General features: G+C 45.5%; 2 protein-coding genes and 1 non-coding gene across 3 annotated transcripts; all 3 read left to right on the plus strand.

Annotated features, from left to right (window-relative positions):
• Nucleotides 1-6,172: 6,172 nt before the first annotated feature.
• LOC145357068 (large ribosomal subunit protein uL16m-like) lies at nt 6,173-21,810 on the plus strand. The gene is made up of 4 exons (XM_080210152.1): nt 6,173-6,284; nt 6,711-6,782; nt 12,049-12,197; nt 13,303-21,810. The coding sequence occupies exons 1-4, from the start codon at nt 6,230-6,232 to the stop codon at nt 13,786-13,788; spliced, it is 762 nt and encodes a 253-aa protein (XP_080066278.1). The 5' UTR covers nt 6,173-6,229; the 3' UTR covers nt 13,789-21,810.
• LOC145357179 (U2 spliceosomal RNA) lies at nt 6,872-7,062 on the plus strand. The gene has a single exon (XR_013889265.1). It is a non-coding gene; the product is annotated as a U2 spliceosomal RNA (small nuclear RNA).
• A 9,439-nt stretch (nt 21,811-31,249) lies between the features above and the next one.
• On the plus strand, nt 31,250-60,721 carry LOC145357069 (adiponectin receptor protein 1-like). Its single transcript, XM_080210153.1, has 8 exons — nt 31,250-31,319; nt 34,561-34,732; nt 38,888-39,013; nt 44,322-44,493; nt 44,824-45,010; nt 45,984-46,171; nt 51,870-52,063; nt 59,803-60,721. The coding sequence occupies exons 1-8, from the start codon at nt 31,282-31,284 to the stop codon at nt 59,929-59,931; spliced, it is 1,206 nt and encodes a 401-aa protein (XP_080066279.1). The 5' UTR covers nt 31,250-31,281; the 3' UTR covers nt 59,932-60,721.
• Nucleotides 60,722-60,948: the final 227 nt, after the last annotated feature.

Consider the following 60,948-nt stretch of genomic DNA (forward strand, 5'->3'; position numbering starts at 1 on the left):
CTCTTCTCGCCCACTACTCTTAGCTACTCTAAATGCCCCCGTGCTTGTCTGCTGAGGAGGTCTGTGCAATTTTTCACTGTGGTGTGTCAGAACTGTCGATCGATGAGTTGAGCACCATAATCTGTTCTTATGAGGGCATCTTTCAGCGTCTAGGTGTCTGTTGCGATCCTCCTCATCTGAGCAGGTTCTGTGTATACGGAGGGCTTGTCCATAGAGGATGGCTTCCTTAATGTGTTTAGGGTGGAAGCTGGAGAAGTGGAGCATCGTGAGGTTATCCATGGGCTTCTGGTACAGTGAAGTGCTGAGGTGACCGTCCTTGATGGAGATCATAAAAGAATCATAGAAACCGTACAGTGCATAAGGAAGCCATTCAGCCCATTCAGTCTGCACCGACCACAATCCCACCCAGGCCATAACCCCATATCCCTATATATTTGCCCGCTAATCCCTCTAACCTGTGTGTCCAAGAATGCAACTGATTCTAGAGAGTAGTCCATGGTGAGTCTCATGGTGGGATGGAACTTACTGTGTGCATTTTTGGTTGCCGCACTTGCAGAAGGATATATTGGCCTTGGAGGGAGTGCAGAGAAGGTTCACTAGGCTGATACCAGAGATAAGGGGGTTAGCCTATGAAGAGAGACTGAATGGACTGGGTCAGTACTTGTTGGAGTTTAGAAGGCTGAGGGGGGATCTTATAGAGACATATAAGATAATGAAAGGGATAGATAGAGTAGAGGTAGAGAGATTCTTCTTGCTTAGAAAGCATAGCAGGACTAGAGGGCACAGCCTCAAGATAAGGAGGGGGGGGCAGTTTAGATCGGAGTTAGAACATAACATAAGAACATAAGAAATAGGAGCAGGAGTAGGCCATCCAGCCCTTCGAGCCTGCCCCGTCATTCAATAAGATCATGGCTGATCTGTCGCTGCTCAGTTCCACTTTCCCGCTTTCTCCCCATAACCCTTAATCCCCTCTCTTATCAAAAACCCATCAACCCGCGTCTTAAAAATATTTAGCGAGGCAGCCTCTACCACTTCAACGGGCAGAGAATTCCAAAGATCCACCACCCTTTGAGTGAAGAAGTTCCTCCTCAACTCCGTTCTAAACCGCCCCCCTTTTATCTTGAGGCTGTGCCCCCTAGTCCTACTGTCTTTTTTGAGCGGGAAGAGTCCCTCCACCTCTATCCTATCCATCCCATTCATCATCTTATACGTCTCAATGAGATCTCCCCTCATTCTTCTAAACTCTAACGAGTACAAGCCCAGTTTATTCAGCCTCTCCTCATAGCTCAACCCCCTCAACTCCGGTATCAGCCTAGTAAACCTCCTCTGCACTCCCTCCAAGGCCAAAATGTCTTTGCGCAGGTGCGGTGCCCAAAACTGCACACAGTACTCCAGCTGCGGCCTCACCAATGCCCTATACAGCTGCAGCAAGACCTCTCTACTTTTATATTCAATCCCCCTCGCTATGAAGGCCAGCATCCCATTCGCCTTCCTGACCACCTGCTGCACCTGCAAGCTGGGTTTTTGCGACTCATGCACAAGGACCCCGAGGTCCCTCTGCACCGTCGCCTGCTGCAGTTTTTCGCCCCGTAAGTAATAGTCCTTCCTACCATTCTTCCTACCAAAGTGGACCACCTCACACTTGCCAACATTAAATTCCATTTGCCATTTCCTGGCCCATTCGCCCAGCCTATCTAGATCCTTCTGCAGACTCTCCACACCCTCCGCACAATTTGCCGTTCCCCCAATCTTTTGAGGAGGAACTTCTTCACTCAAAGGGTAGTGAATCTCTGGAAGTATCTGCCCGTTGAAGTGGTGGAGGCTACCTCGCTAAATAGGTTTCTGATAGACAAGGGTATTAAGGGTTATGGGGAGAAAGCGGGAAAGTGGAACTGATCCGCTTCAGATCAGCCATGATCTTATTGAATGGCGGGGCAGACTCGAAGGGGTAGATGGCTTACTCCTGCTCCTGTTTCTTATGTTCTTAACTTGTTGATGTCATCATGGAATTTTTTTTATATGCTTTATTCCAATTCAATCCAATCAAATCAAATCCAATTCAAAGTCTCAACAAGTTGAGACATTCCCTATCCAAGCTGACAAGACAGGCCTCTTACCTCTTGTCTTATAGCATGCCGACACTACACTTGATCTTAGTTTCAGTGATTGTTTGCCATGACTTGCCTGGGTTTGCAAAATCTCACTAACTGTCCTGCCTGGAGACAATTCACACCTTTTTAACCTGTGCTGAACCCTCTCTCCACTCACTTTGTCTGCACCTGTAAAGATTTGATTACCTGTTAGGACTCACATTCCAACCATTATCTTGTAATTGAGTTTGTGTTTATATGGTGTATTAATCCTCAACCCACCTGATGAAGGAGCAGTGTTCCGAAAGCTCTCAGCCTTTTGGCTAAGATCAAGTGTAGTACCGACGTGCTGTACTTGGTTGAAGTCATTAGGTTACATTTCAAGTCTTTCGGGTCAAGTCTATTAGGTTACATTTCAGCTTCATTTGAAGCAATTTTTTAAAGTAGCTTCTCGGCCTTTTGGGTAAGGTGCAAATGAGATCAGGCCTTGGAGGAGGAGCTATGCCTACTCCAATCAGCTTGGATCATGTAGATCAAGCCCAAAACAGGAAGTAAGAGCCCTGTCTTGTCAGCTTGGATCAGGAATGTCTCAACTTATTGAGACTTTGAATTGGACATGATTTAATTGAATTGGAATAAAAACAAAAAATAAAAAAAAACCTGTTGGACTTTAATCTAGTGCTGTGAGATCACTTATTGTGCCTACCCCAGTCCAATGCCAGCAACTCCACTTCTGTATAGTGTGCAAGAAACAATACTGAATCGCAATACGTTTGACAATAAATCAAGACAACTTGGACTGCAGCAATTCAAGAAGGCAGCTCACCCATCAACTTCTGAAGGACAATAACAGCAAAGCCCACATTGTGCAAATGAGTAAAGCAAAGATTGTTACATTGGAAGCAGGGGGCTGAAATTGTAGAACGTTGATATTGCCTTTGGAGGCACTTTGCACAATAGTACTGGCATGCTTGCCCTACTGGTTGGTGAGGGTATTGCTTCATTTTACCTGGAGTATCTCTAGGCAGGAGGGGCAATTTTCTGCCTCAATTTTTGGCAGGTGTGAATGCTAGAGGTGGTGGAGAATTGAGGGGCTTGGGGGGAAAATAATAAAGAAAGAGCCCCAAAACATCTTTTACACTGATGTGATTTTTCATTCCATTGTCCTCATCAGTGACATAATAGGATTCCTGTTTTGGATTGAAGGGAACCCCATTACAATACATTTGTATGTAATTAGCAGCCCTCCCACCCCCAAGCAGGTATGACAACAGGCTTGTTTGAAAAAAGGGCAACTGACGAACAGGTCCTGCCGGAAGTGTACAGCTCCTGAAGGGGGAGAGGATCCCAGTACCCTGGCACTGCAACAGTCCTGAGCATTGGTGCGAGGGGGGGTAGGTAGGAGTTCCGTATCTGTGCAGGTTCCTTTTGTTAATCTTTGTTATTTTTACATAGGGTGATCTCTCAGAGGTTGCTTGCCAGGTGGGCTCTGAATTATATCATGGGACCTGGCTCCAGGACTTCTTTCCTGATTAAAAATTCAGGAAAGGATGGCAATGCAGTTGGCGGGTTAACTCCTGTGACACTTTTTGAAACGTTTAACTATCTGGAATGTGGAGCTTCCCTTCTGCTACGATTTACTTCTCTTGAAATGGATCTGTGCTGTTGTGGAGTTCAGGTTGACTTTCAACCTGGATAGCTTCCTTCAGGGTTGGATATTTCTTTACATGAAGCATGTTTGTAAGGTGTAGGTTCAGCTTTAAGAAGTTGCTTAAATTCAAGATGGCACCATTGTTCATTTGAAGACTTTTATTTTTTGCCTGCCGTCCTCGGTGAGCTTCCACTGCAATGGTGATCATTGCTGTGCTTGAAAATAATTAAGCAATGGCGCTTGGATCCCAATACCACAGTGTAGGTGCATGGAGTCTTGATATGGGACAAAATCCACCAATTCTGAAGACCAGAGCGGACAAACAATCAGGGCTGGGGGGGTCTTTTTGTTTTTAATCAATCTGATTGCTTGTTGCAACTCTCCCAGTGATGGTGGTTCACTTGTGGATTCCTGTGAGCAAAGGAGATTTTATTCATTTGATTTTTGTCTATAGATGGTCCTAGTAGCTTCAGCAGTTTTATATGTCATAGTGGTTAGCTTATTGTTGGATTGCTTAGATATCCTGTCCCCACTGCATTCAGTGCATTCATTTTTAAATTTGTTCATGTGATGTGACCATTTCTGTCTAGGCTAGCATTTGTTGCCCATCCCTAATTGCCCTTGAACAGATGGTGGTGAGCAGCCATCTTGAATTGCTGCAGTTCATTCAGTGTGGACACACCAATGGTGTTGTTAGGGAATGAGTTCTAGGATTTTGACCCAACAACAGTGCAGGAATAGCAATATATTTCCAAGGCTGAATTAAATGGGAGGACCATCAAACAAGTGCAAGAATCCTTCTTGACACCAGCAGAACTCGCGCAAAATCAATTTTGAGGAATGGGATTCTGTCCAGATGGTCGAAAATGGTCTTCTCTGCCAGGTCCTGTTTTGTCAACTGTCATATGGGCTATGTTTCAGGGAATGAAGAAATAGATTGCCCAGAAGACATTGAAGCTCCTATTGAAGTGTGGTAGAATTGACACTATGACTGATTTGGTTTGGTTTCTTATTGAAACGTGTTAGTATAGGAACTTCTTCACACAAAGGGTTGTGAATCTGTGGAATTCCCTGCCTGGTGAAGCAGTTGAGGCTACCTCATTGAAAGTTTTTAAAGCAAGGATAGATAAATTTTTGACCAGTAAAGAAACTAAGGGTTATGGCGAATGGGTGGATAAGTGGAGCTGAGTCCACAAAAAGATCAGCCATGATCTTTTTGAAGGCGGAGCAGGCTTGAGAGGCCAGATGGCCTATTCCTGCTCCTAGTTCTTATGTTCTTATAGTGAGAAGTATTATTTCTTGTTCACTATATAGACCAAGCATACCATTCATAGAGAAGGAAACGAGAAAGTGCAGAATGTAGTATTGCAGTCATAGCTAGGGTGCAGAGAAAGATCAACTTCATGTGAGGTGGGTCTACTCAAAAGTCTAATGGCAGCAGCGAAGACTGGCAGCTCATTCCAACCACAACAAAAAGCCCTGGAGAAACTCAGCAGGCCTGACAGGATCTGTGGAGAGAGAATAGAACCAATATTTCAAGTCTGGATGACCATCCAATGCCTGTGATGAAGGGGCATGAAGACTTGAAACATTGCCTCTATTCTCTCTCCACAGATACTGTCAGAGCTGGTGAGATTTTCCAGTGTTTTCTGTTTCTGTTTTCAGTTCCAGCATCCGCAGTATTTTATCTTGAGTTCCTTCCAGTCATTGGCGATAACTTCTCCTGATGTGGATATGCCGGCGTTGGACTGGGGTAAACACAGTAAAAAGTCTGACAACACCAGGTTTAAGTCCAACCGATTTACTTGATAGTATACTCTTTAGCTTTTAGGGTTAGTCCCTTCGTCAGGTGAGTTAGTCCCTTCGTCACCTGACGAAGGGACTAACCCCGAAAGCTAGTGAGTGTACTATCAAATAAGTCGGTTGGACTTAAACCTGGTGTTGTCAGACTTTTTACTGTGATAACTTCTCCATCAGTCTTCAACAAGCTTTAAGTTTCAATGTCTTCATGATGAAGCAGGACAAATCCTGCACTTCAGATCTCACTCCTGTGGGATGTCCTGCCCCTTGTGCCCAATGATCGGCGGACGGGGTGAGAATCAGCGTGAAGACCCATGGCACAACGCTGAGTAGACATCATCATCTTCCAGTCGGGTGATAATAATATAGGAGAAACTAGCTCTAAATGACAGGGAGACCGAGGAGAAATTAGAGAAATGGAAGGGCAGCTCAGGAGGCAATCCAGTCGAGAGGGTGAATGAGACAGTGAGAGAGAGAGACTGGCAGTGAATGGGGAATTAGCTATGAACGGAGGCCAATGGGAGGGCCGGGGGGGGGGGGGGGGGGGCGATGGGAGAGCCCGGTCCGTAGGCGGGGCGGCCCGGCGGGAAATGGGAGAGCCGGTGACGATTCCTCCTCCCGCCCGGCAGGGGGAGCTATTGTACTGACGTTGCTGCTCCTCTTGGAATGGTTTGAGTGTGGTGCCGCCATGGCTTTTCTAGTCCAGAGACTGGGCCTTGTGCGCCGGGGAATCACTAACTCAGGTAGGAGCCGGACCCGCATCATTATCCCGGGCTCTGATCCCGGAGTGAGGCCGGTGCAGCCTCGGGATTTGAATGGAGAAAGATAACATTTAATCCGATTCCAATTTGTCCACCTATTCCTGAAGAGAAGGCTCGCAAACTGTAATTTGTAAATGGTTTTGGCACCAAATCTGGCGCTGGCTATTGATGATATCGTTAATTTTAGGCAGACAGAATAAAAACAGGCAATATAAAAGCAATTATTCTGAATCCCAATTATTCAATAATTTGCTTGTGTAGCACTTAGTCGCGTTTGTTATCGTATTTGACATTCTGCACTTGTATCTTTTGTATATAATCAAGGAACCCCTAATCAATGGATGTTATAATTCCATTATTATAACTATGTAATTATTCTAAGTTCAGTAACATGTACTTTCATTACAGGGTCTTTTCATAATTATGTTAAGGTTCTCACTGTTGGACTAAAGACATATGAGCGTCCTCCCTGTTACGATGGTGAGTATGAAGAAAATTTGCCCCGTGTTTTATCTTTCTGTAAGGTGGGAAAGTGCACCACATAGTCTCATTTTCATCTGCATAAGTTGATTGCTTCTCGGCCTTTTGGCTAAGATCAAGTGTGGTATCAACATGCTGTCCTTGGTTGGAGTCACTAAGTTACATTTTAGCTTAATTTGAAGCAATTTTTAAAAGCAGTATCTCGGCCTTTTGATTAAGCTGCAAATACGATCAAGCCTTGGAGGTGGTGCAATACCTATCCAGTCAGTGTGGATCATGCAGATCAAGCCTAAGACAGGAGGTGAGAGCCCTGTCTTGTCAGCTTGGATCAGGAATGTCTCACTTGTTGAGACTCTGAATTGGATTTGATGTGATCAAATTGGATTAAAAACATAAGTTGATTGCAGGTTTGATTATCAAAACTGTTTAAACTGTGCAGTATTCTGGGTGCTAGAGAAATTTTAAAACACAGCCAGGATTACAGTTGCTATCAGTTCAGTGGCTAGTCGTGGAAACATTCTTGCTTGTGGCTCAGTCTTGAGTTTAAAATCCCACTGAGGCAGTCTTGGATATCCTCCTGTCAGGTAAATCAAGAGAACCCATTACTTTATTCTGAAGCAGAGTTCAAAGGTTCCGCCGCTCCCCCCCCCCCCATTTTCTTTTTATATTCATTCATGGGACATGGGCATTGCTGGCTCGCCAGCACTTTTTGTAAGAAGTCTCAACACCAGGTTAAAATCCAGCAGGTTTATTTGGTAGCACAAGCCACTAGCTTTCGGAGCACTGCTCCGTCATCGGCTAAGTAGAGTTGTGTTCACAAACAGGGCATATAACAGACACAAACTCAATTTACAAAATAATGATTGGAATGCGAGTATTTACAGGTAATCGAGTCTTGAACGTACAGACGATGTAAGTGGAGAGAGAGTTTAATTGTGCTTAACCTTTTGTGTCTATTGTATGTCCTGTTTGTGAACAGAACTCCCACTTATCTGATGAAGGAGCAGGGCTCCAAAAGCTAGTGGCTTATGTTGTCAAATAAACCTGTTGGACTTTAACCTGATGTTGTGAGACTTCTTACTGTGTTTATCCCAGTCCAATGCTGGCATCTCTACATCACAGCATTTATTGCCCATCCCTAATTGCCCTTGTTCACAGGGCAGTTGAGAGTCAACCACATTGCTGTGGATCTGGAGTCATATGTAGGCCAGACCAGGTAAGGACAGCAGATTTCCTTGCTTACCGCAGTAATTTACTTTTTATTCCTTCCATAAGGGATTTTCCAACAATCAACAGTGGTTTTATGGTCATCAGTAGATTCTTAGTTCCAGATTTATTTTTTTGGAAATCAAATACCACCATCTGCTGTAGTGGGATTTGAACCTGGGTCCCCAGAACATTAGCTCAGTTTCTGGATTAATAGAATAGCAATAAATCACTAGGCCATCACCTCCCCCCTTAGCCTAGTGATCATGTTACTCAAGCTATGGAGTATGTGATTTTGGTTGAAGGCACGGTTAATTCCTGAACCAACATCACTAGAAGTGATTGTTATCACGTTGCTGTTAGTGGGAGCTGGCTGTGTATAAGTTGGCTGCCTGATTTCCTGCAATGCAAAAGTGACCACTCATCATGGGTTGTAAATCGCATCGTGATGTTGTAAAGGTTTTGTTTTGTTTTGAAGGGTGGAGAATGAAGAGATATTGTAATAAGGTTAAATACAAGCGATTATTCTTTATACAGGAGGATTGGGAGGCAGTAGAATGCTGTCTTGGAGTGAGTGATTGAAACAGAGACCGTATCAGTTATGAAAAATACTTTAGATGGGTGGTTGAAGGAAGGAGGGGATTAAAGAGCAAATGCAATTTGGATTCCTGTTGATGTGGAGGATGAATGCCAACTCACACTTTACAACATCATGATATTCCAAAGCGATTTACAGCCCAAGAAAAGTAGTCACTTTTGCATTGAAGGAAATCAGGTTGAGCCGAACAGTCTTATCTGTTTCTGTGTTGTAATTCCAATCAGACATATCTTTTGTTACAGCTGCAGAGTGAGAGTGAGTAATATTGGCTGAGGGCAGAGTCACACTCGATTGTGATTGGCTCACCTTTTGGTGCTTGCTGCCTAGACTATTAGTCTGCAATCCCTGGAGCTGGTTCTTCTCTGGTCTAGACGCAAAGCTATGTTTGCTTTGGGTAGGGTTTGAATAAAACAGTGATGTGGGTTGAAATCCCAAAGATGTGCAGGTTAGGTTGATTGCCAAGGTAAATTTCCCTGTAGTGTCAGGGGGACTAGCAGGGTAAATATGTGGGGTTACAGGGATAGGGCCTGGATGTGGTCAGTGCAGACTCAGTAGGCCAAATAGCCTCCTTCTGCACTGTAGGGATTCTATGATTAGCAAAACCCAGAGCACATTTACTAGCTTCAGAAATACCCACTTCATAGACATGTCAGAGACACAGACTTTCATGTGTTTTGCAATTAATTTTACCCTAACCCAGCATGTGTTATGTTCTTTTCTATCCCTCACTTTCATGTCATAGGTTTAGTACTTTAAATACTTTCTCCCCAAAATGTGCGGGTGTGGCTTTTCACATGTCGGCATTGATCTGCACCTGCCAGCTAGCTGCCCATTCCAATAACCTATCAATGTCAGAAGCTTTTTCCCAGAGTGGAAGAGTCAATTACTAGGCAGCATAGGTTTAAGGTGCAAAGGGCAAGTTTTAAAAGAGACGTGCGAGGCAGATTTTTTACACAGAATGGTGGGTGCCTGGAACTTGTTGTCAGGGAAGTTAGTGGAAGTGGATATGGTAGTGACTTTCAGGGGCGTCTTGACAAGTATATGAATGAGATGGGAATAGAGGAATATGGTCCCTGGAGGGCATGGCGGGCTTTAGTTAAATCGGGCAGCATGGTTGGTGCAGGCCTGGAGGGCCAGAGGGCCTGTTCCTGTGCTGTAGTTTTCTTTGTTCTTTGTCTTCCTGCATTCCTTTCTGACAGTCAACTGCTGCATAATTTGGTAGCATCAAAAGTGTTATTCCTGTTGTAGTTTTGTCCAAATAGTTATATAAGTAGGGAACCCAGTGTCCATACCTGCTAATCCAAGCAATTGTCTGTTTACCCTCCTTTTTGCTTCCTTTCCCTAGATAGTTCTAGATCTATCCAGGTTCATTCATTATAACAACATAGTTATTCACTGTGTGTGTCACCTCATCAGGCATTTTCCAAAAATCCATAGGCGCATCCACCACATACTGATACTTGCTTTAATTGTCGTTGGTTAGGCCAACATTTCTTACCCATGGGAAAGTGGCAGTGAGCTGCCGCCTTAATCCTCTGTAGTTCATGTGGTGTGAGTGTACCCACTGTGCTGTTAGGAAGAGTGTTCCTGAATTTTAACCCAGTGACAATGAAGGAACGGTGATGTATTTTTAAGTCAGAATGGTGTGTGGCTTGGAGGCAAACTTGTAAGTGGTGGTGGTGGTGTTCCATTTATCTGCTGTCCTTATCCTATCTCACAAAATGCTAAGGTTGCGCATTTGGAAGATACTGTTGAAGGGAACTTTGTGAGTTGCTGTAGGTAGATCTTGCAAATGTTACATTTTGCTGCTACTGTTCAAGGTAATGGATCAGACACCAACCAGGCAGCTTGCTTTTTCTGGGATGGTTTTGAGCTTCAAGTGTTGTTGGAGCTGCATATATACATTTGCCTTGCACCCTATAGATGGTGGGCTTTGGGAGTTGAGAGATGAGTTACTCACCACAGATTTTCCAGCTTATGACCTGTTGTATCCATAGTATTTAGATGGCTAATCCAGTTTGGTTTCTCGTCATTCATAACCCCCCAGGCTATAGATAGTGGGGAATTCAGCAGTGGTAATTTCATTGAATGTCAGCGGGTGATGGTTAGATTCTCTCTTGTTGGAGATTGTCATTGTCTGACACTTGGATGGTGAGAATGTTACTTCCCACTTGTCAGCCCAGGCCTGGATAATGTCCAAGTCTTGCTGCATTTGTGCAAGGACTGCTTCATATCCGAGGAGTAATGAATGAAGCTGAACATTGAGTCATCAGTGAATATCCTCATATCTGACCTTATGGTGGAGGGAAAGCCATTGAAGCAGCTGAATGTGGTTGGGCTTGGGACACTACCCTGAGGAACTCCTGCAGTGATGTCCTGCCATTGAGATGATTGATGTCCGACAACCACCTTCCTTTGTGCTAGGTATAACTTCAATCATTGGAGGGTCATGGAAATCCCCCCCATTCCTATTCAGTTTTACTAGAGCTCTTTGCTTTTAAAGGTAGTCATTCTCAGTGCATCTGTTGAGTTCAGCTCTTTTGTCCGTGTTGGATTATGATTGTAATGAAGTCAGGAGCCAAGTGGCTTGGTGTAATGCAGATTGAACATCAGATTATTGTTGAGTAAACGTTGTTTGATAGCGTTGTCAATGATCGTCCATTATTTTGTTTATGATTGAGAATAGACTGATTAGGAATGGGTATAATTGACCAGGTTGGATTTGTCCTGCTTTTTGTGGCTAGGGCAATTTTCCACCTTGCTGGTTAGATTCCAGGCTTGTAGCTGTATTGGAACAGCTTGGCTAGCGGTATGGGATTTCTGGAACAAAGTCAGTACTAATGCTGGGGTGTTGTCAGGGTCCATGGTCTTTGTGGTCTATGGTCATCAGCATGGTTTCTATGTTTGACTTAATGTTATGAGACTTACTGTGGTCAGCAGTCAATATTGAGGACTTCAGGGCTCCTGACTGTACCACTGTGCTGCCAACTCTGGGTGGCCAGTCCCAGGGAAGGTGTTGCTGGTGTTTAGGACGTTATCTACAAGCTATGATTCTGTGAGCATAACTGTCAGGCTTGTCTAGTTTGTGTATGCCCTAAGCCATAGTAATTGAGCACATTTTGTTCTTTACAGGTGTATTCTGATCCTTCCATAGAAAGATCAGCATTTATATGGTACTTTTCACAGTGTCATTATGTTCCAGAGTGCTTCATGGCAGTGAGTACTTTTTGAAGGTTAGGCCAATTTGTAATGTAGGCTAGGGATTTTCAACCTCTTCACGTGAGTCTCTCCTCCCTTTTGAAAAATAACACACACTCCTCCTGTGTGATAGCCAAATCTTTTCAAATGGACTATACAAGGAAGTTTTTTTGTGAAAGAAAAGCACGGGCTTCTGAATATAAATCTTTGCTGGATGCAGTGAATGGGATGGTGTAGTTGAAGTCTGTGGGTTTTCTTTCTCAGATGTGATTATTCCAGAGAAGCCAAAGTTGAAATTCTTTAATAAAGTCCCCAACTATAAGAAGCCCCGGCGCTGGATGAAAAGATTGGGAGACATACGCGGACCAGCAACACGGGCTACTGCATTCACCAAGGGACAGTATGGCATTGTAGTAAGTATTTGCATTTCCCCAACTGTGTGGTCTCAAAAGTTGATGTTAAAATGTGTAAACAAAAATCGGTTTGATTATTGCCGTCAAGATTCCGTAGTAAAGCCTCCTTGTCTGCCCAAGTAACTTGGTGGCATTGATCATGGGGAGAATTCCTGAACATTTACCCAAACTCAGCCGCGAGCAGTCGATTGAGTGACTACAGCTGACTGAGTAGGATCGCTTCCCAAGGGTTGGTTGGTCAGTCCACAGCAGGTGTAAAATTCTCTTGGTTTTAGGAAGTGACTCTTGGACCTGGCCTGGAATTGATGTGCCCAGAGCCATCTGGGAGGGACAGGGGTCCCTTCCAGATGATGATAATACATTGAAGTATCTGTGACGAGCATTTTCTTCCACAAGGATGAAGAAGGAGTGTACTCTGAACAAAAGGCACTCTCTGGGCATTTTTGTCCACTTCAAAAGTCAACTGCAATATTGCATGTGACCAAAATTTTTAAAGTGATGAACACTGTTTCTGGCAGTTAACTGCAGTGTTTGTAGCATTCTGGGTAATATGGAGGATTGACAAAGGACCTGGGATCAGAGGAAGGAAATTCTGAGTATGGACTGCTTTCAGTCTAAGGTGATCCATCTATAATAGCTGAATATGAAATCTAGCAACAAATATCTAAACTTGAAATTGGTGAGCTGCAGTAAGAAGCAAAGTATGATACCTAGCAAAAGCTAGGAGCTGAGAAACTGGCATCACAAAGTGTCTTGGAGATAGGTTTCCTCAGTTGTATCTGGTAGGTTCATAGTTCCTGTGTAATATGGATGTACCATGATTAACATTACAAATTGCATTGAGCACTTGCTGTTGTCCACTCAGATCACTGTGAGAAGACCGTCAGTAGAATGTTCTTGCTCAGACAGAGCATGTTGCTGAAGTATGATCTGGTGTGTGTAACCTGAATCCTTTCATAACACAGTTCAATAGGATCAATGCTGGAGTAACAAACCAAGCCAAGATATTCTGTCAAAAATCAATTGTAATATCAATGTTCCATTCATTCCTCCCTCCTGCCTCTCCCGCACCCTCTCTGTTTGCCTACCCCTCTCCTTTCTGCAGGCTTTTGGAGGTGGTTATCTTCACTGGGGTCACTTTGAAATGATGCGCCTCACCATTAACCGACGGATGGATCCCAAAACCATGTTTGCTTGCTGGCGTGTAAATGCTCCATATAAACCCATCACGCGCAAAGGATTAGGCCAGAGAATGGGTGGTGGCAAAGGAGCCATCGATCACTATGTCACTCCAGTTAAGTATGGCCGGATTATAGTGGAGTTTGGAGGAAAGTGTGCATTTGAGGAGGTGGAGCCATTTCTATCAGAAGTTGCCAAGAAACTGCCATTTCCTGCAAAGGCAGTCAGCAGGAAACATTTGGAGGAGATGAGGAAGGAAGAAGAGCAGAAGGCCAAAAACAATCAGAATCCCTGGACATTTGAAAGAATTGCAACCATGAACATGATGGGAATTCGCAAAGTGTTGAGCCCATTTGACTTAAAATTTCATGGCAAATTCTTCGGAAAATCACGTGTTCCTAATCGTGTGTGAAGAGTAAAAAAGTTTGGCAAAATATTCTGAAATGTTTATTTTAGTTGGATAACGATTTATATCAGAATGTCTGCACTTTTTTATGGTTTGATACAACTGAGTAGCTTGCTAGGTCATTTCAGAAGGCAGTTAAGACTAAACCATATTGGCTGCGGGTCTGAAGTCACATCTAGGTCAGACATATGGATGGCAAGTTCCTCAGGGATTTTACAACTATTGACAGAGGAAAGATTAGTGTTACTGTGACTAGCTTTAGTTCCATATTTATTAATTAATGTAATTAAATTGTACCAGTTGCTGTGGTGGGATTTGAACCGCTGTTCCATCAGTATTAGCATGGGCCACTGCGTTATTAGTTGAGTGACATTACCACTATGCCACAGCCTCCCCCTTCATTTATGTCATTAAATGTCTGGCAATTACCATATCCTTCAAGAGAGAACCTAACTATTTACCCATGAAATTCAATGGCGTTGTCATTGTTGAATCCCTGACTATCAACATCCTGGTGACCATATAAATACAGTGGCTACAAGAGCACACCATAGCCTGGGAATTCTGTGGCAAGAAACTCGTCCTTTAACTCCCTAAAACCTGTTAACCATCTACAAGGCACAATTCAGGGATCTGATGGAATATGCTCCATGTGTGGATAAGTGCAGCTCCAACAGCACTCAAGAAGCTCTAACTGACTAGGATAACATTCACTCCTTCTGTAACAGGGCATTGTAGCAGCAGTGTGTGCCTTGTACAAGATGCACTGCAGCAACTCAAGGCTCCTTCAACAGCACCTCCCAAACCCTAGACCTCTACTACATAGAAAGATAAGGGCAGCAGACACATGGGATCACCACCACCTGCAAGTTCCCCTCCAAGCCACACACCTTTCTTACTGGAAATATATTGCCATTCCTTCACTGTCACTCGGTTGAATTCTTGGAACTCCTTCCCTAACAGCAGTCTGTGCGTGCTTGGACATGACATAGACTGCATTGATTTTTTTGTAGGCTGTTCACAAGCGTATTTAGGGATGGGCAACAAATGCTGGCCTTGCCGGCAATGTCCATAACCTTTGAAAACATAAATAGATTGTAAGTTAGAAATATAAAATACATCTCCAGGGTGGAAGAATCTTGTCAGTGAGTCCGAGTACCAGATCAGGCCCTGTTGCATTGTTTACTGATGGGAGTGTTGGATGCTGTTCTTTGGATAATGTTTGAGGTTCAGTTGGGAGCACATAAAAAATCCCACAGCTGAATGAAAATAGGAGCAGGGAGCACTTCCTCCCCTATGGCCAACCCCTCCATCAACACCACCAAAAACCAACAATTTAATCAACTTCCACAAGGCAATGCATTCCTGTCATAAACATTCTTTGTGTTTTTTATATGCCAATCTTCCATAAGCAATGTTTTTTCCAAACCCAGGTGAGATATTATGGATAAGCATTCATAGTTAGTTAATCCCTGTTTACACATGTTTAAGTTTACATATATCTGGAATATCATTTGCATAGCTTCTTCCTGTCTTGGCAGCATCATCTTAAAGCACAGCATTAATTTTCACACGTATCTGAGCAACACCCAGCTCTACTTAACCATCACCTCTCTCGACGACTCCAATGTTGCTAAATTATTATTTGCTTATGGGATTTCCGGTATTGGATGTGAAGATATTGTTTCCAGTTAAATACTGGGAAGACTGAAACCTTTGCTTTCAATTCCTGCTTCAAGCTTAATTCCCAAGATATCACCATCATCTTTCATCCTGGCAACTGCTTGTAACCTTGCTGTCATATTTGAGCCCAAGTTGAGCTTCTGACCATATAGTCATGCCATTACTAAGATCACCTCTTTCCCCCTGTGTAACATTGCCCACTGTCAGCTCATCTGCTGTCGAAATCCTCACATATGCCTCTGTTAGCTCTAAACTCAACTATTCCAGTACACTCCTGGCTGGTCATAGGGGTTAGGAGCTTTCTCCATCATTCAGTAACATCATGGCTGATTTGATTGCGTGGCCCCTATTTTCATGTCTGCCCCCTATATCCTTTGACTCCCTTGTTAATCAATGATTCAGCTTCTGCTGCTCTGGGGAAGAGAATTCCACAGGCTAACAGCCCGCTGAGAGAAACTAATTCTTATTTTAAGCCACGTTTTAGTCTGTCCCACAAAGAGAAAGCATCCATCCTGTCAAGTTCCTCGGAACTTTATATGATTCAAAATAAATCACCTCATTTTTAAATGCCAATGGATACAAGACCAACTTGTCCAAACTTTCCTCATAAAATGACCCCTTCATCAAGAAATCAGCTGAGTGAACCTTCTCTGCACTGCATTTAATGTAACGATAGCCTTCCTCAAATAAGGAGATCAAAACTGTACACCATACTTATATATTGGAGAATTGACACAAGGAATCATGGAGAGTTAAAAATAATGAAGCTTTATTTACAGGGTGGTGATCACTACATCGTTGCTTCTTCTCTCTGGCATTTTCCTGTAATAGCAACCTGTGACATCACTTCCAGTGACATCAACATACAGTGCTTAGTGCAGCTACCAACAATCAATAATGCATAACATTTCCTCCCCTTTAAATTGAATATCTGCAACAAATTCAAACAAGTGCAATGTGATCAATAAGCAATAAGTCTGACATTCTGGAGGTCTTCAGTCTCGGAACATTGGTGAATCTCTGGAGTCGTCTTTGCATGAACATCATCAGTGTTTGACCAGCGTTGACATTGTAACTAGAGGTTGACTCTGTGTTAGGTCTACAAGTTGCTTTCCTCAACAGTGTCGTTCAGGGTTGCAGGAAGGTTCAGGTCAGGACTTTGTTCGGTTGAACCTGGATTTTCAGCGGGTTCTGTTTCTGGTGGATCGGTTCTCCCAGCCAACAACTGATCTGCATGCCTCCTACAGATGACATCATCTTTGGTTTGGTTGGTATATGAGACAGGTTCAGTCAGCGCAAAGATCTTGGCAGGAGCCCATTTCTCTCCTGTGGAATACTGCCTAGCCAAAACTTCTTGTCCTTGGTGGAAGACACACTGTTTTGCTTTAATTTCCTGCTGTTTTATCTGTTGTCGTGGTTCTATGATGATTTCCTTTGTTTTCAGAGGTTTCAATAAGTCAAATGTCCAATGTAGTTGTCTATTCATTATTAATAATGCAGGAGAGGTTTTGGTCCTAAAATGAACAGTATTCCTATAGATTAGTAGGAATTGGTTAAGATGTTTGATCGGCAAAGCTTGTTGCTTGATTGCTTTCAATGTATATTTCATGTATTGGAAAAATTCTGTTAGTCTGTTCATAGCAGGGTGGTACGGTGCAGACCTAACATGTTGAATACCATTGTATTTCGAGAAACTTTTGAATTATTGGAACACAAATTGAGGTCTGTTGTTGCTTACCAATTATTCACAGAATCCAAACCTAGTAAAGACATTGAGTATTTCGATGAAGTAGATTTCATTATAGAGACCGCTGGCCACTTTGAGCATCAACTGTTACTAAGAATATATGTCCTTTAGAAGGTCTTGCAAAATCTGCATGCGCCCATTGCCAAACCTCTTCAGGCCATTCCCGTGGATGCAGCAGTGCTAAGGGTGGCAGGTTTCTTACATTTTCATATGAAGAACGTGTTCCAGCCTCCTCTTCAATTTCCATGTCCAGTCCAGTCCACCAAAATAACTCCTGGCTAGTTCTTCATGTGTACAATTCCATAATGGCCCTCGTTTAACTTATCTAACACTTGTCTTCTCAATGGTGGTGGAATGATCACTCTGAGCGCTGAAAGCCATCCTGACTGTACTGACAGCTCCAGTGTTCTAAGGGAATACAGTTTCAAGTCAGGTTAGGTCTGAGATCTATTGTAATACCATGTACATCAATTCTGAGAGTATTGGATTGCCCTGAGTATACTTCCTCACTTATCCAGAAGTGACTGGTGTACTGTCTACCTTTTCAAAATGAAAAAGGTACTTTGCATGAATAGTTTGAACTACCAGCTGATAAACTATTTCACAGTGGTAATCTTGACAATCCATCCGCATTACACTATGGACGTGATTGTCGATTCTTGATGGTACAAATATGTGCAGACAATAGCAATGCCCAACTCTGTATTCTACTTGCTGCCAGTGACGGAATTCCCATATGTGGTCCAAAAATGGGAATCGGTAGATGATGGTCAGTCAACAGTGTGAACTTTGTTCCATAGAAGAATTGATGGAATTTCTTTCTTCCAAAGATAATCTCTAATCTTTCCCTTTCGATTTGTGCATAATTACTTTAAGTCTTTCTCAGAGTTTGAGACACAGAAGTCTTCACCTGATGGCATGATGTGGGATTCCACTACCCCAACATCATAAGGGAACACGTCATGCCAGCTGTAGGGGTAGGGTATGATCAAAATGTGTAAGTACGTCAGATTTGAGCAATGCTTCTTCAGTTTGCAGGAAAGCTTCCTTGCACTGTTCCGACCACTCCCACTTCTTGCTCTGGCACAAGAGGTTAAGCAGTAGTTTTGCTGTTTGCCCAATTTGAATCAAATCTTCCATAGTAGTTCAACAATCCCAGGAAAGATTAATATTCAGAGGTCCAGGCTCCTCTATGATAGCCTTGACCTTCAAAGCAGATTTGTGAAGGTCAGTGGCATCTATCACGTGTCTCAAATACTTAATGGAAGATGAAAAAGCTCTCACTTTTCCTTCTGGACTGTCAGACCATAAATCTTCTCTGAAGACTGGCATCTAAAATCCAGAGGTATTCCTCTTTGTCTCTTCCAATGACTAGGGTGTCATCCAGATATCACAACTCTGCTCAGTCCACTCAGGATCTGATCCATTGCTGTTTGAAACAATGCAGAAGTAGATGTGATACCCAACTGCAACCTTCAGTTCTCGAACAAATCGTTATGTGTCACGCTTGCCAGCGGTTCCTGTGACTTCTGGTCTCTGTTCATCTGTAAGTAAGCCTGGCTTAGGTCAATTTTGCTGAAATGTTGGCCTACTGCCAATTTTGCCAACAGGCCATCGATGTGTGGTATTGGGTACTGTTCTGCACACCATACTGGATTAGGGTAAATCTGAAGTCTCTGCAAATCCTTATGGATCCATCGTTTTTGTTGACTAGCACTGTTAGCATGCCCCAGTTTTGCCTTTCATCTGTACTGGCTGTCCATTCAGCAGTGGAGTGACCCAAGTATCTATTTGTATCACCAGCAATGGCTAGCACATTCAGTGATGATTTGTCCACAGACTGTGAGTTGCTTTGCTTCTCTTGACCCTTTTGGACAGCGTGAACATTTTTAAAATTCTGCTACACACTGTTTTGGTTATTCTGGCATATTATTTCTACTCATAGTTTGCTTCTTCTGCCAGCAGGCACATTCTGTGTCCTTTTTATCCACAACTTCTGCATGCTGTGTCCTTACACTAGTGTTCTACAACTGAATGCCCTGGCTTCAGACATCAGTGACATCCACAAGTTTCAAAACACCCTGGTGTCAATTCAACTGACATTTTGTGTATTTGAATACACAAACTCAGTTGCTAAGTTTCTCTTGCAGCCTGCTCCATCGAAACAATTTCCATGGCCTTCCTCAGAGTAAAGTTACTCTTGGTTAGCAAATGCTTCTTTAATGCTTCACTTCGCAGGCCATAGACTGATCTGTCTTGAATTCTGTCATTCAACACATCATCAACCTCATTGTACAAGACTTTTTAATGTAGCCATCTGAAGTGCTCTGCAATCATCTAAGACTTTGATGAAAAACTTGCTTGCAAATTATTTGATTTATTCATACATTTTAGTGCCTAGTTTCTCCGGTTGCGCTAAACTACAGAGGAGATTAAACATTCCCCCACCCCCCAAATCACATTCAGGTATGTGGGCACCCTAATACCTTCTGCTATTTTGCTTGCCTGCGCAAAATACTTAAAATGCTCAGATAGGATCTCCATTGCCCCACATTTTCATCAAAAGAGTTCCATGACGCCAAAAGCAACTGCCATTTTTATACTAACAGAGGTTACCCATATGTACATTTCGCAACATGGCTCCAACAGCTACCTGACTTTTTTTTCTTTAAACAAGGCTACAGCCCCAGCTTCAGCCTCTTTCTAAGCACACCCAGCTCTCTAATTTCTGCAGAGGATCATTATTCACACCTACTCTCCTGTTATGTCTGGAACACAGGCAAAGAACTCCTAAGTCTTTTCCTGAAGTTTTTGGTAGCCGATGGCTAGCAAACGCTGTTTGAAGACCTTGTCACCTGTTTTATGTTCATAGTGTAAAATTTAAGCGAGGAAACATGGAGATTTAAAAATAACGGAGTTTTATTTAGTGCGGTGTTCACTACATGATTGCTTCTTTGGCAGTTTCCTGCGCTAGCAACCAGTGACATCACTTCTGGTGAGTACATGAATTTATTAATACACAGTGCTTAGTGCAGCTACCAAGAATCGATAATATATAACAGTGCTCCAGGTCTCACCGGTGCCCTGGTCTCCCACATTCTACCCTCTGTAAATTTGGTCATCCAACACTGCTTCTTAGTTGAACCAAGTCTCATTTACTTGTCCCTTGTGTTTGCTGACCTACGTTGTTCTCAGTCAAGCAATGCTTTGATCTTAAGATAATCATCTTTGTTTTCAGTTCTGTCCATGGTGTCACCCGTCCTTATCTCTGTAATCTCCTACCCCATATCTTCTGAGATATTTGCATGTATCTAATATTTGTCTCTTGAGCAAAACACTGAAGCTTCCTCCAATCTCTTCACCTCTCTTTAAGATATTCCTTAAAACCTATCTCTGACTAAGCTCTGCTCTAATTATCACTGTATGTGACTTGGTGTCCTTTTTATATATAAGGCTCCTTTGGCGTGCTTTGGCGTGTCTTATTGCGTTAAAGATGCTACATGGATGTAGATTGTTTGCATTGGTGTGTGAAACCAAAGTGAAGAATTTTTGGAGAAACAGTTGATTAGCAAGGTGATTTAATCATTTCCATTGTTTTTCCAAACTCGATTTTATTTTCAAAGACCTTTTGTTTTGGTTTCCATCCGAAACGTCCCCTGGACATGCTTTAATAATTCATTTCCAGCTTTAGAGAAGGTAGCACTTGACAAAATGATGCTCAGCCATCATACTCAGGGGAAATTCTCCACGCAACTGAGAATGACTATAAGGTAGATTGAATAGAGGAATGGGTTAAATAGCTTATCATAGAATCATAGAACCCTACGGTGCAGAAAGGGACCCTTTGTCCCATCGAGTCTGCACCGAACACCATCCCACCCCGGCCCCAGCCCCATATCCCGACATATTGTACCCACTAATCCCTCTAACCTATGCATCCGTGGACACTAAGGGGCAATTTCTTAGCGTGGCCAGTCAACCTAATTGCACATCTTTGGACTGTGGGAGGAAACCAGAGTACCCGGAGGAAACCCATGCAGACACGAGGAGAATGTGCAAACTCCACACAGACAGTGACCCGAGCCGGGAATCAAGCCCAGGACCCTGGAGCTGTGAAACCGCACTAACCACTCTGCTACCGTGCCGCCTGGGATACGTAACTAGAAATCAGTTGAGGGATAAACTGGTTATGGAAAGGGCCTGAGGTGAGGACGACAAGGCTCACCGAAACTAATGATCACATTAAAGAAACTGCTAGTACGTAATTGTGGTTCTGGCTTCGGAGGGCAGGGCCTTACCGATTGGCCTTTTGTAATAGCCATGTCCTTACGTGGCTATCGCCTTTTGTTCTTGAAAGTAATCTAATCACAATGTAACAATACAGCTATGCCCTTATTGGCTAACAGAAGTATGTGGATGTATCTCCATCATGTATAACTGAAACTTTTGTAAGCCAAACAGAGACTCACAAACTCATGCTTGATGCACATGGTCTAGCAATCTCTCCTCCAATGCAATAAAGAAGGTTTGCAGAGAAACCTGCGTCTGATCAGTTTTTGATCTGACTTCCGAAAGTGAATTTCACAATTGGCGAGCCAGCCAGGAGCCCGGAGCCCAAACGCATAGTAGTGGTTGACCGGCGTCAGCGATTGAGACGGGGTGAGGAAGGACAAAGACGTACGGTGCCACAAGGTAAGATTAACCTTGGTCTCTCTCTACCATCCTGTGCTTCTATCTCAATCCCTTTTGGCAAACTAGTAACTATCCTACGGGCTCCTCAAATCTGGACGTAAGACAGTTGGAGAGACAGAGGTAACAAGAAAGTGGAGGGTTCGAGTCCCCCACGTGCCTGGAGGTTGAGAGTCCACAGGTTTATTCAGTATAATTCACGAGCCAATACCAAAGGGTTTGAGTCCCTAGTAAGAAATAAGTGGGTTAACAAGAAAGAGGTTCGATTTGTCAGAGAATTGGGCAGTTAACTTCGCGGTTGTGGGGGTTCGAGTCCCTGTAACCATCAAAATCTAATAGAACTGCATGTACGAAACTACGTCCTGCCTTAGACTGATTTGTTAAGAGGAGAAATCTCCCATGTGAAAGTCAGGACCCAGAAGTGGATGTAAGAGTAAGACTGTGCAGTCCGTATGGGTCAAACTTTAGATAAGGTGGGTCCATCCACCCAGCTGGGGAAATTATGCAAGGAAAATCCACAGGATGTTCAGAAGTATCGGAGATTAAGTGCACGCCTAAATAAGAAGTTGGGTAACGAATTATGGCCATTGGGGGGTACTTGGGATTTAGAGAAGTGTAAAAAGGCAGAGGAAGAGGTTTGGAAATGAAATGCCTCTCAAAAGGGGAAAAACCTTGTGTCTGGATGGACTCAGGTAGCTACTAGATTAAATGAGAAATCGAAACAAAATTCATGGCAGGTTAACGCGAGAAAGAGAAACATACCCTCGATGGATGATACTGGCAATGTTAGACATTGGCAAGTGTTAAAAGCTTTATGCGAAATCCATGATCACAATATAAAGGTTAACACGAGGCCTCTTGTCGCGACTGATTTTGAAAAACAAATGGGGCCCATGAATATGCCTGGATTACTGGCCCTCTTTAATAACGGGGAAGAAACTGAGACTGAGGACTACATCATGTCCTGGTTGCATCCTACTGTGCCCCAAGTCCACCATCCTCAGACCTCCAGCCAGAAGCTGGACGTACCTGCAGCGAGACTAAAGCTAATGTTGATAAGACACCCGGTCCTGCCCCAAAGACTGAAAACACTGTGCTCAACCAGAAAGAAACAAAAGTGTCGTAGAAGAAGATTACATAATATGTATGTGGGAGACTCAAACCATACTGATTCCTCTTCTTCGGGGACAGAAACAGAGTCAGATTCTGATCCAGAACCTCAGCAGTCAGGTCGCCCGTGTAGACAATTCCCTATGCGACAGGTCCCTAATCCTAACCTTGATGGCGGGCAACCAGGTACTGTTGAGGTTTACACCCGCTGGAAACCACAGGAAATGTGGATGATAATGAATAACGCCCCTGACAAAAAGACCAAGCCCGAGGATTTTAGAAAGTGGATGGTTCGAGTCCCCCACATGTGCCTTGGTGGTTAGAGTCCCCAGATTAGTAAGAAAGTGGAGGGTTCGAGTCCCCCACATCAGGGTTTTGGTAAATTAAATCTGGGAGGTGAGTCCCTAGGTCAGTAGAATTTGAGGTTCAAGTCCTCTGAGATGTAGTAATGCGTGGCAATTACTAGGGAAATATTATATATTAATTGGCTACTTAATGCCCTTCATTCCTTAGGGTATGTAATCTCCTCTGCAAAGGTAAAGAAGTGCCAGACTGAAGTGCGGTTTTTAAGTGTACTGCTTAGCGGGTCCAACTGCACCCTCACCCCGGACCACACATCCCTGATCCTCTGAACTCCACCCCCTATATCCCCCAAACAGTTGCGCAAGTTCCTGGGCCTTGTCAACTTCTGCCGTCAGTGGATCCCTAACGTGGCCTCCCTGACCAAGCTCAGTTCATTGGTCTCTGCAAAGGCACCGTCTAAGTTTGGCCTCTCTATGGAGCAATTGGAGGTGTTTAATGGCCTCAAAACCTCCTTAGCTTCATCACCTGCCCTGGGCCGTCCCCTGTATGACCGACCGTTCCAATTGTATGTCTCCGACTGTACTTCGGCTGTGCTGACTCAGTCTCATGGTGACCGTAAACGCCCGGTAGCTTACTACTCATCCCCTTTGGATCCAGTAGCCCTTGGATATCCCCCGTGTACTCAGATCTTGCCTGCTATCTACCTGATGGTCACTGTGGCAGCCAATCTTACCCTTCAACAGCCAGTCACTGTCTACTCACCCCACATGGTTGTTGCTCTCCTCACTACCCAGCAGACTCGACACCTCACCCAGGCTAAACAAATATGAAATTGCCCTCCTTCACAACTCCTTATTGACCTTTGCCTTTTGTTCCGTCCTTAATCCCACCACCTTCTTGGATACCGCCCCTACTCATTTATCAGAGCCCCCCCATTCCTGCCCCGAGCTCAATCACTTCCTGACCTCTCCTCATCCCTACCTCACTGACCAGGCTGTCTCTGATCCCAATCGCATCCTTTATGTATACGGTTCCTCCTCTGTCTCACCTGCTGGTGACTGCCTCTCCGGTTACGTAGTCGTTTCTGACTCCTCCACTCTCGAAGCGGCGGCATTAGTGCCTGCAGTTTCAGCTCAGAAAGCAGAACTTTTTGCACTCACATGTGCCTGTGCACTGTCTGCCAATAGGATGGTCAACATATATACGGACTCCTGATATGTGTCTGGGGTCACACACGATTTTGGTGCCTTATGGGCTTCCCGGGGCTTCCAAACTTCATCTGGCTCCCCCCTCTCTAACTCTGTTATATCGACAACCTCCTCCAGGCCATTCTTCTGCCCAAACGACTGTCCATTATCAAATGCGCTGCCCATCGCACTGACAACTCCCCTGTCTTCTGCGGAAACTCTGCGGCTGATGCAGCGGCTCGACAGGCCTCGGCTTCATTGCTACTTATTATTTCCACGGGCACACGAGTCTTAACTGTGCAGACTGGCAAAGGTAATCCAGACATGTCCATCCTTCTTAGTCTACAGGGGGACGCCCCTGCCTCAGAACGGGACACCTGGCGGCAGCACCACTGCCATCTGGATCCTGATACTGCCCTTGGGCTTGACCAATAGGTGTACACCAGCATTCTGGATACCCTCCTGCCTTTGCTAATTGATCAGTTACATATGGACACTCACCTTGGAAAGGAGGGAATGTGTAGAATCCTTCCAAGGACATGGTGGAGTCCACAACTCAATGAGGCGGCAGAGCAATGAGCAAAGAACTGTCTCATGCCAGAAACTCAACCCCAGCAAATGTATTGGCTGCAACAAAGGGAGTATACCAATTGCAGCCAGTCCCCTTGATACTTTGCAGATGGACTTTATCGAACTACCCAGAGCACATTATTATAAGTATTGCCTGGTAATTGTTGATGCGTTTAGCAAGTGGATCGAAGCATTCCCGACACCGAACAACAGGGCTTCCACAGTAGTGCAGATCCTACTAAAGGAAATAATCCCTAGGTTTGGCATACCACGAAGAATTTCTTCCAATAATGGACCCCACTTTATTGGAAAGATCAACCAAGAACTATGCTCTGTCCTTAGAATTAACCAACAATTCCATTGCTCCCACCACCCAAGAGCTGCGGGGATGGTAGAACGTGCAAATGGAATAAGAACATAAGAAATAGGAGCAGGAGTAGGCCATCTAGCCTCTTGAGCCTGCCCCGCCATTCAATAAGATCATGGCTGATCTGAAGTGGATCAGTTCCACTTTCCCCCTTTCTCCCCATAACCCTTAATTCCCTTGTCTGTCAAAAACTTATCTACCCATGACTTAAATATATTTAGCGAGGCAGCCTCCACCACTTCAACGGGCAGAGAATTCCAGAAATTCACTGCCCTTTGAGTGAAGAAGTTCCTCCTCAACTCTGTTCTAAACTGCTCCCCCCCCCCCCCCGCTTATCTTGAGGCTGTGCCCTCTAGTCCTGCTGTTCTTTCTGAGCGGGAAGAATCTCTCTTCCTCTACCCTATCCATCCCTTTCATTATCTTACACATCTCTATAAGATCCCCCCTCATCCTTCTAAACTCCAATGAGTACAGACCCAGTCTATTTAGTCTCTCTTCATAGTCCAACTCCCTCATCTCCGGTATCAGCCTAGTGAACCTCCTCTGCACTCCCTCCAAGGCCAAAATATCCTTGCGCAAGTGCGGCGGCCAAAACTGCACACAGTACTCCAGCTGCAGCCTCACCAGTGCCCAGTACAGTTGCAGCAAGACCTCCCTGCTTTTATATTACATCCCCCTCGCTATAAAGGCCAACATTCTATTCGCCTTCTTGATCACCTGTTGCACCTGCAGACTAAGTTTTTGCGATTCGTGCACAAGGACCCCCAGGTCCCTCTGCACTGTAGCATGCTGCAGCTTTTCACCGTTCAAATAATAATCCCCCTATTATTATTTCTACCAAAGTGGATAACCTCACATTTGTTAACGTTATACTCCATCTGCCAGGTCCTCGCCCACTCACTCAGCCTATCCAGATCTCTCTGCAGACTTTCCACTCCCTCCACGCAATTCGCTTTTCCACTCATCTTCGTGTCATCAGCAAATTTTGTTACCCTACACTCAGCCCCTTCCTCCAGATCGTCTATGTAAATGGTAAACAGTTGAGGCCCCAGCACCAATCCCTGTGGCACACCACTAGTCACCAACTGCCAACCAGAAAAGCACCCATTGATTCCAACTCTCTGCTTCCTGTTAGATGACTAATCCTCAATCCACGCTAACACTTTACCCCCAATTCCGTGTACCCTAAGCTTCTGCAGCAACCTTTTGTGAGGCACCTTTTCAAACGCCTTCTGGAAATCTAAAAACACCACATCCACCGGTTCCCCTCTGTCTACCACACTAGTCACATCCTCATACAAATCCAATAAATTCGTTAAACATGACTTCCCCTTCATGAATCCGTGCTGCGTCTGCTCGATCAAACCGTTCTAGATGTTTTGCTATTTCTTCTTTGATGGACTCTAGCATGTTTCCAACTACAGATGTTAAGCTAACCGCCCTATAATTGCCTGCCTTTTGTCTGCTACCTTTTTTAAAACAGCAGCATAACATTAGCCGTTTTCCAATCCTCTGGCACTTCCCCAGAGTCCAGCGAATTTTGATAGATAATTACAAAGGCATCTGTTCTTACTTCTGCCATTTCTTTCAGAACCTTGGGTTGCATTCCATCCGGTCCCAGGGACTTGTCTACCTTCAGTCCCGTTCATCTACCAAGCACTACCTCTCTAGTGACAGTAATTGCATTATGGACTTCATCTCCTACCATCCCTCTATTTTTAATATTCAGTAAGTTATTTGTGTCCTCTTTTGTGAAGACTGACACAAAAGTCTCAGCCATTTCCTCGTTACTCACTGCTAAATCCCCCCTCTCGTCCTCCAAGGGTCTAACATTCACTGTAGACAGTCTCCTTTATATATTTGTAAAAACTTTTACTATCATTTTTTATATTTAGAGCTAGTTTAGCTTCATACTCTATCTTTCCTTTATCGCTTTCTTAGTCATTCTTTGTTTTTTAAATCTTGCCCAATCTTCTAATTCCCCACTATTTTTAGCCGCTCTGCACGCATCGGCTTTTAATTTAATACTCTCCTTTATTTCCTTCGATAACCACAGCTGGCTATCCCTTCTCTTACAGTCCTTCTTTACCATCGAAATATATTTCTGCTGAGTACTGAAAAAGATCTCCTTAAAAATCCTCCACTGTTCCTCAGCTGTCCTACCAACTAATCTGCACCCCCAATCTACATTTGCCAATTCCGCCCTCATCATACTCCTCTCTGTTCAAACAGAGGTTTGGGACCCTACTATCTCATCCTCCATCTGCATCAGAAATTCAACCATTCTATGATCACTCATCTCAAGAGATCCCTCACAAGAAGATCCCTAATTCTACCTGCCTCGTTACACAGTATCAGATCTAAGATAACTCGCTCCCTCGTAGGTTCCGCTACAAACTGTTCAAGGAAACTACCCCAACAGTATTCCAAGAACTCTTCCTCAAGCCCACTGCGTCCAACTTGAATCAACCAATAAATATGCAGGTTAAAATCCCCCATAATTATCGCCGTTCCGTTTCTGCACGCATCAATTATTTGCTTGTTTATAGCCTGCCCCACCTCAAAATTATTATTTGGGGGCCTATAGACCACACCCACCAGTGTCTTTCTCCCCTTACTATTCCTTATCTCCACCCACAACGATTCTGCGTTTTGCTCTTTGGACCCTATATCTTTTCTTTCTATCGCCCTGATAGTATCCTTTATTGTCAGAGCTACCCCACCTTTTTTCTGCTGTCTGTCCTTCCTAAATGTCTGATATCCCTGGATATTCAGTTCCTAGTCCCAGTCACCCTGCAACCACGTTTCCGTAATGGCCACTAGATCATACTCATTTGTGCTGATTTGGGCTCTCAGCTCATTCACCTTGTTTCGAATGCTTTGTGCATTCAGGTAAGTGTCTTTATACCAGCCTTTATCTGGACCTTATTTGTAGAAACTCTCGTGCCCCCTACTCCTTTAATTAGTGGAACATCCTCAACATTAACCTGCTCACGTACCCTCTTCTTTACTTTAGATTTTGTAATCCCCCCCCAATTAGTTTAAAGCCCTATCTACAGTCCTAGTTATACGATTCGCCAGGACTCTGGTCCCAGCACAATTCAGATGAGGCCCATCCCATCTGAACAGGTCCCATCTGCCCCAATACTGGTGCCAATGCCCCATAAATTCGAACTCATTCCTCTCACACCAATCCTTGAGCCATGCATTCACCTCCTTAATCCTATTTACCCTGTGCCAATTTGCGTGTGGTTCAGGTAGTCATCCAGAGATAACCACCTTGTTGGTTCTGCTTTTTAATTTGGTTCCCAGCTTTTCATACTTCCTCTGCAGATCTTTAGTTCCTACTTTGCCTGTGTCATTGGCACTCACGTGAACCACGACAACTGGATTCTCACCTTCCCACTCCAGGTTCCTCTGCAGCCCAGATGAGACATCCTGGACCCGAGCACCAGGCAGGCAACACACCCTTCGGTATTCTTTATCTTTGTCACGAAGGACAGTGTCTATGTCCCTAACTACACCATCCCCAATAACCACTACATTTCTCTTTACATCTTCCGCTTTGACCTCTCCCTGCACCACTGTACCGTGGGCAGTTTGCTCATCCACCTTGCAATCCTCATGTCTTCCAATGGACAATTTCCATCCAGATGTCTCACTATTTCTTCCTTGATAATTTGTGTAGTGGGAAAAATGCTTGAAACTTAGTTAACCAGCCCTTAGTTACTTGCTTTTTGTCTACCTCCTCTTTTAAACGGTACTGTCAGATTTGCTTTTTTTCAATCTGCCAGAACAGCCCCAAAGTCCAGTGAATAAAGGATGTGTAGAGTATAGGGCTAACGGTAGGACTCTGAATAGTGTGGATGAACAGAGGGATTTAGGTGTATGTGTACATAGATCCCTGAAAGTTGGGAATCAAGTAGATAGGATTGTTAGGAAGGCATACGGTGTCTTGGCGTTTATTGGTAGGGGGATTGAATTTAGGAGCCGCAGCATCATGTTGCAACTGTACAAAACTCTGGTGCGGCCACACTTGGAGTATTGTGTGCAGTTCTGGTCCCCACATTATAGGAAGGATGTGGAGGCTTTGGAGAGGGTGCAGAGGAGGTTTACCAGGATGTTGCCTGGTATGGAGGGAAGGTCCTATGAGGAGAGACTGAGGGATTTGAGGTTGTTTTCGTTAGAAAGAAGGCGGCTACGAGGGGACCTTATTGAAACATATAAGATGATTAGAGGTTTAGATAGGGTGGACAGTGATGGCCTTTTTCCTCGGATGGAGAAAGCTAGCACGTGGGGGCATAGCTTTAAATTAAGGGGTGGTAGTTATAGGACGGATGTCAGGGGTAGGTTCTTTACCCAGAGGGTGGTGAGGGATTGGAATGCCCTGCCTGCTGCAGTTGTAAATGCGCCTAGTTTGGGGGCGTTTAAGAAATCCGTGGATAGGTTTATGGATGATAAGGGTTTGGTTTAGGTTAGAGGGTCATTGTTTTTTAACTGGTCGGCGCAACATCGTGGGCCGAAGGGCCTGTTCTGTGCTGTAATGTTCTGTGTTCTAATTTTGGTAACTTAGCACAAGTGCATTTGCTATTTCCCCACCATCTTTTTTAGTACACTGGGATGCATTCCATCAGGCCAGGAGACTTGTCTACCTTTAGTCCCATTGGCATGCCCAACACCACTACTCTAACGATAATGATTGTTTCTAGGTCTTCACTTCATAGACTTCTTGTCATCAATTTTTGGCATGCTATTTCTTCCATTCTGAAAACCAACAAAACATCTGCTCAATGTCTTGGTCATTTCCCGTTATTAAATCTTCCTTCTCATCTTCTAAAGGACCAATACCAAAGCCACTCTTTATTCTTTTAAATATTGTAGAAACTTTTGCTGTTTTTATAGTCTGAGCTAGTTTAATCATAATCTTATTTTACTTTTCTCTATAGCTTTTTTCGTGGCTTTCTGTTGATCTTTAAAGATTTCCCAATCCTCGAGTTTCCCACTGATCTTTGCCACTTTGTTCATTTTCTTTCAGTTTGATACCCTCCTTTATTTTCTTAGATATAAATGGCTGATTATTCCTTTTTCTACAGTCTTTCCTTATCACGGATTATACTTTCGTTGAACACTAACACTGTAAAAAAATCGCTTTGAGGTAGGGGATGTGCAAGAGCCAGAATTGGAGTCCTCTGAAGAGCGTAGGGCGGAAAGAGATCAGAGATAGTTTCTCACCCCTAACAGGATTAAGACTTTAATTTGAGGAGTTGCTGGACTGGAAGCTAGGGAATGTCAATGAGTACAGAGGCGATAGAAGCAGCTGTGATGTGAGATTGTCGCGATTGGCAACGTTTAGAATAAATTCAAATTTGCACAGATTAGAAGATAGGGGTCCATCCCGAGTATGATTTGGAGGTCACAAAAGTATGGAGAGTAATGGGAATCTAAGCAACAGGGTCTGATTATCATTCGGTGAACAACTAGATGAATTTATAAAAGTTCAATTAACGACCAGCAAACAGTCTGCCTCCATTTATCTTGTATTTTTGGAACGTTTTCTATAGTATTGCCAGTGTGACACAGCATGGTAACCAATGGAGAGATTTATATTGGACGGATTGTTTCTGTTATGCTAACCACACAACTTCGGGCACTCCATACCTCACAGTGAGTGAGCTGTGGCGGATGATGTGTTTTGCTGGAAGGCCAGGAGTGTCCGGGCCGGACAGTGGTCACTCTCTGACCAATCAGTGTTTAGCCTGCTTTCTCACCTTCCGGAAGCAGTTGCGTAAGGTCACGACGTGACCCGGAAGCGACGGTGGGCCGGAGTCGGGGAAGTGAAGCTGATGCCGGGACCGGAGCGACAGACTGAGAAAAGAGCGAGGTAAACCCGGATAGAGAGAGGGGAGCAGGGGACGGCGGGCGGGGGCGGGGGGAGGAGCAGGGACGGCGGGTGGGGAGGGGAGGCGCGGGGGGAGGAGGAGGAGCAGGGGATGGCGGGTGTGGGGGGGGGAGGAGGAGGAGCAGGGGATGGCGGGTGTGGGGGGGCGCGGGGGGGGAGGAGGAGGAGTGGGGGCACGGGGGGGGGGTAGGAGCAGGGGATGGCGGGTGTGGGGGGGAGGAGGAGGAGCAGGGGATGGCGGGTGTGGGGGGAGGAGGAGGAGCAGGGGATGCGGGTGTGGGGGGGGAGGAGGAGGAGCAGGGGATGGCGGGTGTGGGGGGGGGGAGGAGGAGGAGGAGCAGGGGGTGGCGGGTGTGGGGGGGCGCGGGGGGGAGGAGGAGGAGCAGGGGGCACGGGGGGGAGAGGAGGAGCAGGGGGCACGGGGGGAGGAGGAGGAGCAGGGGGTGGCGGGTGTGGGGGGGCGCGGGGGGAGGAGGAGCAGGGGGCAGGGGGGGGAGAGGAGGAGCAGGGGGCACGGGGGGGAGGAGGAGGAGCAGGGGGCAGGGGGGGGAGGAGGAGGAGCAGGGGGCACGGGGGGGAGGAGGAGGAGGAGGACCAGGGGGCACGGGGGGGAGGAGGAGGAGGAGGACCAGGGGGCACGGGGGGGAGGAGGAGGAGCAGGGGGCACGGGGGGGGAGGAGGAGGAGGAGGAGGAGGAGGAGCAGGGGGCACGAGGAGGAGGAGGAGGAGCAGGGGCACGGGGGGGAGGAGGAGGAGGAGCAGGGGATGGCGGGTGTGGGGGGGCACGGGGGGAGGAGGAGGAGCAGGGGATGGCGGGTGTGGGGGGGGGCGCGGGGGGAGGAGGAGCAGGGGATGGCGGGTGTGGGGGGGGCGCGTGGGGGGGAGGAGGAGGAGGAGCAGGGGATGGCGGGTGTGGGGAGGTGCGGGGGTAGGAGGAGGGGGAAGGGACGGCGGAGGGGGGTCGGAGGAGGGGGAAGGGACGGCGGAGGGGGGTCGGAGGAGGGGGAAGGGACGGCGGAGGGGGGTCGGAGGAGGGGAAGGGACGGCGGAGGGGGGTCGGAGGAGGGGGAAGGGACGGCGGAGGGGGGTCGGAGGAGGGGGAAGGGACGGCGGAGGGGGGTCGGAGGAGGGGGAAGGGACGGCGGAGGGGGGTCGGAGGAGGGGGAAGGGACGGCGGAGGGGGTCGGAGGAGGGGAAGGGACGGCGGAGGGGGGTCGGAGGAGGGGGAAGGGACGGCGGAGGGGGGTCGGAGGAGGGGGAAGGGACGGCGGACGGGGGTCGGAGGAGGGGGAAGGGTCGGAGGAGGGGGAAGGGACGGCGGAGGGGGGTCGGAGGAGGGGGAAGGGACGGCGGAGGGGGGTCGGAGGAGGGGGAAGGGAAACGGAGGGGCAGGGGGACTAGGAGGAGGGGAAGGGAGACGGAGGGGCAGGGGGACTAGGAGGAGGAGGAGCAGTGGACGGCCAAGGTGGGGGTGGGAGGAGGAGGAGGGGATGGTGAAGGGGGGGTAGGGGGAGGGGTGGCAGGGAACGGAGAGGGAGGGAGTGGGGTACAGAGAGGGGGAGAGAGTGAGCAGGGGACAGGCGCGGGAGAGCAGCTAATGGGTTTGGAGACTGACCTAACTTTGTGTCAGGTTCATAAACCTTGCATTCCAGGCCTTGGGCACAGGATGAAACTGGGAAAAATTACCATGACAAATACCAAAAAGCAGGATATGTTGACATATTACACTTATAAAGGAGACAGCTTTCTAATGAATAAGAAAGGGAAGAAAGCTATGCCAAGATTGGTGAACTATTGAATGTTGTTTGTTTTTCATTTGCTGTAATTAACTGTAACTGCCGGTAAAATCAATAGAACATCATTGTGAAAGTCACTGTGTCTGTTCTCCTTGCTAGCAAATAATAAAAGTTTAGGATGCATTGCACGGTTAATCCTCAACAATTAACCTGATGTGAATAGGAATAGAGCTGGAGAAGTGTGAAATAGGGATATATGGGAGGGATCTTCTGGGTTGGTGGCTGATGTTTCAGAGCAAAATGGGAGAGAGGGGAAATTTTGGAGATGAATCATAGTGGAAATGAATGGGCATGAGTTCTGAAGATTGAGACAGTGAGAAAATTGAGAAGGATGAGATTGCGATTTGCTTAACTGAAGAGTGGAAGTGAATGAAAGTGGTGCTGCAATTGTACTGATGTTTGGTGAGGTCAGTCCTGGAGTATTCGCACAGGCTTGATCTCCTTATCTATGGAAGGCTTTATTTGAGTTCAGTGAAGCAAGGAAGACATCACTGAGGGAGGGAAGAGATATCGGGGTGGACGGAGATGGGGAGAAATATGGGGAGAAGGAGAGATATCAAGGTGAATGGGAGAGAGGAGAGACGGTGGGGCGAATGGGAGTCGGGGAGAGACATTGAGGTGAATGGGAGAGAGGGAAAGGTATTGAGGTGAATAGGAGAGGGGAGAGGTGGCAGGGCGACTGGGAGAGGGGAGAGGATTTCCTAGAGGATTGTGGATGCACTGTAATTGAATATATTTCAAGCTGATAAGAATTTTGGTCTCTTATGGAATCATGGAGTACAGGGATTGGACAATTGTTATTAAAAATCAGTCATAATTTTATTGAAAGGTGGACTTGGTTTAAGGACACTTGGCCTATTCTTATTCCTCTTGGTTTTTAATGAAAGATATTGAGATAGGTTGATCAAGGAGATGGAGGGGCTTGATGGGATGTGGGGCTATATAGCAGATAGAGATTTGGGGGTTAAAGGTGAGAGAAGAAGTGATGAATGTGGGAATGGAGATAAAACTTTATGGCTTGTATAGCTGTGGTCATCAATAATGGAAGATAGGAAGTGGGAGGCCAGAGTTGCAAGAACATAGAGATCTCAGTGAGTTGTAGGGCTGGTGGAGGTTGCAGAGATTGGGTGGGGAATAAAGATACAAATGCTGGAGGACTGAAGATATAAGTGCGGTAAAGTATTAGCATACAGTTCATGATTACTCAACAGCTGAAAGGGTTAATGTAGCTATAATAGTTGACGTGACACTCTGGCTGAAATAGCCCAGTCCTTATCCCTGACCTTAATGTCAAGTCTTAAGTAGTGGGGTTGGATGGATATTAAATGGGTGGAGTAGATTGTACATGCTCTGTAGGCAGATAGGTGTGGTAGGACCTCGCACTATCTTTATATTCTTTGCTACGCCAATTTGCTATTTTACTCTAGCCTTCCCCAGGCTGTGAAGGAGCGAGATCCGTCTGCATTATCCATGCCTGCCCAGAGATCACAGAGTGAAGCATGTGGAGACTCCGGCAATGTCAACCAGAGAAATGATGTTGAATTAACGGAACTAATGGAGGAGAAAGCAGATTCCCAGGCTGGGGGAGATTCAGCGACAGTAAGTATCGGGAAGGATAAGGGCAGAGAAAGGCGAGAGAAAATTTCAAAGCTGTATTCTCAGAATTTGAATGGCATCAAGCTGCAAACATGAAGTTGGCTTGATGTATAATTATCATCCCAAGGCTGACATTAGACTGCAACCTTGAACTCATTCCTGTTTCTACTGAAACAAAAAGCTTTCTCATTGAGGTTGATCTGTGTATGGCAAGAGAACGCCCCAATGTGGAGAATAACTGACTAGTGGTGTCTCATTTAATATCTGTGGCTCCGTCTCAGTTAGTGTTTTGTTCCACTTTGTGGGTCAGAGATCCTGATATTTTGCTGTCCCATCTGTCTGATCTCTGGGCTGTCTTTCTGAATATACCTCTTCCAGTATGTACTCGACTAAACATTTGGAAGGAAATTACAGAGAGGTGCAAGACTCATGGAGCAATTATAAAAGGGGCTTTGGTTATCTAATATAGACTGGGATAATTGCAGTGAGAAGGGCAAGAGGTCCTAGAGTGTGTTCAGGACAATTTTCCACAGCAGTATGTTTCAAGTTCAATGAGAAAGGAGGCACTGCTGTTTCTTGGGAATGAGGAGGGTCTAGTGGATCAAGTGGGAGAAGATTTAGGAAACAATGATTATAATATCATTAGGCTTAGGTTGGTGTTGGCAAAGGACGAGGAACAATCCCGAACTAGAATTCACTGAGGGAAAACCAATTTCAATTGGGTAGGAGTGATCTGACCTAGATAGATTGGAATCAAATACCGACAGGAAAAATGAAAGATATAATTCGGGAATAGTCAAGGTCTATTCACACAAAGGGGAAAGTAGGGCAAACAAATCTAGAAAAAAGTGCTAAGGACCAATATCAGGTGGATAATGCAACCAAGAATCAGGCTAAGTACAGAAGGTTCAGAGGGAGAGTGTATAAGCAAATGCGAGAAGCAAAGAGAGAGCATGAGAAGAGACAGGCAGCCGACATAAGAAGGAATTCCAAAGTCTTCTATAGACATAGAACATTACAGCGCAGAACAGGCCCTTCGGCCCACGATGTTGCGCCGACCAATTAAGAAAAAAGCAATGACCCTCTAACTTAAACCAATCCCTTTCCATCCATAAACCTATCCACGGACCTCTTAAACGCTCCCAAACTAGGCGCATCTACAACTGCAGCAGGCAGGGCATTCCATTCCCCCACCACCCTCTGGGTAAAGAACCTACCTCTGACATCCGTCCTATAACTACCACCCCTTAATTTAAAGCTATAATACCAAAGGAGACATATAAATAGTAAAAGGGTGATTAAAAAGAGGAGTGGGGCCTATTAAGGGGCAAAAAGGGATCTACACGTATCGGCTGAACACATGGTTAAGGTACTAAATGAATGTTCTTCTTCCTTTACCAAGGAAGAAGATGCTGCATAGGCCATGGTTAAACTAGATTAGTTTAAAATTGAGGACGTGTTCGATAGGCTATCTCAAAGTTGGTAAGGCAAGAGTTCCAGGTGAGATGCATCCAAGGATTCTAAGGGAAGTAAGAATGGAAATTGCAAAGGTATTAGCTATAATTTTTCAGTCTTCCTCAGACTCGGGTGGTGTTGTTCAAAAAAGGATATAAAGTTCAGCTCAGCAACTACATGCCAGTCAGTTTAATCTTGGTGGTGGGGAAACTTCTAGAATTTGGGGCAAAATTAATAGTCACATGGAGAAATGTGGGCTGATTAAGGAAAGCTAGCATTGATTTATTAAGGGGTCAATCATGTTTAACTAGGTTGCGTGTATCTTTTGAAGAGGTAACAGAGAGGATTGATGAGGATAATGCTGTTGATCAGGTATATGTGGGCTTCTAAAAGACATTTGATACAGTTATAGCTCGTGTAGTTAAAGGGACAGTGACAACATGTTTGTAGAATTGGCTGAGTAACAGGAAATATTATATAAAAATAATTTTATAGGATGCAGGTGTCACTGGCTGGGCCTGCATTTATTATCCATTCTTAATTGACCCTGAGAAGGTGGCAGTGAGCTGTCTTCCTGAACCACTGCAGTCTCTGTGTTAGTTGGTTAATCAATGTTTTTTGGGCTGGGGAGGGTTTGTAGTGTAGTTCCACAGCAGTCAATGTTGGGACCTCTTCTCTCCCTGATATAGGGCACAATTTCAAAATTTGCAGAAGATTGAAAACTTTGAAGCATTGTGACCTGTGATGTAGAACTTGAATATGGACATAGAAAAGTGTGGGTGTTTGAACAGCCTCAGGGCAAATGGATGTATTAATGAGAGAGATGGAAGGTCTGTCTGCTGGAGCAGAGGGGGTCAGCAAGTGAAGAATCGCCATTGACACTGACTAAAAGGAACTGTTATAATTACACCAACCTTTGTGATTCCCACACTTGAGGAATATTGTGAATCTTGTAACTTCAGCCTTCCTCTCATCTCACATTGAGCTAGAGAGCAGATAGCACTCCACCTGAAATGTGGCACCTTTGAACAGTACAGCACTCTCTCTGTACTGCACTGGAGTGCTGGCCTAGATTTCAAACACATATTTCTTGAGTGGGTCAATGATGAATAGAAGCAGGATACAGGAAAATCTCGGACAACAAAAGATTGTTAAAACGTGAACTGATGAGTCAGCCCAGGTTGGATAAGAACATAAGAAATAGGAGCAGGAGTAGGCCATCTAGCCCTTCGAGCCTGCCCCGCCATTCAATAAGATCAAAGGGCTAGATGGCCTACTCCTGCTCCTATTTCTTATGTTCTTATCCAACCTGGGCTGACTCATCAGTTCACGTTTTAACAATCTTTTGTTGTCCGAGATTTTCCTGTATCCTGCTTCTATTCATCATTGACCCACTCAAGAAATATGTGTTTGAAATCTAGGCCAGCACTCCAGTGCAGTACAGAGAGAGTGCTGCACTGTTCAAAGGTGCCACATTTCAGGTGGAGTGCTATCTGCTCTCTCAGGCGGACAGCGGTGCCATTTCAAAGAATATCGGGAGGGTTATCACTCTACCAGTACCATTAATCTGACCATGATTCCAGTTCTGTTTGTGAGAACTTTCTCCATTGAAATAGTGACTGCACTTCCAGGGCGGTAAAACATTTTGGCATGTTCTGAAGATAAGAGAGGCACTGTATCAATGCAAGCCGCCTTGTAGGCAAATATGGAAACAACAAGATCCCAAAAAAGGAATCTGATGAAGAGCAGACCTGATGGTGATTGTGTATACAATATTGGCTGGGTTACCAATAGCTCTCTGAATAAAATGTGCAGGGATTTTCCCATCAACCTGGGGGCCTTAGTTTAATGTCCAAATCCAAAAAAGGTGCTGTTTAAACAATTCTTTGTACTGCCCTGAAATCTCATCTTGAGTAGGAGTTGGGTTCGAACCTGTGACAACTTGAATCAGATAGATTTAAAATGGAAATGGGCTTTTGTTGATATGCTGCTGCTCATGAACTAGAAGCATTAAGCAATTTATTGTAAATATTTCTGTACCCCGCATGATTCAGTCCTTGAACTTACATTAACTCTGAGCTTGCAGGAACAAGGCTAATCTGAGTAGGATCACCATTAGCCATTGAATACCCATAGGATGGGGAAATGTTTGTCAGAGCTCCTGTTCTATTCACCATCCAGAAAATCATATTGAATAATCTGTACAGATGTCAGATGAAGCTAGGTGCAGAAACGGAAAATGCTGGAAAGTCTGACAGCGTCTGTGGGGAGAGGATAGAGCCAATGTTTCGAGTCTAATGCTCTTAGCTCTGATGAAGGGTCATCTAGACTCAAAGCGTTGGCTCTATTCTCTCCCTGCAGATGCTGTCAGACTTGCTGAGATTTTCCAGTATTTTCTGTTTTTGTTTCAGATTCCAATATTGGCAGTATTTTGCTTTTATCTGACGCTAAGAGCAAATTCAGCAATGAAACTCTGGTTTGCAGTCTGTTACACTCAGTCTAGCAGGAGAGAGACCCCTTGGGCAAGGTGTTAGAAATGGTATTGTTGCCAGCAAGGGTCTGTGTGTACAGAAGAGATCAGCAGAAAGACAGTAAAAGAAACTAATAGTTAAGTATATAAATATGAAGCATGCGGTTAGTTTCAGGCACAGAATGTTAGTGATCCCAGGTAACACACTGACTGATAGTGCTGTTATGCTGCAGGGCATGGAATTCCAGACAGACTCTGCGGCACAACAAGAAGAGGAGGAGGAGGAGGAAGTCCGAGTCCTAACCCTGCCTCTACAGGCTCATCACGCAATGGAGAAGATGGAGGAATTTGTGTATAAGGTACAGTTCAGCAACACAGTATTGAAGTGAAATTTAAGTTAAAAAAAATTCCAAACGTGTCCAATGAAAATCTCTTTGCGTGCAATGTCAGTAACGCGGTCTCGCTGCATGCTGATCTGATAGTGGTTCAGTTCCACTTACCCACCTGCTCCCCATAACCCTTAATTCCCTTATTGGTCAAAAATCTATCTATCTGTGACTTAAAACACATTTAATGAATTATTCTCCACAGCTTCAATGGGCAGAGAATTCCAAAGATTCACTACCCTCTGGGAAGAAGTTCTTCCTCAACTCTCTTTTAAATTGACTTCCCCTTATTTTGAGGCTGTGCCCTCTAGTTCTTGTTTCCATTCTAAGTGGAAATAATCTCTCTGCTTCTACCCTGTCTAGCCGCTTCATTATCTTATATGTCTCTATAATGTCTCCCCTCAGCCTTCTAAACTCCAATGAATACAGGCCCAGTCTACTCAATCTCTCCTCATAAGCTAAACCCCTCATCTCCGGAATCAACCTGGTGAACCTTTTCTGTACCCCCTCCAAAGCTACTATATCCTTTCGCAAATAAGGGGACCAAAATTGCACACAGTACTCTAGGTGTGACCTCACCAGTACTTGTACAATTGCAGCAAGACCTCCCTGCTTTTATATTCCATCCCCCTCGTGATAAAGGCCAACATTCCATTTGCCTTCTTGATCACCTGCAAACTGAGTTTTTGTGATTCATGCACAAGGACCCCCAGGTCCCTCTGCACAGTAGCTTGTTGTAATTTTTCACCATTTAAATAATAGTCCATTTTACTATTATTCCTACCAAAGTGGATAACCTCACACTTGCCAACGTTATACTCCATCTGCCAGCTCCTTGCCCACTCACTTAGCCTATTCATATCTCTCTGCAGACTTTGTGTCTGCCACGCAATTTGCTTTCCCACTCATCTTTGTGTCATCCGCAGACTTTGTTACCTTACACTCGGTCCCCTCCTCTAGATCTTCTATGTATATGGTAAAAAGCTGAGGCCCCGATCCCTGCGGCACGCCACTAGTCACCAACTGTCAACCAGAAAAGCACCCATTTATTCCAACTCTTTGCTTTCTGTTAGATAGCCAATCCTCAATCCATGCTAACACTTTACCCCCAACTCTGCGTACCTTAATCTTCTGCAGCAACCTTTTGTGAGGCACCTTATCGAATGCCTTCTGGAAATCTGAAAACACCACATCCACCAGTTCCCCTCTGTCAACTGCACTACATAAAGAACAAAAGAACAACCCAGCACGGGAAACAGGCCCTTCGGCCCAACGAGCCCGCGCCGCTGCATCACCCTACACCTATTCTACCCTGCATGTCTACGAATGGGACCCTACTCAGTCAGATTCAGGGAAGAAATAGTGTCAATTTGGTAAAAACCGATTAGCCTAAGAGCACATCTTTGGGGTGTGGGAGGAAACCGGAGCGCCCGGAGGAAACCCACGCAACCACAGGGAGAATGCGCAAACTCCCACAGACACAGGCCCAAATCCATGTGTCTGCACAGCCAGCAGTGCTAGTCACTGAGCTGTTGCGGCGCCCGTCTACCGGTCCAGGATCAAGCGCACACACCGACATGAAGTACTAGGCCACTCCCGGACTTCCAAGAGCAGCCCACGCACGACCCGCCGTGTGCATGCCCCTCGCTTGACACGAGGTGGACCTCCACCTGTGGAATAAAGACAAAAAATATTAATCATACAGCCTGCCCTTCCGGTGTCTCCCGAGGTTTAACCCTATTTAATAGCCCCTACCATATCCCTCCATTCTCGTTTCACTCATGTGCCTATCTAACTGCATCTTAAACGAGTCCAACGTTCCTGCCTCCACCACCCTACTCGGTAGCGCATTCCAGACCCCCACAACTCTCTGCGTGAAGAACCTTCTTCTCACCTCCAAATTATACCTCCCCCCTCTCACCCTTAAATGATGACCTCTCGTGTTCGTACCCAGTCTAGGGAGCAGTCTCTCACTATTAACTCTATCTATTCCCTTCAGTATCTTACATACTTCTATCATGTCCCCTCTCAATCTCCGTCTTTCCAAGGAGAATAGCCCCAGTTTCTTCAATCTCTCCTCGTAACCCACTCTCCCCATGCCAGGCAACATCCTGGTAAACCTCCTCTGCACCCTTTCCAGAGACTCCACGTCCTTCCAGTAGTAAGGTGACCAGAACTGGACGCAGTACTCCAAATGCGGTCTAACCAACGTTCCGTACAACTGAAGCATTAGACGGCAGCTTTTATACTCTATGCCCCTTCCTATAAAGGCTAACATCCCATATGCCTTCCTAACAACGTTCTCCACTTGTGACGCAACCTTCATGGATTTGTGAACCTGCACTCCCAGGTCCCTCTGTATCTTCATAAAAATCCAGTAAATTTGTCAAATGTGATTTTCCCTTTGAATCCATGCTGCGTCTGCTTGATTTAACCATTCTTTCCGGGTGTCCTGCTATTTCTTCTTTAATGATAGATTCCAGCATTTTCCCAACTATGGATGTTAAACTAACTGGCCTGTAGTTACCTCCCTTTTTAAACAGTGGCGTTACATTAGCTGTTTTCTAATCAGCTGGCACCTCCCCAGAGTCCAGTGAATTTTGATAAATTACAACTAATGCTATTACTTCTGCCATTTCTTTTAGTACCCTGGGATGCATTCCATCCAGACCTGGGGACTTGTCTACCTTTAGTCCCATTAGCCTACCCAGCACTACCTCTTTAGTAAAAGTGATCGTTTTAAGGTCCTCACCCCCTACAGTCCCACAACCGTCAATTATTGGTATGCTATTTGTGTCCTCCACTGTGAAGACTGACTCACAAAACTTGTTTAAAGCCTCGGCCGTTTCATCGTTTCCCATCCTTAAATTCCCTTTCTCATCTTCTAAGGGTCCGATATTTATTTTAGCCACTTTTTATATTTGTATATTTTATATATTTGTAAAAACTTTTACTATCAGTTTTTATACTTTGTATCTATCTTTCCTTTCTTTATTGCTTTCTTAGTAGTTCTTTGTTGTGTTTTAAAGCTTTCCCAATCTTCCAATTCCCCTCTAATTTTGGCCACTCTGTATGCATTGGTTTTAATTTGATACTCTCCTTTATTTCCTTAATTATCCATGGCTGGTTATTCCTTTTCTTGCATTCCTTCTTTTTCATTGGAATATATTTTTGCTGAGTACTGAAAAAAATCTTAAAAATCCTCCACTGTTCCTGAACTGTCCCACCAACTAGTCTGCGCTCCCAGTCTATGTTATCCAATTCCGCCCTCATCCTATTGTACTCCCCTTGTTCAAGCAGAGCACACTGGTTTGGGACCCTACTTTCTCACCCTCCATCTGTATCAGAAATTCAACCATATTGTGATCACTCATTCCAAGAGGATCCCTCACAAGGAGATCATTAATTTTACCTGTCTCATTACACAGGACCAGATCCAAGATAGCTCACTCCCTCGTAGGTTCTGTAACATACTGTTTGAGGAAACTATCTCAACGGCATTCTAAGAACTCTTCCTCAAGTCCATCACGTCCAACTTGAATCGATCAATCAATATGTAGGTTAAAATTCCCCATGATTATTGCTGTTCCGTTTTTATACACAGTAACACGGCCTCATTGCGCTCTGTGTCAGTGACACGGCCTCGTCGCATCTGTAGCTTGTTCTAACCGCAAGCGGTGTCATTGTCGCGTTCTAGCAGTACAAGCTTATCTTTGATGGAAGTCCCAACTTGAATTTATTCAGACTAGTTTCTGTATCTCTGTTATGACAGGAATGGTAAGAGTGTATGTATAATCTAGCATTTCTACTACTCTGCAAACCCTACCATTATTTTAAAAGCTTAATGTTTTCCCTTGCTAGCGACCAAATTAAGAGAGACTATAGTGTGCTGCTTTCAGTAAACTCAGAATGGTTGTCTATTAGAAACCAATATTTTAACAATTTGCAAATATTGGTTAACACACAATTGTAATCGGGAAGTATAACCCTCTATCTCTTCCTAAAAAAATTCCCTCAGCTCATACAGACACAAATAAAGGACAAACAGTTTCCCTGCAGAAATGGAATTTAGAGAATGGGCATTATTTTTGGTAAAGGACAATGTTTGCAGCGTTTTGATGCTGTTGACCTATAGTTCTCTAGTGTGAAGATGGGCTGCTAGTCTTGGTGGACATTTGGATGTTCCCACCAGCTGGTCTCAGCTTTGTTGTTCCAAATGCAAGTCGATTACACTCATGAGGATTCAATGTCTACAAGTTGATAACATGCACCATTTTAGGCAAGCTAGAGACTGCCAGTTAGGGTAACCTTCTTCCTCAACTTGTTCCCCATCAAGACTGCCTTCAAAGCCAGCAGTTTCAAGTTTTTCTCTTTCTCCTAAGTGACTTCTAACAAACTACCAACCGTTGCCGTATCAGTTTCTCTCCTGCTCCTCCCTTCCTGCCCCCCAACATTAAAATGATTGCAGTTCAAAACAATCACCCAGATGTTCTTCAAGTACCATAAAGATCAGGTCATTTCTTGACAGAGGGCTGTTTGTTGCCAGTTTTGAGGTGAATTTATGACCTTTTAAAAACAGGTTCAGCATCCACATGTACAGCTGATGCTGTCCTTCCATTTTGGAAAAGAAATAAATCAGTCTCGAAAGATATGATTCTAATACTCCTTAAGCATTATTCCACCAGATCTTCTGATCTTTGTCACCTAGTTCCATGACACTGCCAATACACGTTTCCAGTGGTATCGATCCACAATGTAGCTGGCTCACATCCAGCAATGGCTGCTTTTCCCTTCTTCACATCGCCACTTCCGCATTTCCTGCTAAGACCTGCTTTGTCCGCCTTCATAAGATGACCTACCTGTTCCTACAACAGGCCATCACCTCTGAAAATACTGGACACTGTTGATCAGCTCCAGATTGTGCTGACCTCTGCTTCTCCAAACCTCCTGCTCCGTCCCACACTAAGGTCATTCGCCTGTCAATCTCATTCACATTGACCTGCACTTGTTCCTGTTCCTCAGTGCGTCTATCCCAGGAACCTTCTGTGTCTGAATTCCTCCACAGAGCGATACCCTGCTAAGTGTGAGGTTGATGAGAGTGCATTCTGTATCTTCATGGAAATGGCTGGTACCCACAACTGTTTCTGATTACCAGACAGTGAGGTTATCTGCTCTAAGCGAGTTTAAAAATACAATATTAAAATGTATCGATGAGGCTGATAGCTGGTATGGGGGGCAAGAGATAACTGGTGCCAGTGATAACCATGACACTGTGTTGCAGGTTTGGGAAGGTCGCTGGCGAGTGATCCCTTATGACGTGCTTCCAGATTGGCTGAAGGACAATGATTATTTGTTGTATGGTCACAGGCCACCTATGCCATCCTTCCGAGCTTGTTTCAAGAGTATCTTCAGGATCCACACAGAAACAGGGAACATCTGGACACATCTGCTGGGTAAGGGAAAGAAAGAATCCACATCTGCAAAGGGAATTCCAGGATTTTAATTCAGCAACAGTGAAGGAGTTGTGATATAGGGAGAGAGGTGATCAGAAGAGGGAGGAGAGAATGTGAGACAGGAATGATGTAGACAATGGAGACAGACAGTTCTGGGAGATTTGTGCAGTCTGGTTTGGTAAATGTCAGCTGGTGAGAGTGAAAACAGCAGTGTGAATGAAGTATCAATCAGAGTATGAATGAGTGCACGACAAACAGGTTTCCAAAGCAGATGCATTTTAGCCGAGTATATTGGTTGATGAGCTTTCATTAACTGCAGTTCTTTCACAGGTTTTGTCTTCTTCCTGGGCCTGGGAATCCTGACCTTGTTGAGACCAAACATGTACTTCATGGCCCCTCTGCAGGAGAAGGTGGTGTTCGGCATGTTCTTTCTGGGAGCTGTTCTCTGCCTCAGCTTCTCCTGGCTCTTCCACACGGTCTACTGTCACTCTGAGAAAGTCTCCAGAACCTTCTCCAAGTGAGTATGGGGTACCTAGACCCTGCACAGTGGGGTGGTGAGGGTTCTAGTCTGCAGTAACACATTCTGAATATTCTTAGTTTAAATAGTGCGTAGAGGGGGCTGACTATGCAGGTTAGGTCATGAGAAAAGACGGCCCGGTGGCCAGTGGAGTGAGCTGGTGATTCACTGGGTTATAGCTGCACTGTGGCCAGTGTCAGTGAGCTGGTGATTCAGTGGGATGTATCTGGTGAGTGACAGATTAGCAATCCAGTCTACAGTGGTTCTACATTATGTCCTGGCAGAACTGAGTGCACAGTCCTGCTATATTCTGTTATTTGTAGAGTGTATACAAGTTCTCCACAGACTGATGAATTGCTGGTATATCCTGTCATTTTGCTATCTGTGTTCAGTGACCAACATTGCATTCCAATTGAGCAACTGTTCAATTTTCAACATCTGCCCTTGCTTTTGCATCTCTCAGTATCCTCACCCCTTGGGAATTTGGTGACTTCTTCCAGCTTTATAACCTCTTGTGATGACTGCACCTCTTGCACATCCAGGCCTAGACCATAGCATACCCTCCCTAAACTCCTTCACTATACACACCTCCCTCAGGCACCACACCCCCTGCCCCCCCCACAAGGCCTTGGGCCTTCCCTCGAACAACTCCCCCCGCCCCCCACCAAATTCCCCCAAGCCCTCTGTCCTCCCCTCCATTCCACCCTCCCCTCCCACTCTGGTCCATTCGCCTCCTTTTAGAATGTTCTGTAAAACCTATCTTGTTGATCTTTTGGTCATCTTTCCTAATACCTGCTTATGCATCTCAAAGTCTAGTTTTGTTTGTTAACACTCCTATGAAACATTTTTGAAGATTATATGACACTAAAGGTGCAACGTAAGTTCAAAATGTGTTTATTGCCCACATATTGACATATGACTGGAGTGTTTGATCATTTTTGCTCTGTCTCTCGTGTTTGTTCTTTGTTCCCAGACTGGACTATTCAGGAATTGCCTTGCTTATCATGGGCAGCTTTGTACCATGGCTATACTATTCCTTCTACTGCTCCCCCCAGCCCCGGCTCATCTACCTCGGCATTGTTTGTGCTCTGGGAATATCAGCCATCATTGTGGCTCAGTGGGATCGATTTGCAACTCCCAAACATCGGCTAACAAGAGCAGGTGAGAGTCTTGTCAAGGTTAGTGTGAAGAGAATGAAGCCTTAGAGAAGCTTCAACTATCTCGACCCCTTCACTGGGTCACCTTTTGTATCAATTTAGTTGGATATTAATGACAACCAGTCACATCAGCTCTGCACTCTGCCTTGTTTTTCAGCTCTGGATCATTCACAACATGGGCTGGGCTACTAATATCATAGTCGATTACAAAAGGAACCAAACACTTGGTCAAATTCTTTTTTTCTCCCAGTGTTTTCTCTCCTCACGTCTCGCTACATGGTGCTGTCATTTTATACCCAGTGTAGCACTAAGAATCTGTAAAATACACCATTGTTGATTCTAAATATTTGTGTGCATACATCACACCATGTACAATCAATGTGTGTATTGTGTATGGTCAAATGTTTGGTTTCTGTATGAAGTTTGTACAGGATCTATCCATTCCTTTAAATAGATGACGACAGAGTTTAAATGAATTTCTTATATTGAACAGAACTTACAATTAAAATTAAAAACGTAAAAAAAAAAGCTAGGGAGAGATAGATTCTGGCTTCTTCTGCCAGTCCTGTACTGATCAAAACAGAACTCAAAAACAAAGCTAAACTGAACTGAACACACAAAGCTGTGACTACAATATACATGATTTGAAATTGTTTGGCATATGATGTCTCTAACTTGGAGAAACCAGCCTTGCGGGTGTTTATGAAAAACTTTGTTTGGCTTATGAAAAGCCTGTTCTGCTTGCATTGTACTTTTCAAAAATGCAGTCAATTTCTAGCTAACCCAGCATGCCTTCTGAGTTTTAAAATGTAGTCAAGCAGCATTAGTTAACCTAGTATTTAATGTAATTGCATAGGCAGAAGTATCTTAAAATGAAGTCTTTGCATAAGAACATAAGAAATAGGAGCAGGAGTAGGCCATCTAGCCCCTCGAGCCTGCCCCGCCACTCAATAAGATCATGGCTGATCTGTTGTGGCTCAGTTCCACTTTCCCACCCTCTCCCCATAACCCTTAATCCCCTCTCTTATCAAGAACCCATCAACCCGCTTCTTAAAAATATTTAGCGAGGCAGCCTCCACCACTTCAACGGGCAGAGAATTCCAGAGATTCACCACCCTTTGAGTGAAGAAGTTCCTCCTCAACTCCGTTCTAAACCGCCTCCCCTTTATCTTGAGGCTGTGCCCCCTAGTCCTACTGTCTTTTTTGAGCGGGAAGAGTCTCTCCACCTCTATCCTATCCATCCCATTCATCATCTTATACGTCTCAATGAGATCTCCCCTCATTCTTCTAAACTCTAACGAGTACAAGCCTAGTTTATTCAGCCTCTCCTCATAGCTCAATCCCCTCAACTCCGGTATCAGCCTAGTAAACCTCCTCTGCACTCCCTCCAGGGCCAAAATATCCTTGCGCAGGTGCGGCGCCCAAAACTGCACACAGTACTCCAGCTGCGGCCTCACCAATGCCCTATACAGCTGCAGCAAGACCTCCCTACTTTTATATTCAATCCCCCTCGCTATGAAGGCCAGCATCCCATTCGCCTTCCTGACCACCTGCTGCACCTGCAAGCTGGGTTTTTGCGACTCATGCACAAGGACCCCGAGGTCCCTCTGCACTGTCGCCTGCTGCAGTTTTTCGCCACGTAAGTAATAGTCCTTCCTACCATTCTTCCTACCAAAGTGGACCACCTCACACTTGCCAACATTAAATTCCATTTGCCATTTCCTGGCCCATTCGCCCAGCCTATCTAGATCCTTCTGCAGACTCTCCACACCCTCCGCACAATTTGCCTTTCCCCCAATCTTGGTGTCATCAGCAAATTTCGACACCCTGCACTCGGTTCCCTCCTCCAGATCATCTATATAAATGGTAAATAGCTGAGGCCCCAGCACCGACCCCTGGGGCACCCCACTAGTCACCAACCGCCAATCCGAATAGCACCCATTGACCCCCACTCTCTGCCTCCTATTTGACAACCAATCCTCTATCCATGCTAACACCCTACCCCCAACTCCATGTCCCCTGACCTTCTGCAATAACCTCTTGTGAGGTACCTTGTCAAACGCCTTCTGAAAATCCAGAAAGACCACATCCACCGGCTCTCCTCTATCCACTGCCCTAGACACATCCTCATAGAACTCCAGTAAATTTGTCAGACACGACTTCCCTTTAATGAAACCGTGTTGCGTCCGCCCTATCAAGCAATTCCCTTCAAGATGCCTCGCAATTTCCTCCTTAATGACGGATTCTAACATTTTACCTACCACAGACGTTAAACTAACCGGCCTATAATTCCCCGCCTTTTGCCTGGCACCCTTCTTAAACAACGGCGTAACATTAGCCGTTTTCCAATCTTCCGGCACTTCCCCGGAATCCAGCGACGTCTGGAAAATAACCACCAAGGCATCCACTATCACCTCCGCCATTTCTTTCAGAACCCTCGGATGCATTCCATCCGGTCCTGGGGACTTGTCCACAATCAGCCCCTCCAGTCTGTCGAGCACCACCTCTCTAGTAACAGTAATGTCATTAAGACCCTCCATTCCTACCACCTTTCCATCGCTAACACCCGGCAAATTATTCACGTCCTCCTCCGTGAAGACAGAAACAAAAAAGTTATTCAAGACCTTAGCCATATCCCCATCCCCTACCACTAGCTCCCCTTTCTCATCCTCTAAAGGACCAACGTTCACCCTAGCCAGCCTCTTCCTTTTTATATATTTATAAAAATTCTTGCTATCCTTTTTTATATTAAGTGCTAGCCCAGCCTCATAGCTTCTCCTACCCTCCTTTATCAACTTCTTTGTCAATCTTTGTTGACATTTAAACCTTTCCCAATCCTCTTCTCGCCCACTGCTCTTAGCTACTCTAAATTCCTCCGCTTTTAATTTAACACTTTCCTTCACCTCCTTCGTTATCCACGGCTTATTACCTCTCCTCCTACTGTCCTTTTTAACCATCGGAATAAATTTCTGCTGAGCACCAAGAAAGATCTCCTTAAAGATCCTCCACTGCTCCTCAGCAGACCTACCTTCCAACGCACTCCCCCAGTCCACATTTGCCAATTCTTCTCTCATCCTACCATACTCCCCTCTATTCAAACAAAGGACGCGTGTCCGGGAACCCACTTTCTCCTCCTCCATCTGCACCAGAAACTCCACCATACAATAAGTGAAGCAAATCATACAGACTCAACAGTGTGCATAGTCCATGTGTATGAGTAGTGTGCACGCTCCGTGTATGAGTAGTGTGCACGCTCCGTGTATGAGTAGTGTGCACGCTCCGTGTATGAGTAGTGTGCACGCTCCGTGTATGAGTAGTGTGCACGCTCCGTGTATGAGTAGTGTGCACGCTCCGTGTATGAGTAGTGTGCACGCTCATTTTTCTGTCCCAGCTACTTTACTGAAATGGCTGTTCTGAAATCATAGATGAAATCCTATGACTGGTACAAAGGTAAAGTTCCCATCTGTCCTTCTCATCTTGTCTGTAGCTTTTCACAGAGTTCACCCCACACAAGTTCCTCCAAAGCCACTCTGCCATCGTCCAGCTGGATGGAATTGCATTAGCCTGGTTCTATTCCTGTCTATCTAATCGTAGCTGGAATATCATTTGAAATGTCTTCTTTCTCTGCTTCCAGCCCACTGCCCTCAAGGTTCTATCTGTGGCCTCTTGCTACTTCTCATGCCTTTCTGTGACATCCTCCAATACAAATATTTATAGGATCGAGAGAAACCAGAGTGCACTGTGACATCCTCCAATAACACAGTGGGTTCTACATATATGCTGAGAACTCCCAGCTCTACTTCACTACTCTTTCAATGCTCCATTCTCTCTCAATTGTTTTTCAATTGTCCAATATCCAACTAAACATTGGGAAGTTCAAAGCCATTGCCCGGTCCTTAGTCACCGAGCCCATTGCGCTGTCTGGGACTGAGACTGAACCAGAATGTTTGCAACCTTGGCGTCACATTAGACCAAGCTGAATTCCTGACCACGTCTGCACCATCTCTATTACCACATTTCTAATGTAGCCTGAATCTGTTGCTGCCTCAGATGATTTGCTCCTTTATCCTCATTCATGTTGTTACTTTTAGATATGACTAGTGTAATACACACTGGAGCAGTCTCCCATCTTCCCCTCTCCCAAATTCAATCATCCTTAACTTTGCTGCCTGTGTTTTAATAGGCATCAAGTTGTACTCATCATGCATGAGCTAGTTAACTGTTACTGGCTCCAAGATAAGAAACACAACAATTTTAAATGGCTGTGTTTGCTTCTGCCTCAGGATGATGGAGAGAGCACTGCTTGCATATATGCAGATGCAGTCAGGATCCTGCAACTGTCCAGATAGCTGTCTGCATTAAAACAAACAAAGGTAGCAAAGAATGCCTGGAACTATTGTGGTTCCGCTGTGGATCTTTGCCATTCTCCTCGCTGCTTCCCATGTTCCTCCACTTCCTCCAGCTTCCCATGTGGCACCTCCATGCTCCTGTCGCCAGTTTCTTGTATCATCCTTCCCTGCCCCATCTCTTCACTGCTGCTTCCTTTGCTGACACGCTTCTGGAGAGCTGGAGTAAGTGGAGAGGAAAAACAGTGGGAAAGGCAAGGAGCTGCAGGAGAAGTGACGAGAATGAGGGATGGGAGAGGGCAATGAGTGGGGGTGATTAAGTAGGGGAAAGAAATCAGTGGCAAAGGAAGTGATGAGTGGCCTCAGGGAAGTGGGAAATACTGACGAGAGTGCTCTAGAGAAAGTGGGAGGGAAAGGCGGGGGACTCTGGAGGATGTTGGCGGGAATGGCAGAGGGCTCTAAAGGAAGTGGGAGTGGTGGGAGATGCGGAGGAGTTCTGGAGGAAGTGGGAGAGAGTGGCGGGGAGTTGCTATAAACAGGGATTTGACATGCACAAGGATGATGTTAGCAGTCAATGAAACTGCATATGCTGGTGGCAATGAATTTCCTGATTTCAACTTTAACAAGTTTACTTATTAATGTCACAAGAAAGGCTTACATTAACACTGCAATGAAGTTGCTGTGAAAATTCCCTAGTTGCCACACTCCAGCGTCTATTTGGGTACACTGAGGACGAATTTAGCATGGCCAATGCTCCTAACCAGCATGTCTTTTGGACTGTGGGAGGAAACTGGAGCACCCGGAGGAAACTCATACAAACACGGACTCTGCACAGATCATGAGCCAAGCCTGGAATCGAACTTGGGTCCCTGGTGCTGTGAGGCAGCAGTACAACTGATATTCCAATTCCAGTTCAGTAGTGGGGTTTTGTAGTGAAGTAAAATTCACATGCTTGTTTTCAGGTATTCCATGGCCTCGTCCTCTGTAAGCTCTTGCCCTCAGGAGTTCGATGCCATCCCAATTTTGGCCAATTTAATCACTCCAGCATCGATAACCCAATCCTAATTGGAGAATTTCCCTCTCTGAACCTTGTCCCTCCCTTGCCTCCTTCAAACCCACCATTTTGATCATTGATTCTAAAAGCTCCTCCAGGTGTTGTCCGGTGATTGCTTTTATGAAGCACTTTAGGTCATTTTACTATGTTAAAGCTGCCATATAAATGAAAGTTGCTGCTTCCAGACAATGTGTGTAATGTGGATGGCCATTGACTGTGCAGGGTTGCCTGGTTGCAGCACCTATTGTTGATAGCAGTGTGTGAGAGTTGTGTATTCACCCCTGTTCCATTGGTTTCTCCAGGTGTGTTTCTCGGTCTCGGTCTGAGTGGTATCGTCCCCACTCTACATTTCACCATCGCTGAAGGTTTTGTAAAAGCGACAACTGTTGGGCAGATGGGCTGGTTTTTCCTGATGGCTGCAATGTACATCACAGGGGCTGGTTTATATGCTGCCCGAATTCCAGAACGATTCTTCCCTGGCAAATGTGATATCTGGGTAATGTACAATTCAACTTTTCAACCAGTTATCACCCTGTTATGCAGCTGACCTTGTCCAGATCAGTGAGCTCCAAGTTGCCTTGACATCTGTCAAAGAACAAAAATAGCCTGGGAAACAGGCCCTTCGGCCCAATGAGCCCGCGCCACCATTTAAACATTACGAGTCCCCCCTCCACCCATGACCCTTATCTATGCTTATGGCATTCCACATTGAGGGAAAACTAATTTAGGGACAATTTATTACCACCAGTCAGCCTAATAGCACATCTTTGGGGTGTGGGAGGAAACCGGAGCACCCGGAGAAAACCCACGCAAGCACGGGGAGAATGCACAAACTCCCACAGACACTGGCCCAAATCCATGTGTCTGCACAGCAAACAGTGATAATCACTGAGCTGTCGTGTTGCCCAGCATCTGGTCCAGTTTAAGCGTACACTAACGACATGAAGTACTAGGCTATTCTCGAACAACCAAGAGCAGCCCTTGTACAACCCATCGCGTGTATGCCCCTCGTTGGACAACAAGGCGGACCGAATTAAAAGAGAAAAACATTAGTATCATTCCACATCCTTATACATTACCAGGGACGTCCCAAGGCTCCTGAACCTTATTTAAAACAATCTCCAATACCCCTCCATCTCCAACCCACTCACGTGCCTGTCTAAGTAATTTTAAACAACTCCAGTGTACCTGCCTCCACCACCTTGCCTGGCAGAGCATTCCATACCCCCACTACCCTTTGTGTGAAAAACCTCCCTCTAGCACCCGTGTTGTACCTCGCCCCCCTCACTTTAAGCCCGTGGCCCCTCATACTGTGCGTTTCTAACATAGGAAAAAGCTTACCACTGTTTACTCTATCTATACCCTTCATAATCTTATACACCTCTTTTAGATCTCCCCTCAGTCACTGTCTTTCAAGGGAAAACAGCCCCAATTTGCTCAATCTTTCTTCATAACCCAGTCCTTTTATGCCAGGCAGCATCCTGGTAAACCTCCTCTGCACTCTCTCCAGGGTCTCCACGTCTTTCCGGTAGTAAGGTGACCAGAACTGGACGCAGTACTCTAAATGCGGCCCAACCAACGTTCTATACAACTGCAACATTAGACTCCAGCTCTTATACTCTACAACCCTTCCTATAAAGGCTAACATACCATAAGCTTTCTTCACAACCTTCTCCACTTGTACTGCCACCTTCAAAGACTTGTGCAGTTGCACCCCCAGGTCCTGCTGCGTTTCTATATTCTTTATAGGTCTACCCTTTATCATATAACTCCCCCCTACATTATTTCAGTCAAAATGCATCACCTCACATTTATCAGGATAAAGTCCATTTGCCATATATCTGCCCAATATACCAGCCTATCTATATCCCGTTGTATTGCCAGACACTGCTCCTCACTGCCCGCCAATCCAGCCACCTTAGTGTCGTCTGCAAATTTGCTGATCACACCACTTACTCCCTCTTCCAAGTCATTTACGTATATTACAGAAAGAAGAGGTCCCGGTACTGAGCCCTGTGGCACACCATTAGTCATGATGTGGGAATGCCGGCGTTGGACTGGCGTAAACACAGTAAAAAGTCTGACAACACCAGGTTTTAGTCCAACCGATTTATTTGATAATACTCACAAGCTTTCGAGGGGACTGCCTCTTCGTCAGGTGAATGGAGAGTTCTGGCCTCAGACAGAGCATATAAAGCACAGACAGTTTAGAGATTACTGATTAGAATGCGAATCCTTACACCTAACCTGCTGTTCAAGACCTGAAGTGGCTGACAATGTGAGTGGAAGGAGCACTGATCACAGGTTACAGAGATGTGTATTGTCTCCAGACAGTACAGTAAGTGAGGTTTTGCAAACCCAGGCAAGTCACGGGGGTTACAGATAGTGCGACATGAACCCAAGATCCCTGTTGAGACCGTCCTCATGTGTGCGGAACTTGGCTATCAGTCTCTGTTCAGCGACTCTGCGCTGTCGTGTGTCGTGAAGGCCGCCTTGGAGAATGCTTACCCGAAGGTCAGAGGCTGAATGCCCGTGACTACTGAAGTGTTCGCCAACAGGAAGGGAACAGTCTTGCCTGGTGATTGTTGAGCGATGTTCATTCATCCGTTGTCGTAGCGTCTGCATGGTCTCCCCAATGTACCATGCTTCGGGACATCCTTTCTTGCAACGTATCAGGTAGACAATGTTGGCCGAGTTGCAAGAGTATTTACCATGTACCTGGTGGATGGTATTCTCACGTGTGATGGACACAGTGGACAGAGTACCCTTTGTCGTCCAGTACTTCCCTGGAGCGGAGAAGCTACGACATCTTCTCTGGAGTCTTCAACATATCATTGACGAAGACGAACATCTCGCCAGGGCTATCCCCACACCCCCACTTCTTGCCTTCAGACAACCACACAACCTCAAACAGACCATTGTTCGCAGCAAACTACCCAGTCTTCAGGAGAACAGTGACCACAATTCCACACAACCCTGCCACAGCAACCTCTGCAAGACATGCCGGATCATCGACATGGATACCATCATCACACGTGAGAATACCATCCACCAGGTACATGGTAAATACTCTTGCAACTCAGCCAACATTGTCTACCTGATACGTTGCAAGAAGGGATGTCCCGAAGCATGGTACATTGGGGAGACCATGCAGATGCTACGACAACGGATGAATGAACATCGCTCGACAATCACCAGGCAAGACTGTTCCCTTCCTGTTGGTGAACACTTCAGTGGTCACGGGCATTCAGCCTCTGACCTTCGGGTAAGCATTCTCCAAAGCGGCCTTCACGACACACGACAGCGCAGAGTCGCTGAACAGAGACTGATAGCCAAGTTCCGCACACATGAGGACGGTCTCAACAGGGATCTTGGGTTCATGTCGCACTATCTGTAACCCCCGTGACTTGCCTGGGTTTGCAAAACCTCACTTACTGTACTGTCTGGAGACAATACACATCTCTGTAACCTGTGATCAGTGCTCCTTCCACTCACATTGTCAGCCACTTCAGGTCTTGAACAGCAGGTTAGGTGTAAGGATTCGCATTCTAATCAGTAATCTCTAAACTGTCTGTGCTTTATATGCTCTGTCTGAGGCCAGAACTCTCCATTCACCTGATGAAGAGGCAGTCCCCTCGAAAGCTTGTGAGTATTATCAAATAAATCGGTTGGACTAAAACCTGGTGTTGTCAGACTTTTTACTGTGCACACCATTAGTGACAGACCTCCAGCTAGAAAAGGACCCTTCCAATACTTCTCTCTGTCTCTTCCTACCAAGCCAGTTCTCAACCCACCTAGATACCTGGCCCCGTATTCCATGAGCCTTAATCTTTTCAACCAACCTACCATGAGGGACTTTGTCAAACGCCTTACTGAAATCCGTATAGACAACATGAACAGCTCGTCCTTCGTCGACCGTTTTTGTCACCTCCTCAAAAGATTCTACCAGATCCGTAAGGCAAGACTTCCCCTTAACAAAGCCATGCTGCGTATCCCTAATCAGATCGCAACGCTCTTAATGCTCATATATCCTATCCCTAAGAATCCTCTCCGTCAACTTGCCTACCACTGACGTCAGACTCACCGGCCTATAGTTACCAGGGTTATCCCTCCTACTCTTTTTAAGTACCACGTTCGCTATCCTCCAATCCTCTGGGACCTAACCTGTGTCCAAAGAAGAGACAAAGATTTGCATCAGAGGCCCAGCAATTTCATCTCTCACCTCCCTAAGCAGCCTAGGATAAATGCCATCAGGCCCCGGTGATTTATCAGTTTTAATGCTACCTAAAAGCCCTAACACTTCCCTCTTAATGGATAGTTCCTTCAATTGGTCTACAGCTCCCTCCAAGACTGTACCAGACATCAAGCCCCTCTCCTTCGTGAATACCGACGCAAAGTATTCATTCAGGATCTTCCCCATTCCCTCGGACTCTAAGCACAGTTCCCCTCCTCTGTCCCTGAGAGGACCGGTTTCTCCTCTAACCATCCTTTTGTTCCTGACATAGGAGTAAAAAACGCCTTTGGATTTTCCTTAATCCTACCTGCCAAAGCCATTTCATGCTCCCTTTTTGCCTTTCTAACTCCCCTTTTGAGATCCCTCCTACACTCTGTGTATTCCTCCAATGCTGTCTCCGGCCCCAGTTTCTTAGACCTAACATACGCCTCTCATTTCTTCCTGACCAAGTCCTCAATATCTCTAGTAATCCACGGCTCTCTAATCCTACCTTTCCTGTCCTTCCTCTTAACCGGCACATGTCTTTCCTGCACCCATTTCAGTTTTCCCTTGAAAGACTCCCACATGCCGAACGTGGACTTGCCCTCCAACAGCCTATCCCAGTCTGTATCCCTAAGTTCCTGCCTAATCCGGCTGTATCTAGCCTTCCCCCAATTTAGCACCCTCCCCTTAGGACAGCACTCATCTTTTTCCATTAATATCTTAAAGTAGACAGAGTTGTGGTCACTGTTAGCCACATGTTCACCTACTACAACCTCAACCACCTGACCCGGCTCATTACCCAGAACTAAACCCAGTATAGCCCCCTCTGTAGTAGGGCTATCTACATACTGCTCCAAGGACCCTTCCAGTACACATTTTACAAATTCCTCCCTGTCTGAACCCCCAGCTCTAGGCACCTTCCAATCCACATGAGGGAGATTAAAATCTCCCACTACAACAACCCTATTTTGCCTACATTTATCCAAAATGACTCTACATATACCCTCTTCCACTGCCCATGGGCTGTTGGGCGGTCTGTAGTACACCCCTAGCATAGTAATCGCTCCCTTCCTATTCCTCAACTCCACCCACAGAGACTCAATTCCTAACTCCTCTATATTATCCTCCCTCTGCACCGCTGTGATGTGCTCCCTAACTAGCAGCGCCACTCCCCCTCCTCTTTTCGACCCTCCTCCGTCGTGCCTAAAACACTTATACCCAGGAATATTTAGTTGCCAGTGCTGGCCTTCCTTTAACCACGTCTCCGTCACTGCCACCACATTTAAATTCCTTGTGAACATTAAGGCGTTAAGTTCATCCATTTTACCCGTCACACTCCTCGCATTAAAACAGATGCACTGAAGATCTACAGGCCCATTCGTATCCTCCTCCTGGGGAATTTTCCTCTCATCCAGACTTACCCTGTCACCCAACTCACTCCCAATCCCAGTGCCTACTGAGCTATCTGCCTCCTCTCTCCACCTCCCCCCGCCTCCCACCTTCATATTAGTTTAAACCCTGCCGAAACACTCCAGCTAACCTCCCAGCTAAAATATTTGTGCCCTTCCTATTTAAATGTTCCCCATCCCACTTGTACAGGTGCCCTTCCCTCACAAAGACTTCCCAATGGTCTACAAAAGTAAAACCCTCTGTCCTGCACCAATCCTTCAGCCACACATTCAGCTGTAGGATCTCATTATTCTTAGCCCCGCTATTACTGGGCACTGGCAGCAGCCCAGAGAACGCCACCATGGAGGCCCTGCACTTCAGCCTGGCCCCCAACTCCTTGAACTGCCTACGTATATCCCCCCTGCTCTTCCTTCCTACGTCCTTCTCTCCTATGTGTATAATTACATCAGCCTGGGTCCCTTTGCCCTTCAAAATTCCCTCTACCCTCTCCGACACATCCTGTACCCCTGCTCCAGGGAGGCAGACTACCATCCTGGAGTCCCGCTTTTGCCCACAGAACCGCCTATCGATTCCTTTAACCCTCCCATCCCCCACCACCATCTCACATCCAGCCCCCTTCCCTGTGAGACATTCTGGTCTTCCTCTCTTGCCCTTTCTACCCCAGTTGTTGCCTTACCTTTGATATTTTGGGAGACTATCTCTGGGGTGGTCTTAGTACCATGACTCCCCTTCTTTTTCCCCTTCCTAACAGTAACCCACCCATCCCCCCCAGGCTCTGGGATCTCCATGTGACCGTGGTTCCTATTCATTATTGCCTTGTTCTGACTAAAAATAAATCTTCCAGACACAGCTCTAGTTGCCTAACCCGGGCCCTCAAATGCTGCAACTCCAGACATTTGGTGCAGATGTGGACTTTCGGGAGACGCGTCGTCTCCAGGAACTCCCACATATTGCACCTAACACAGCTGATGCGTCTCCCCAAGGACCCTGCCATTTACCTGAACACCCTTAGAGTTATGGACACAGAAATGGAAAACAGGAAAAAATGGACCAGTAACTCACCTTGCCAAAGCCCTGTGAGCCAAAGCCCTTACAGCACTCACTCTGCACCCACCTCACTCTGCTGCCCGCTGTCTACTGCGGCCTTCTTTTTATACTCCCGCGCTCCCTTCCCGACTGCCCCCGCGCCTAGCTCCCGCTATGGAAAGCGAAAACAAACAAAAACCCCGCGAACTGGCAATAGAGAAAAAAAAACTAACTCGCAAATTCAACACTCACCAGCCACCAGCACTCTCCAAGTACACTACTCCGGAGAACAATGAGCAATGTCGGTGACAGATTCCTGTCGGATTGGTGTATTTTGAGGCTGGGACCGAGACCTTCCCCTGGGACTGAACGCTACGTTTCAGTATTGAGATCGACGCTGGACGGGTGTAGGCATTACATCATCAAGGGTTCTCTCTTGTCTGTTGTCACAGAGCTTTCACCTGGATGAGGTTCAAGTCAGTGGACAGCAAAATGATGATGCATCAGTGATGCATTATTAAGTGTAAAGTCTTTCAGTTCAAATGAGATTGTTTGCCCATTTAAAAAAGAAAAGAAGCATTGGATGGGAACTGCTGACTGAATATTATCTGAGGTCAGAGTTCAAGTCCATGCCACCATATGAGAGGTATTAGTTTTTGGATGAATGCAGATTCTCCACCTGACATTGAGGGAGTGACCAAGAGCTAATGGGATCAATTGTGAGGATTTAGTCTGTTTGCAATCTGTCTCCTTGCAATGCTCCCCAGGTTTCTCTTCAGCTCCCTCCCCAAACTCCCTCCTGAAGACAGTATCTCCTTTCTGGGTAGCAGTATGATGATCAATCTCTCGAACCATCCCCACAGATACAGTATCAACCGATGTTTGGCTCTTGGAGGCAGCACTTCTGTACTCACCCTGTTTATGTTTACATGCACTGTTCCAGTACAGGTTGCTGGATAACCACCAGGACTGGGAGCCCTGGTTAATTTCACACCACCTAAATTCACAGATGTTAAAGGAAATTGTAGAGTGGTTCTATTAGCTCTGCACAAATCAGTTATCAAACTGTCAAATTTGCCATGGTTCAGCTACCCGCTAGATTGTTTCACTGAGGCAATCATCGACACCTTGTTTTTAATCAATTGTTTTTTAGCATTGGTTTAGTGGGTATTTAGTATTTCAGGTTAGAATGGTTCTGATGAAACATTAACTGTTTATCTCTCCATCAACGCTGCCAAGCCTGCTGAGTATTTCCAGCATTTTTGTTTTTATTTCAGATTTCCAGTATTTTGCTTTTGTTCTTCCCAGAGCACTGGCCAATAAATTATCCCTCGAATTAAGGCAGAGAAACAGATTTCCCGCTAGGTATCACATTGCTGTTTGTGGGAGCCTGCTGTGCGCACATTGGCGGTTACATTTCCTGCATCACAACAATGCCTGTGCTTAATTCATTGGGCGATCAAATTTGAGGTCAGGGAAGCTGCTAAAGAAATGCAATGTTGTTTTAAATAGTTGACTGTGAACAGTCAACGCAGTGACTAGCAAGCGATTACTAACCAACACTTGTTCTTTTCTCTACCCAGTTCCAGTCACACCAGCTATTCCACGTCCTGGTGGTAGTTGCAGCCTTTGTTCACTTCCATGGCGTTTCCAACCTGCAGGAATTCCGATATGGGCTGGAGGGAGGTTGCACAGATGATTCATTGCTCTGAGACTCGGGACTACTGTAGAGAATTCTCTACCAACGAGGCCTAAAGTGCATTGAAACTTTTTCCTTTTTCTTTTTTTTTCAAAACAAGTAAATGTTCCCTTCTTGCCCTCCCTCACCTCAGAAACAAGAGAAAACAAAATGGACGGCCTCTTTTGTCAGTGAACACTTGAAATGGGTGAGGGTTGGGGAGTGGAGGAATTGCTGAGAGGCTGGGCTCATGTTAGTGTGATTTCCCCCTCCCCATCTCCCCTCAGTCGCAGTAACGTCTGTCGGGAGAGTCCCCAGAGAGATGGTGACCTTGGGAGCTCCTGTTGGCCAACTCTTCCAAACATAGAATAAATCTGGCCTTGCAACGCCATGACCAGTTCACGTTTTGACTGATGGGAAGTGCCTGCCCTGTGTGAAGCCGGGGTAATCCTGGGCAGTATTCTGGTGAACACTGGCTTACTGAGCACTTTACTCATGCTACGTCACTCATTCTGCTCAGCTCATCTCCCTCAGTCGCCAAGACCTGTTACAAGGATAGTGACCAAGTGTGATGGAGGGGAAAATTAAACCTAACAGTATGGTAGCTCTGACGTGCGGGCACTTTATATTCAGTCATGTGTGTGGAACAGTATTTATTTTAAGGGGTTTTCTGATTGCCTTTATAGATATGTAAATTTCTTCACAGGCATTGTAAGTTAAATCTTGGTGGGTGGCGGGGCGGGATCTATTCTGTTGTAAATAGACAGTGCTGGAATGGACGCACTGATAGAGGTGAGTGATCTGTACCCTGCAATAAAAAAGTTGCTCTAGACCTGACTGAATATTTCTTATTTGGTTTGTGATTAATTAAGTTTATTTTCCAAGCTGCACACTATCCTGATTTGGAGATATATAAAATATATAAAACTCGCTGGGTCAAAATCCTGGAATTCTCTCCCTAACAGCAATGTCGGTGTGCTTGCATTACATGGACTGCAATGGTTCAGGGAGGCAGCTCACGACCATCTTCTGAAAGGCAGTCTCAGAATGA

Source organism: Carcharhinus amblyrhynchos, chromosome 22 (assembly GCF_965287045.1).
Source record: "Carcharhinus amblyrhynchos chromosome 22, sCarAmb.v2.hapA, whole genome shotgun sequence".
NCBI classification, from domain to species: Eukaryota; Metazoa; Chordata; class Chondrichthyes; order Carcharhiniformes; family Carcharhinidae; genus Carcharhinus; species Carcharhinus amblyrhynchos.

Coding starts and splice junctions, on each gene's coding strand:
- LOC145357068 (XM_080210152.1), top strand. CDS start 6,230: ATGGCTTTTCTAGTCCAGAGACTGGGCCTTGTGCGCCGGGGAATCACT. Junction 6,783..12,048: donor GCGTCCTCCCTGTTACGATG/GTGAGTATGAAG, acceptor TTTCTTTCTCAG/ATGTGATTATTCCAGAGAAG. Junction 12,198..13,302: donor AGGGACAGTATGGCATTGTA/GTAAGTATTTGC, acceptor TCCTTTCTGCAG/GCTTTTGGAGGTGGTTATCT.
- LOC145357069 (XM_080210153.1), top strand. CDS start 31,282: ATGCCGGGACCGGAGCGACAGACTGAGAAAAGAGCGAG. Junction 44,494..44,823: donor CATCTGGACACATCTGCTGG/GTAAGGGAAAGA, acceptor GTTCTTTCACAG/GTTTTGTCTTCTTCCTGGGC. Junction 46,172..51,869: donor ACATCGGCTAACAAGAGCAG/GTGAGAGTCTTG, acceptor TGGTTTCTCCAG/GTGTGTTTCTCGGTCTCGGT.